Source organism: Vipera ursinii (assembly GCF_947247035.1).
Source record: "Vipera ursinii genome assembly, chromosome: 3".
NCBI lineage: Eukaryota > Metazoa > Chordata > Lepidosauria > Squamata > Viperidae > Vipera > Vipera ursinii.
This window is the reverse complement of record NC_139516.1, coordinates 149,618,010-149,678,957: the sequence shown is the minus strand read 5'-3', so window position 1 is coordinate 149,678,957 and position 60,948 is coordinate 149,618,010. Positions and strand designations below refer to the sequence as shown.

Sequence of the window (60,948 nt, the reverse complement as noted above, 5' to 3'; positions counted from 1 at the left end):
AATCTTACATGTCACATGAGGTAAACATTGCTTGGTTAAAAGAAAAAAAAGTACAAAAGTGTAATATTCTGAATAGACCATAAGGTGGCACCAATCTACTATAAGATATTAAAATAGAAAAAACGAGGTCATCTGAAACATGCCACATACAGATTCAAGGCTGCCATAAAACATAGTTATTGAGCTTGTACTGAAGTAATTAAAAAACTGATCTTAAGTGCATACAGCAAAATAAATTAAATTTTGGCATGGCTTTTGCTTAAAGCTTTTTGCTGTTTCTTAGACATGGCCCAAATCCTGAAGCAAACTCTTCTTTTTATCTAAACCACTTGGGTTAGCCACATGGGTTAATTGGGTCTTTTATCAGAGTTTTGGACGAAGTAGTACATTCCCCTTTCTTTTCCTAGCTCAGGCACAGCAAAATCATGCAGTCTCCTGGGTTATGTGCTAAAAACTGAAATGTAAGAGAAGTTATGAATTCTGACTCAACTCTGTCATTTAGACTGAGAGTGAGATTGCGGTATTATGAATGCAGGCTGGCTATTCATAAAAGGGGTCATAGCATGGATTCCTTTGCCCACTCTCCAATAAAATCTACTAATGCTCTGTATTATCATGAAGGCACAATGTTTTCCTGTTAATACCCTTATGTAATGAAACAACCATTTCCCAAGTCAGATCAGCCCACATTATGGCCTTCTGCAAAGTAGAAAAAGCAACGCACAGAACAGAATATCTGGGGGGATGAAGAATGTGCACCACCCATATTACTGAGCTGCTATCTTGTGTTAGTAATTGTGTGCTCAGACAGGGCTAGTTCTAGGCCTAGGCAACGTAAGCAGTCCCCTAGGGCAGGGCTTTACAACCTTTTCACCCTTGTACCACTTTTAGGATATGGCAACATCCGAGTATCACCAGTCGCCTAGCAGGGTGTCAAAAACTTGATGACCCCAAAAGTGTCTTATGACCATTTTTCACACGACTTTTGCAGCATCCCCAGGGTCATGTGATTTACATTCGGATGCTTTGCAACTGATTCATACTTATGACGGTCACAGTGTCATGTGATCACCTTTTGCAAATTTTTGACAAGCAAAGTCAATGGCTTGGGGGGGGGCATGGCCAGCTCAAGATCACTCAGATCGTGGGGCACCTGTGAGAGGTGCGGGTGGAGCTGTGGGAGATCCGTGGGTCTCTAGTGGAGCGGGATGGGACTGCGGTGGGCGCCTTCCTTCCCTCCCATTGTCTCTTCCTTCCCTCCCATTGTCCCTTCCTTCCTTCTCTCCCTCTCATTGTCCTTTCCTTCCTTCCTTCCTTTCCTCCCTCCCTCCGTGCCCAGGAAGGGACAAGGGGAAGGGGACAGGCTGCCAGCGCGGCTGGTGGCTGTTGTGCCAGTGCCAATGGCTTGAAAGGCCACTGTAAATTGCTGGAGAAGAGCTGCACAGCGTTACGATCAGAGTGGCAGGAAGATATCTGTAATGAGGGAGGGAGAAAAACAGGCATCCCCTGAAGGAGATCAGCAAATGGCCCTCGCCCACTTCACACACCTCTGGACTCCGTGGGGAGGGACACAGCGAGCGGCATGAGAGTCGCATTACCTGCGCTACGCTAATTGCAAGTTATAAGTCATACAAAAAATTCTTAACAGTATTACAGTTAAGAATGTCAGGAAACTTGTACTACTGAAGCAAGACAAAACTCTGACAGGGAGATACTGAGTAAGCAAGTTGTGCGACTGTGAAGTTTATCAAAGTTATACTCCAAAACGCAGTATTGGTACACTCGGTGATACTGTTAAGCCCCACAGTGATTTACAACCAAGAAAGCAAGATTCCTAATTCATGGAGATAAAGGTTCTTTGAAAAGAAAAAGAATGTTGGAAACTCAATGTTACTTTGCCCTCACTTCTCAATGAGTTTACTAAGGCAATACTTTTCTACTGCTCTGATCTTCTTTATGACTGATTGAAGAAACCCAAGATAAATTTTCATTTTCAGGCTCAGAGAATCCATCATATCCTCTTTATGAAGAAAATTTTAAGTTTCTTCCCAGCAACTTTAGGGGCTCCTGAAATGCTGAATAGCCAATAACCTGAGCTAGATGGGCCCATGACCTACCTCTGAAAGCTGCTTCAATCCCATGAATAAAAAAAGCTGCTATGTGAACAGCCTATTTGCCTTTCACCTGTTTAGCAATCTTGTAATTTGGCATGTCCTGTTGTCATTTGCACGCTAGAGTCACCAAAACCTGTTACAACTGCCTGGCCTGTGGAAAATGATCTATAGATAAAATGCAGCAGCAGTCAAAGGATACTTTTGGAGAACTGGCCTTGGGAAGCATTTCTGCTCAGGAGAGAATGTGTTTGTGTGTGGGCACTTTCAAGCCAATTTCCCTAGACCAGAGGTGTCAAACTGGTGGCCCGCTGGATGGATGTGTCATGCACAGGCCATGGTCACCCCAGCTCCGCAAAGGCAAAAGAACGGTGTGATACGTCACAATATGTCATGTGATGCGATCAGGTTTGACACCCGTGCCCTAGGCCAGAGGTCCCCAATCTTTTGGGCACCAGGGACCGGTTCCGTGGAGTTTTTCTGTGGACCGGAGGGTGCATGGTTTTATGTGCTGTCTGCATCTTGTGGGTGGGGCTTTGCTTGTTTGTGCGGACTGGTTGCTGGCATGCTGCGGCCTGGTACTGGTCCATGGCCCAGGGGTTGGGGACACCTGACCTAGGCTATCCGTTTTCCTAGCAAGAGTTATCAGAAGTGGATTGCCACTGCCTCCTTCCTAGCGCTGAAAGTGTATGACCGGTCCAAGGTCACCCAGCTAGCTTTGTGCCTAAAAAAGCAGCACTTGAACTATGGTCTCTCAGTTTCTAGCCTGATGTCTTAACCAATGCACCCTTCAGGCTCTCACAAAAAACTTGAGTGAGGCATGAAAGTCAAAGTAATGAAATGAAATAAAGCACCAAGCTTCAGAATCAGAACTGAGTTTTGTCCAGTGGCTTCTGGCTATTGCCACGCCACATATGGTAGCCCTACAAGCAGCCTCTCCTCAGAACTCTGAAATTAGCACCTGAACCAGGAATCTTCAAACTTGGCAATACTTGTGGACTTCAACTTCCAGAATTCCCTAGAATTCTGGGAGTTGAAGTCCACAAGTATTAAAAGTTGCCAAGTTTGAAGACCCCCCTGGCCTAAAGAAAAAGGGACTGGAATTCCAGCTTCTCTCAAGGCCACGATTCCCGCCAGGAAAAAGACTGGCGGCTGTTTGGCTTTGGCCTCAAGAGGAACTCCTCAGGCTCTCCACGACGCGTGATCGTGGAAACCTAAGATTCGGTCGGACCACCCCAGGCCTCAATCTGTTCACAGAGACCAGAGCTCTGTGGACGCGCATACCTCCCCACGACCTGTTTTTGCTTGGTTCACATGGTGTAGTAGGATGGTTTGTTGTCACTGTGTGTTGGGGGGGGAGAGCAGGGGGGGAGGCTCAGCTAATCTCAATGTACACGTTGTATTTTGACAATAAAGGTTTATTATTATTATATTTTTGAACCCGCGGAGGAAAAAAATACTCCAACGCTCAGCCCTGCTGGCTCTGCAACGTCGGGCTCCGAATGCCTGCAAGAAAACTCGAAGCTTCTCGCTCGAAGCCAAACCCGGAAAGATGGCCTTCCCCGGGTGGTTGTAGCCGAAGGCGCGCAGAGAGCGACCCACCCCCGCCGCTTCCGAGCAGATTCTTCCTTCCTGGGGCGTTTGCTCGCTCGAGAATCTGGACGGCGGCCCGGACCCCACCCGTTTACGAGGAGCTGGCTTCCCTTTTTGGTTGAAAGTTTCTGGGACTCTCCCCCGCGTCGGGCTTTCGTTCTGCGCGGAACTGGGGGGGAAAGCAAGGCGGGAGCCGCAGTCAGCCAATCAGAAAGCGGCGAGAGACGCGCGGTTGCGTTGGTGCTGGGTTATGTGTGTATGTGAGTCTGTTCCAGCGTTGGGCTGGGTCCGGAGGAAGCGAGGAAGGCGGCTTTTGGCCGGCCGGAATGCAGGATGACCGAAGCAGGCGGAATTCTCCGTAAGACCACGGGTTCCACTTTCTTGCACCCCGTTAGCGATCTTTTTGGCATCCCCCTCGAACAGGTGAGCTAACTGATCGCGGTTTCCCTTTGCGATGAACATCCGTGAAGAATCTAAATCATCCAGGTCAGAGTTTCCCAACCTTGGCAATGTTAAGACAACTGGACTTCAACTCCCAGAATTCCCCAGCCAGCCATGCTGGCTGGGGAATTCTGGGAGATGAAGTCCAGTTGTCTTAACATTGCCAAGGTTGGGAAACCCTGATCCAGGTCATGGTTGTCCCCCCCCCTCCCCCCCCAAGGTGGCTTTTTTCCAAATAGACAGCTGGACTACTTTCTTGGTTTTTTTTCCCTTTCTTACTTTTTTTTTAAAACGTTTCGCTTCTCATCCAAGAAGCTTCTTCAGTTCTCTAGAAAGAAAAGTCCAACCGAGGAAGTCCAATTGCTGATAAGTGATGTGCTTTCCTTCTAAAAGGAGGGAAGTGAAGCTCAGTGGTTACAGGTTTAGGGGGAGGCGGCGTTTCTCTCGACTCTTGTTTCTGCCCCGGCGCTTGATAGGAAGCACCTGTGTCTGGTAGGGCGTTGGGATCATCGCTTTACTGGAATCGGTTGAACAAATTAAATTAAATTAAAAACAACAAATCCTCATATGTTTATTCAGAAATAAGTCCTGACTTCCAATCTTACGCCTGCAGAGAGGATTAAAGATGGGCTTCCATCCGCAAAAGTTGAAAGCTAATAATGGGATAGGATGTGATTTAGTTTGGGTCTAAGAACCGCAAGGAGAACAGAAGGGGAAAAAGGGAAAAGACTGGCGAATTAAGTGCAGGAAATAGTAACAAGAAGGAGCAGGGCGGGAGTGTGGCAGCACAAGGCACTGCTGCAGATATTTTTTTTATTATTTGTCACATAGCAACTTCCTTATCCACAATCGGCCTTAATTTTGCTTTGTAAAAGAATAGCAATGTGTTCTTGTTTTTTTTTTTTAAAAAACACGCAGTGCTGTAAATACATTTTTTTTTCCTTTTCATGGCAAAACTATCCAGATTCAGACTAATCTCCCCGCTGCTCTGAGGTGAAGAGAGGTAAAATTTCTGTAGAGGAGGAACTTCAGTAAAACTTTTGTTACTTTTAATGAAGTCACTTGTCTCAGGTTTATTTGTTTAAAATATTTTTAACCCTTCCTTTCCAGACTGAAGAGTATATGCAAATACATATTTATAATGCTTTGTCAGGCAGGAAGCTTATCAATTTCACTGAGTATTATGAGTTGCTTCAAAATAAATGTGCAAGGGACTGCAGTTGACTTGATTATAAAGTGCCACTTGTAATGAAACAAACACTGCAATTGCCGTTGTTTCATTACAAAGACAACATACAGTATCAAATATACTTTCTAGGACTTCATTTTGATTCTGTACTTGGCTAAAGTCATGGTTTGCAGTATCACCATGTGAAGTGTTTTATGACCAGCAGCAGAGGAAATGTTTGATATCCTTAGGCTCTATTCATGTTACACTAATCTGGGCAACCTTGGCTAATATGCTGCCTGCCTTTTACTTATTATATGGTGAAACCAGGCTTTGCAGCTTTTTGTGTTTTCAGTGTCAACTGTAGTAGATAGTCCACACCAGGAAATAACTCCACCAGAAGATTGAAACTTATTTTATTGATATTAGCTGTAATTACAGAATCTTGCAAATTTGATTTTGTTGTGCCTCTTCCTTCTCTTATAGTTAAGTGAGTTGAGGAGCTGAGCTACCTCCAAATATTATCTCACTGTTCTGGAGTTACAAAATGTTTCTGCCTTCTTTGCCTAGGCAACAGCTTCTGCATGCCTCCATCGCTGTCATCTTCCTTAATGTCTGCACTCAAATCAGAAATAGCCATTGTTTTTATTTTTGCAAAACCAGACTTTGCAATCAGGCTTTTAGGAGGCTAAGAAGTTTCATTTGTACAAAGCTGATATAGCAGGAATCTCAGGTGCAGAGAGAACACCAGGCCTCAATCCTTGCAGAAAATCCAATGCATGATGACTTTGACTAAATAACAGTGTGAGCCAGTGTGCTCTGAAGGTTTTTTTTGTATTAGTGGCCTACATAGAGCAGTTGTAACCTTGATTATACTCCTATTAGGACCATAGTTTTTTTAAAAAAAACTTGCTCCAAGATACAGGTATGCAGTTTTGTCGTAATTCACACATGATACACCATAGCATGGTTTGGCCTTGGCTTGTGACAGTTGTCAAACTTATTAGGCAATGATGTATGTGACAATTGCATTGCAACAGTTTGTAAAATCTTGAGGAACAAGCTTTTAGTTTGGTTACAAGTATTTAACTAAATAGCTTTACCATATATCCTTACAAGTTTTAAATATTTTTATTAATATATTAAGCCTGCCCATATCTTGGATATTTTCATGAACAAATTGTCTCAGATTGTTATGCTAATTTTTCATGAATTCTTGGAATGATGCTCATTCTTGAGCTACTGGATCAAAGCAACTCTCCTGTGACAGCAGCATTGGCAGTAGTCTGATTTGTTTTATGTGCTGTTATAAATGCATATTCTCAATTAGAGCAATTGTTTTTTGCTATTTGCAACTGTCCATGATTCTTATGAGAGAACTGCATTTGCAGGAAATAATCTTCTTTAAGGCAGTGTATTTGCTTATGTGCACCATTGTAGTTGTCTTGTACGGACTGATACATTTGGGAGGAGAGTGAGATAGTTGTCGTTGTGATGGAATTCTGTTTAAAATGTTTTCCTTAAGGGTTGTTGGAAAACTGAATTTATCCTATGACCTCAAAAGAGACTGGTCATCTGATATTAGATTTTCTTTTTATTCCAACACCTGTTGGCTTTTTTGCTTTCTGCAACAAGGAAATTGTATTTCTTTAACAATGAGGAAGTATGTGCTGTATTAACAGCAACTGGCTCACTAGATTATATTGACAGATAAACCAGACAGAGATGTTATAGGAGTTTAAAAAAAAACAAGCAAGAGTGAACTAGTTCAGGCAAGAGTGATTTTAGTCTTATGCAGTAGGAACTTTTTTAAATGAGTAGAATTTAATACCCATCCACAATGATGTTTTCAAAATAAACAGTAGTATGCATATCATGGAAAAGAAGTAGTAGTTAAGCAAAATAAATTAAAGATAAGAAATAAAAGGCTAGGAAGGCTAATTAAATATATTTTGTACCAATTCCATTCATTATATTTCTCTAAACCTTTTTATTGTGGCATACTGTCTTTGTTTAGACTACATTCATACACTCATTCAAGCATGAAATGTAAGTTCTGCCAATTTGGTTTAAATATATAATAGTTTGTAAAATATTTTCAAACACATCAGTGTTGAGTGGACTTGGATATTACTTGAAAACGTAAAAAGAAACAGATCAGCCCAGGTCTCCATTGACTACTGTTTCTTTTAAATAGGATTTGATTCCTAAGTAAGCTTTTTTTAATATGGAGATTTATCTGTTCAAACATTTTATTTGTATAGCGTGTATATTACATCTGGTATGGGATGGTGGGTTGGAGTATATTATCTATATGTCTGTCTGTCTAGCTAGCTAGCTATTCTATCTGATTTGTATGGCCACCCATCTTATAAAAAAGTGACTTTGGGCTGTGTAAAGTAAGGTAAAGGAGTCAGCAGATTTTACTTCACTAGTAATAGCCAACTATAGAGGGCAGTTCTCATTTTCGTTTTAAGGCTATTGAACCAGCACTGTTCGAAGACATTTCCATGGTCATGTAACCAGAATGATGTCATGGAGCATCATTACCTTCCCACTGAAGTGGTACCTATTTACATACTTTCAAGCTGCTGGATTGGCAGGAGTTAAGATGCAGACAGGTGCTCACCCCGTCGGACAGTGTGGGTCTTGAACTGAACTGTCGGCTTTCCAGCTGACAAGCCAAACATATTAACTGCTGAGTCATCATGCTGCCCTTGGGCTGTGTACAATGCTTAATTTAAAAACCAATAAATACACAAAAACAATCTTAAAAGCTATATAAATTATTCTGCTGTAAAAATCTTGAACTATATGGTTACATATTAAGACTGTCTTCACCTTTGAACAATTTTAGTACAGGTAATGATTAGATTTTTATCCTACTTTACATCAAATGGTCGGCAGTTTGGCGGGTCGAATCCTGAGTGCCGCGTAACAGTGTGAACGCCTGTTACTTGTCCCAGCTTCTGCCAACCTAGTAGTTCGAAAGCACGTAAAAATGCAAGTAGAAAAATAGGGACCACTATGGTGGGAAGGTAACAGCGTTCCGTGCGCCTTTGACATCTAGTCATGGTGGTGAACATACCTAGTTCTCCTGCCTCCTATTTTCCCCTCAGCAACAATCCTGTGAGCTGGGCTCTCTCTTGTGCCACTTCATATTTCAGCGGTCAATAGTTAAGTCCTTGCTTAACAATCATTTATTCACTGAACATCCAAAGTTACGACAGTGCTAAACAAACGGTACAGGTAGTCCTCAACTTATGACCATAATTGAGCCTAAAATTTATATTGCTAAGCAAGACAGTTGTTAAGTGAGTTTTGCCCCATTTTATAACAATCCTTACCACAGTTGTCAAGTGAACCCCTGCAGTTATTAAGTTAGTAACACGATTTTTAAATGAATCCAGTTTCCTCATTGACTTTGTCAGAAGGTCGCAAAAGGTGATCACATGACCCTGGGACACTGCAATCATAAACATGAACCAGTTGCCAAGCATCCAAACTTTGATCACATGACCATGGAAATACTCCAATGATTGTGTGAAAAACGGTCATAAGTCACTTTTTTAACTTCGAACAGTCACTAAACAAACTATTGAAAGTCAAAGTCTACCTGTACTTATTTATTTACGCCCATATCAAGAACAATTTTGGGCGGCTTATGCCTGGTCCCCAAAGTTACAGCATAGCTGTTGCAGCACCTATACGGTCATGCAATCAAAATTGAGGAGTTTGTCAGCTCACCTGCCCCTGTGACCACAGGAGCACTTCAGCTGTCCCCATCCGACTTTCTGCCCCATCTATCTACCCTGCCCTGTAAAGCAACACTCCTTGGGGACAGCAGCCCTGGAGTTGAAGTAGAGGCCAAGGCCTTTAGCAGTCTCAGCTGGTCTTTACTAATTGTGGACCTCTACTTCAATTCTAGTCTTGGTGCCACCAATGAGGAGTGCCACCTCAAGCCTTGTGCCACAACCAGCTACCCCAATACCATAGTGCAGAGCCCCAGCCTTTTCAAAATTGTATGTTATAAATCAGATTATTACATATAATTCTATATCATTAATTGTATTCAGATTAAGTGGCATTATATAGGACCAAGTCATTTTGAGAAATCTGCGTAAAAATTTTAGAGTATAAAATATATTATTTCTTAATTTTTTTCCACCTCACAAATAATGCATTCAAATATAATGGTTCTGCTATGCAGAGGAAGCAGTAAATTTCTCTATGGTCTAGATTTAATGCTAAACATAAAAATTGAATCAACTTTATAATAATACCTGTGGATATGTATGGATGGTTTTCATTTGGCTAATTAATTTGTACTCCCTGTTTTATGTCGTATTTAGTTTATTAATCACCATTAGTTTTTTTTCTTTTACTGCACAAGCATCATTTTTATTCTTTTCTTTGGATAATATAATTTTTGAATGCATTTGTATTATGAATATTAAAAAAAACTTTCCAAGGAACTGAGAATAGCAGTTCTATAGAAAGTGCTGAAATGTTGAATCTCTTATTATAAGTTATACTTTTGAATTGTAAGTGGTTTTCTCAAAAATTGTACATATAGTTGTTTTGCTGGTTATGAAAAATGTTTCATCAAACTATTTTCCCTTCCATTCTTAATTATTTAAAACAGGATTACTACATTCAGGTTAGTGGATCAAAATCAACACAGAATAATTTTATTTCAATGCAATTCTAAATGTGTTTTCATAACTTCACGAAACACTTAAAAGACAACTATATTTCACCCTGATACATTTTTTTGGATGATAGGCTAAAAATATTGCCTTAATACAGATTTTGGATTTTCCCCCAAAATGCACCATCAGATTTTGATGTCTAATTATATTGTCATATGCAATTATTTTTTAATCTTTGTTATTAGAAAAGAACTTAGAACTGGTGAGTTATTTCCTTCTTACTGCTGATGTTAACTTACAGACATATAATATAAATTAAATATTTACATTTTATGAATGGGTTTGTTCATTACATGTATGCATAAAATAATATAAACTGTTCTAAATATTAGTTTTCTAGATACAGTACAGCAAACAATGATTGCATTAAAAATCTGGGCTGCTTATAGGTATTGTAACCGCACATTATTTTTCCTTGGTCATTTATGTTCCCATTAATTATTCCTTGTGGTTGGAATAGCAATTCCATTTACTTAAACAAGATGACAAGTTTCATGACAGCATTCATCAAACAGTTTACTAGAATCATGTTAAAACAAGATAGGGAAAGCATGCCAAATAACAGAGTTGGAAGGAACTGTGGAGGTTTTCTAGGCCAAGCAGGAGACCCTATACCATTTCAGACAAATGGGTGTCCAAACTCTTCTTAAAAACCTCCAATGACGAAGCACCCACAACATCTGAGGGCAAACTATTACATTGGTTAATTGTTCTCACTGTCAGGAAATGTCTTCTTAGTTCTACGTTGCTTCTTTCCTTGGTTAGTTTCCATCCATTGCTTCTTGTCCTGCCTTCAGATGCTTTAGACTAGAGAATAGAATTTGACCCCCTCTTCTTTGAGGCAGCCCCTTAGATATTGGAACATTGCTGTCATGTCACTCCGAGTCCTTCCTTTTATTAGACTAAACCAGGGGTAGGCAACCTTGGCTCTTTTATGACTCGTGGACTTCAACTCCCAGAATTCCTGAGCCAGCATGGCTCATCTTGGAAACCTCTCCCTTTCCCCTCAGCATGGCTGGCTCAGGAATTCTGGGAGTTGAAGTCCACGAGTCATAAAAGAGCCAAGGTTGCCTACCCCTGGACTAGACATACCCAATTCCTGCAATCATTCTGTATATGTTTTAGCCTCCAGCCCTCTAATCATTTTTGTTGTTCTTCTTTGCACTGTTTCCAGAGTATACCTTTTTATTTCTTTACTAGGACCAGATTCAAATTTCCTCAGTTTATCACAGTACAAATAGTTTCACTGTGTGGAAATGGCATGGTGAGAGAAACTGCACAAGGTTTTACATACATACCCCAAGAGGTTTGTTTTATAACTAATGACAATTAATGACCAGCCTCCCCATAAGATTTGCTTGTTTAGAAGAGAATAATCAAAAATATCTTAGTAATATTGAGACACAAAGAAAAATTGTCTATATCAAAGCCATCGTTTTCTTCAACTGCCACATAGGAGGCTATAATAATATCTGATTGTCATGTGTAAGAATCTTTCAAAACTATTCTTAACGTTAACTTGAAATACTTTCCCTTTTCACGTTGTGCTGACTTAATGGCCTTCATGATCAGGGTTGTCTTCTCCTGACAGGCTATCTGCTTCACAGTAGGTGGTCCACGAAGAAGAAATGTTCCAATGTTCAATTTGGAATCTCAGGAGCTTTGTAGATTATTTAAAATAGGAAGAGTAGAACTTACTGATAAAATCAGTGTTGTGGTACAAAACACAGACCATATACACAAGATGAAATAATGCTTCCCCCGCTTATTGATATTATTATAATTATCATTATTCTGTTTCTTTGCATGTGCACTGAGCTTCTGCATCAGAGACAGATTCCTTGTGGGTTTGATCACACTTGGCCAAATAAAGTATTCAATTCATTTCAATTTAATTCAAATAAGATATGTATTAATTCAAATAAGATATGTATCATAAAAATACTAAAACGTATTTATTAATATATAAATACATGTTTTAGTATTTTTGTGAGAAGGTTATGATTTTCTATTTCAGAATAACCTACATTCTACAAAAGAATTTATTCATCTGGTTGCTTTGCCTTCAGCAGGCAATTGCTTGTTATTTTCTGAAATAAGGCTCTGTTACATTATGTGTATCATAGCTAAACATTCTGAATTTAGCCAAGTTTTGTGCTAGAAATGGCTTGAAATGCCTATCTCATTAAAATAAAGCCAAATGAATTATATGTAGCCTTTTGAATTCTCAGAACTTTTCATTAAGCATGATATTACAGAAATGGGAAGAGGAAGAAGTAATGAAGTATGAAAAAAGACATAATTCCTCGCTTACCGTATATTGTCAGGGAAGAGTTCTAAAGTAGAGAACAGAAAAGCTTGTGTATGTGTTTGTTGACGATGATTATTTTAGCACATGAAATCCTCATGGGAAATTGCCCAAGTAGAATATGAATGTTTGTATTCCAGTCTTTAATTCTGCAAATTGTGATCGTGTAACAGTAGGCCACAACATGCTTCTATTTATTTATGTTGAGTAAATCTTTAGAATTAATTTGGCTAATTTTCTTGCTTGCCTTCGAATTCAAAGAAATGTTTTTAGAAAGCAACTTTCCTTCTTAAAAAGCTTGCAATCCCACTGAACTCAGTGGATCTATATCTAAATAAACATACCGGTATGTAGAATTGCACTGTGAGTCTGGATTTAAAAAACGAATCTGGATTAAACATAAAGGCTTCTTTTGCTTGAAATAAACATCAAAGTCAATTTACTCATTTGCAATATTGTCTGTCTGTCTGTCTACCTACCTACCTACACAGTGCTCCCTGCGATGCTAGTGTGAGTGTCGATTGTGCTTGTGACGCTAGGTAGCCCCTGTATGATGCTCGCAGTATTGCTAGCACCCACGCAATGTGACGCGTGAGTGGGGGTGTATGTGTGCGCACACATGCATGCATTGGCCAGCTATTCAGGTGACTCAGTGGCCAACAGCTCACGGCCCGGTAGTGGGCTGTGGCCCACAGGTTGGGGACCTCTGTCCTACAACATCTCCAGGATTTTATGACAGTTTTTTTCTTGCTAATGATAATGAGAGTTTCCAATCTATTTTCATATTCCTTTAGGTTAATTTCGTTGCTTGTCAGCTTTGCGCCCTCTTGGCTGCATTTTGGTTTCGCTTGTACCTAAGGCCTAGTCAAGCCAACTCTGGTGTTCGTCATGCATTTGCCACAATTTTGGGAATATATTTTGCCCTCTTCTGCTTTGGTTGGTGAGTCATTTCTGTCTAAATTTCTATTCAGTTTGTCTATGAATTTAGTAGTTTGTATTCTGGGAATTGTAAAACGTTCTGTTGGGCAACCATAACATTATGAAAACAAAATGTCAAAGCTGTTTTACCAGGAAGTAGATTTTCCAAGAAAGGAGCATGTATTCAGTCTGTGATTTAAGAGGAAGAGAACAATAGCCAAGCATTTTACTTTTTTTTAAAAAGTAAACACTTGTTCAGATGGATTTTCATGATTGGATTGTTTCTACGTAAGTTTTAGTTAATTTGAAGGTGGCACGGTGGCTCGGCGGTTAAGATGTTGGGATTCTCTGCTGGAAAGCTGGCAGCCCAAGTTCGAGACCTGAGCACCACGCGATGGGTTGAGCTTGCATCCTCGCCCCTGTTCCTGCCCACCTAGCAGCTGAAAGCATGCAAATGCAAGTAGATAGATAGGTACCACTTTGGTGGGAAGGTAACAGTGCTCCATGATGGCATGCTGGCCACGTGACCACATATTTCTTCAGACAGCACTAGCTCAATGGCCTTGAACCGGAGATGAGCACTGCCCCCTAGAGTCTGCAACAACGAGTGGAGTAAAAATCCGCAGGGACTCCTTCACCTTTAGTTAATTCAGAAAAGTGTTTTTACTCCACTCGTCGTTGCAGACTCTAGGGGGCGGTGCTCATCTCCGGTTCAAGGCCATTGAGCTAGCGCTGTCTGAAGAAATATGTGGTCACGTGGCCAGCATGCCATCATGGAGCCCTGTTACCTTCCCACCAAAGTGGTACCTATCTATCTTTTCCATTGTTCCAGAAATACAAAGGCATGCTTAATCAACAAAATCCTGCAACTTTAAGGTTGTGCAGTAGCTATCACTTGGAAAATGGATTTTCTTTTCTTCTTCCAAGGTACTCGATTCACATTTTCACTTTAGTGATGATAAGTTATTTCATCATGAACATGGCCAGTATTGCCAACATTCATAGGTAAGTTTGTATGTCTATCGGAAGTGTCAAAAACTCTGTAATGTTTTAAAATGTTGTTTCTTTACGTTCCTTTACTGATCTGATTAATGGTTGCTCATGACCTTGTGTTCCTGTCTTGTGGCACCTCTTATTTCAGCCATTTTAAGACAGTGTGGAGTACAGATTAAATGTGCTTATTACAAAAATCGAGGAAGATTACCTCACTGGAGATTTACAAAATCCAACGACAGGGTGATGGGTTGAAAATGCTGTATATTTTTATTTATTTATTAAATGTATATTTGCCACATATCTCCTCTATAAGGTGATTCTTTAAGTCTACAACAGACAGAAAATACTCTGAAATGGCTCAGACAGACACCTTCCTAATTTACTGAACTATAGGGAGGAGGTATAGCACAGCCAGATTTACAAAATTGATGTCAGCCCCGTGAAGTATACCAAACCAAGACATCAATTCCGCTAAAATTATTTGAGATTGGTTATATTTTAGCTATAGTTTTCAGACCCACAGATTATAAGAAAGCCATAAGAAATTATGAAAATTTGCCTGTCTAAACTTTTTAACAATAGATCAAAAAGCAAACCTAAGCAAAATAAATAGCTCCTTCGGGAGCCAGGTTCTACTGTACTTACAATTTCTTTTGACTACAATGTTCTGGCTAAAGTGTTTCATACTATCAATGCATATGATTCTAGGTATTCTTTTTTGGTAGCTATGGGATACCTCACACTGTGCCATATTAGCCGAATATATATATTCCAGTATGGTATTCTCACTACAGATTTCTCAGGGTAAGTAGTAATAATACATATTTTCATACTATAATAAATAGAAATAAGAGGAATTCAGTATCATATGATTTATTTCATCGGAATTAATAATATGTCACAATGGACATCTAGATGATGGAACTAGATGAATTTTAAACTGTTAGTAAGGAAAATAATCTTTCAGGCTTTTAGTAAGTATTTACATTTCAAATGAATAGGGTCTGTTGACGGGGCCAAAAGTGAGAAGGTGAATATTGGAACTATATGTTTTCAAAAATTAGAAATGTATTTTATATAGCGTGTCTTTTCCAGGAATAAATACGGTGCTGTTTTATTCTTGTTCTTTTGCTGCAGCTCTTTTCTTGAAGTGTATTTAGTTTATTTTTAAATCTATGCAGTTTAATTGGCTCACCTGGCATAGGTAGAATTAGTAACCTTCTAGTGAAAATAGTCTTTTAAACATTGCAGGATTACTTATACACAGTAACTAACCATGACCAGTCTGAATGTATCCAAACATCTTATTTAAAATATAGTTTCATACAATGATGTTTCTACTTGCTTAAAGATCAAAATATTCAGATAAGCCAGCATTTATGAACTCATAATGGGTTTTTTTGTAATTTTTTAAAATAATTTAATACATTTATAACTATGTTGTTGTTAGCTGCAAAGCCGTGTCCGACCCATCGCGACCCCATGGACAACATTCCTCCAGGCCTTCCTGTCCTCTACCATCTTCTGGAGTCCATTTAAGCTCACTCCTACTGCTTCAGTGACTCCATCCAGCCACCTCATTCTCTGTCATCCCGTTCTTCTCTTGCCCTCAACCATTCCCACCATTTAGGCTCTTCTCCAGTGAGTCCTTCCTTCTCATTAGGTGGCCAAAGTATTTAAGTTTTAGCTTCAGGATCTGGCCTTCTAAAGAGCAGTCAGGGTTGATCTCCTCTAGGACTGACCGGTTTGATCGCCTTGCAGTCCAAGGGACTCGCAGGAGTCTTCTCCAGCACCACAGTTCAAAGGCCTCAATTATTTGGCGCTCAGCCTTTCTTTCACTACCATACATTGCAACTGGGAAGACCATAGCCTTGACTATACACACTTTTGTTGACAGGGTGATGTCTCTGCTTTTTAGTGTGCTGTCTAGATTTGCCATTGCTTTCCTCCCCAGGAGGAAGCGTCTTTTAATTTCTTGACTACAGTCCCCATCTGCAGTGATCTTGGAGCCCAGGAAAATAAAATCTGTCACTACCTTCATTTCTTCCCCATCTATTTGCCAGGAATTGAGAGGGCCGGATGCCATGATCTTGGTTTTCTTAATGTTAAGTTTCAACCCAACTTTTGCACTCTCCTTCTTCTCCCGCAACAAGAGGCTGTTTAGTTTTTCTTCACTTTCTGCCATTAGAGTGGTATCATCTACTTTTTATAACTATAGTTTTATATTTTTTATAATTTTTAATGTCTTACTCTTTTATGCAAGAGGATGGTCTTGGTAAGTTTCTTTTTTCCCAGTTTTAATACCGGTTTATAATTCAGACACAGAGGACAAGTTAATCAAGAGATCTTTGTTTAGATATTTGACCAATTGGAGCACTTCATCTTTTCCATTGTTCCAGAAATACAAAGGCATGCTTTGCTTAATCAACAAAATCCTGCAACTTTAAGGTTGTGCAGTAAAAATGGTATTTCAGTATGCATCCTTATCAGACTTGTTGAAAGGATTCCTTGCCCTTTTAACTTTTGAATCTAGCCATTTCAGTGGCTTCAGCTGCAAATTTATGGTGTATTAATCAAGAGTTGTGGGAAATAGACTCACAATACAAGGAGCCACAAGAACCTAGTACATTTCAGACAGGAGTTTGGGAGATGCTGTTGCCAGTGATGGGAACATTTCTTTTAGATATTCGGGGACACAAAGCCTTTAATTCCATAGCAGCACAAGTGGATACATTTCAAGAATGTTGGGTTGGGAAAGTGCCCCTAAATTGAGAGAGATCTAAGACTTAACAAAGTCTTAGAAATGCTACAACAAAAAAAGATTTTGCCACATGCGGTAATCACACAAAAGAAATCTCGAAGAGTACTGGAAGGAAAGACATCAAAACTTTCATAAATGATTAAAGATAAAATTTGAACTGAAAGTACAAATATTTCAGCTGGAATAATTCCATGGCCATGGAAGGCTTGAGGTGGCCCTTCTTGTGGGTGTTGGCAACCCTGGGGCTAAACCCTGGGGTCAGTCATGGCCAGTTGAGACTGCTAAAGGCCCTATGCCTCTACGTCAGCCCCAAGGCCACCAGCAAGGTGTGCTGATATGCAGGTTGCTAAAAGGGCAGAAATGAAGGACAGAAGGGCGTGCTGGGGGGACGTGAAGTGCCCCTGCGGTCATAAATGCAGGTAGGCTGTAAAGCACCCAAATATTGATCATGTGACTTAAGGTAGCACTTCATGGAAAAATAATTACCATTTGTTCAGCCCTACTATAACTTCAAATACTGTTGGCTTTGCCTGGAAATTATTTTTACAGTTAGTTCTTGGGTTGCAATGGCAGTTGGGACTGGGATTTCCATTGCTAAGTGAGATGAGGTCATAAACTTCAACCTCATGTGACCACGTTGTTTAACAAATGAACATTTTGGCAATTCCAGCTGCTGTGGTGACCCCACGACTGTGCAGGTTCTTAAGCGAGGACTTGGCATGACTGCAATGTAGGAAGAGGTAGGGGACCCAGACAGGCCGTAAGGAGAGAGCTATGGTCTCCAGAGTAGCTATTGTGGCAGGCGCCAGGGAGTGAGGGGCTTGCTGTGATGGAAGGCCTGAGGGAGCATTCCTTGGCGGTGCCATCCTTCAACAATTTTAGCCCATTGCCATTGTCCCAGTGCTGGCTGAAGTGTTGCCTCAAGCACCAGCCCCACTCCAGCCAGCTTTAAGCCCTAGCATCACCTGGCAGCCACAAGGTCCAATGACTTGAATACTTGATTTGGCCAAGGGTGATTATTTATTTATTTATTTATTTTATTTTATTACATTTATATACCGCCCTTTCCCGAAGGACTCAGGGCGGTTTACAGGGTGATTAAAAACCAAGATACAAAAGTTAAAAACAAATTTAAAAAAAATTATATTTGTCCCTGCATAAATAAAACCCCAGTTAAAATTAAGATTAATCCTCAGACAAGGAATTTGTCTCCAGTACAGAAGCACTCACTGTATAGCCACCCTCTGTGGATTGATATGCGTACACATTTGATAGAACTGTGAGAATTAGGTGCTCAACAGAGTGATGGCATGAGGGGGTAAAAACTGTCCCTGTGCCTAGTTGTCTTGGCATGCAATGCCCTATAGTGCCGTCCTGAGGGGAAAAGTTGAAACAATTTGTGTTCAGGATGTGAAGGGTCTGCAGCTATCTTCTCAGTCTTTACATCCTGGACACAAACTGTTTCAACTCCTTCCCTCGGGATGGTGGTATAGGACATTGTATGCAAAGACAACTAGACATAGGGACTGTTTTTTCTCTTGTGCCATCACTCTGCTGAACACAGATTGCCGCAATAAGTCCCACATGTAATCATTGAAATACAGAATGTCAAGGGCTGAAAACTAACAGTATTCTAATTTTAATTCGCCTTAAAGAGCGAGTGTGTGTGTGTGTGTGTGTGTGTGTGTGTGTGTGTGTATGTGTGTGTGTAGATCTTTGGTCATTCGGGTTTTTCCCCCACGTAAAATTGGAGGTATCAGGGCAACATTTCGACGAAATCTCATCCGTCATCCTCAGGCTGGTGACTTCAGCTTCGTTCTTCTGGGAGAAGTGTGTGAAGAACGAAGCTGAAGTCACCAGCCTGAGGATGATGGATGAGATTTCGTCGAAACGTTGCCCTGATACCTCCAATTTTACGTGGGGAAAAAACCCGAATGACCAAAGATCTACGTACAAACACCCACGAAAACCTCAGAAAACACACATATATATATGTATATACACATGTATTTAGAATTGAATAGAGCTGGAAGGGACCTTGGAGGTCTTCTAGTCCAACCCCCTGCTCAAGCAGGAGAACCTAGACCACTTCAGACAAGTGGCTGTCCAGTCTCTTCTTAAACACCTCCAGTGAAGAAACACCCACAATGACTGAAGGCAAGTCGTTCCACTGGTTAATTGTTCTCACTGCTAGGAGGTTTCTTCTTAATTCCAGGTTGCTTCTCTCCTTGATAGAATCAGCCTCAAATCTATTTGCTGTATTTATTATTCCGTTACTAATTTTTGAAACTGACTGCTTCTAGTAGTGGAAAAAGTACAGTAAATGAAAGTGATCACCCCATTCACAGTGTTAGGTGCTGTTAGGGTGGCCTTCTTGCTTAATGTATGTGTAAATAGCTTCATCCTCACAAAGCATTGTTATTTTAGCTCACAGATGAGAAATTAAAGTTAGGAATCACTGAGATAAAGTGTCTAAATTAAGCTGATATCTTGGCTGTGGCTTGGATTCTGGTGTTTAGCTGAAAGTGCACAGATTAAGTTCATTACAATGTTTCTCTGCAAAGCAAGCTACAAAGCTTGTTAATTATATATGCAAGCACATTTGGGAAGATACAATGTCATTTGAACTATGTGTACCTGGAGATCAACTTGTAATGAATTTGCTACAAAATTGACTTGACTTGTAAGCTGTGTGTTCAAACACCGAAGTAATTGATCAAGAGGATGTGCTGACAAGGGAATGTAATCAACTTATTGCTGAACAGCTGTTTCAAATGCAGGGTTTGTAGTCTTGCCATTGCTGTGGAATATTACTGTTCAGAACAAATTCTTAAAGCTAGAAAGAACCATAAACATGCATTAAAATATAAAACTTTACAATTGTATAAAGTATACATTTATGTATACATTTATATTAAAATATATGTTTATACTACCAACAAAACAGCACGAAATTGTTTAGTAGTTTGCCCTCCTTGACATATATTTATTTATTTATTTTTATTTTAATTCCATTTATATCCCGCCCTTCTCCGAAGACTCAGGGCGGCTTACAAGCTTAGCAGTAGCCTTCATTCTATGTATATGCCTGCTTATTAGGGCTTTCACACACACACCCCCAAGCGGCATTATTACAAAGTCAGCTTAATTGCCCCCAACAATCTGGGTCCTCATTTTACCTACCTCGGAAGGATGGAAGGCTGAGTCAACCTTGAGCAAATAAGCACAGTTTGTAACTTCTAATCAGTCTTCAGGGTAGCCTTGTAAGGGTCCATTTCAGCAGGTGAATCCTGATGTATAAAGGGCTCTTGCTACCATTGAACTACCATTGCAGTTGTAGGCATGTTTGTATGGAATGTGCATAAATGATTGATTTCCAACAAGTATATTGCAGCTTATGGAATTTCAAATCCACATCAAATGTCAATTCTGAACAGGGAGACACAAGTTTTACTTTTTTCAGACACATATGAAGCGTAGTATGTCATATTGCCTAATTTAGATTATTGTCCTGATACAAATAATTCTGTATAGCTGAGTTCATACAAACTGTTAAACCATAGTCAAACGGGCTCAATTTTGCTTTAAGTACAGTGGGTGAATCTATCTCTTGTAGTTTGCTAATTATGGTTTATGATAGTTATATGAATGCAATTCAGGGTTTAATCAGTAACCCAGGCTTAAGCAAATTACATCTTCCTGTGCTGTGAGAACACAGGCTCTCTCTCTCTCTCTGTGTGTGTGTGTGTGTGTCTCCCATTGTCTTTGTCATGTTATCTGTGTCTGATGGGAGCTGCAGCTTGTTTAAATCATAAGAATGCATGAAGGTGAAAAATATAAACACATTGGAGCATGAAAATGCTATCTTTCTGCATTTTATTACAGCCCATTGATGATTGTAACACAAAAGATCACAACTCTTGCATTTCAGGTTCATGATGGTAAGGAAGATTATTTTTCTATTTTCCATTCTCCATTTTGTATGTAGACATTGGCAACGTTTGGGGAAAAAGTAGTCAGTATATGTTGTCTCTGCCAAGATCTTGAAGTCATCTTTTTACAATTAAGGTTTGGTAATAATAATAATTAAAAAAAACCCTGAAGTCTATGAACAGTTTTACTTATTTAACCCTTATTTGTTCTGCTGTTTTTAAAAAAAAAAATAGAACAGAACTGAAAATATTACAAATATATATAAATCATAAATAAGTTGTCAGAAATTACATCATTGTTTTGATGGACTGAGTCATATTTATGAAAGGATTAAAAAATAAGAAAAAGGTGTGGTAGCTAATGACTCACTAGGACTCAGGCACTCTAGTTCCTAGTCAAACGTCAACCATGGAAGCTATTTGAATATGCACCCCATGTAGCTCCTGGAGGAAAAGATATAAATTATCAAAGAAACAAAGGAAACGGTCCAGACTGTCCAGAATTCCTTAACTGATTAAATGATTTTGTTAGTTATGGGAGAGTTTAAAAGCTGCGTAGACTCTGATTTTACATAATAATTATCAATTTCATTTTCTCCTTGAAAGCAAAAATATCAATGTTTATTTTAGAATGAACATTTGTAGGTTTAACACTCCCTTAACAGTGTTTTGAAACATTGTGTTCTGCCTTACCTGCATTACAAGGAAAGAGACTGAAATAAATGAGAATATTTAGATCTTGGAATTCTTGTGTGTGTGTGTTGGGGGGGGGATTTAAATAATTTTCTGTATTCAGTGTCATGTCAGTGATATACTACATGAAATTTTGGCCCATCCCAAATTACTTAACGTAGACTGAGTCTGTATTTTTTTTTAAAAAAAAAACATTAAAATTTCCCTCAGATCAAGACTGGTTCCTTGGGAGACTACATCATCACATTGATACAGTTTTCTTGGTAATTGTATGGAAGGATTCTGTACTTCTCTACTTCTATCATGTTTTTTTTCAACTCTATAGTCTACGTTGTTTGGAAAAAGGTCAGTTCTAATTCCTGAAGGCCTGAGGACATTGATAGACCAGATACTGTAGGTCCACAAATAAAAATTTGTCTCATGGTCCTATTTTTGCTCAGAGGTCCATTCAATGAGACTTTTAGTATGTTCATATAAAACTGTAAAGTTAATCTCATCTCATTTTATAGGAACATTGCTTTTTATTATTTTATTACACTAATGTGTAATACAGTCTACCAAGGTTAATAAGTTTCTAGCTACTATTCTCCTATTTATTCTTTTAAAAAAGGTCCCTGGCTGTGCCTAGGACTTTTGGCAAAAAACACACACATGCTACCAAAAGCTATATTTTATCACCTATTTTGAAATTACAGTCTAATAATAATAATAATAATAATAATAATTATTATTATTATTATTATTATTATTATTATTATTATTATTATTATTATTATTATTATTATTATTATTATATTTATATACCGCCCTTCTCCCGAAGGACTCAGGGCGGTGAACAGGGCAGAGATATAAAAAATACAAAAATACAAAAGTTAAAAAATATTAAACATATGCCCAAGCTAAAAACAGTAAATACATATATTTAAAAATGACAATAAAAAACCCAACCCATCCCCCATCAGGCCAAGCCGGCTTGTTCAAATAAATGTGTCTTCAGCTCGCGACGGAAGGAGCGAAGGTCGGGTGCCATCCGGAGCTCAACCGGCAATCGATTCCATAGTTCTGGGGCGCCCACAGAGAAGGACCTCCCCCTGGGGGCCACCAACCGACATTCTCTGATCGGTGGCACCCTGAGGAGGCCCTCTCTATGGGAGCGTACAGGGCGGAGGGAAGTTGATGTCGGCAGCAGGTGCTCCCTAAGGTACTCCGGCCCCATGCCATGTAGGGCCTTAAACACCATTACCAGAGTGCTGGGATAACTGATTGATCTGAGGAACTATGAAAGTTCAATTACTATAGGTTTATAATAAATGTATATAACAAGCATTACTTTAGCCATAAGCCAACATAATTTCTAGGAATTATTTAAGATAATTGTCAACAGCCCAGATCCCCTTTTTGAAGCCCTCAGAAAATAAATGTGGATTATATGCAGCATCTAGTAATGTATGAATTTTCATTAGAATTTAATTTTATTGTCTATAGTTGTCTCCCTTTTGCAAAGCTTGATTTAATTGTTATGTCTTTTCAATAGGAATAGGTAAAAAAGCAGAAGATCTAACTTTTGAACAGAATCAGCTTGCTATAAAGTAAGAAAATACAGTGGCACTTACGATTTTTAAAAATCTAATCCTGGGTTATCTTAGATGTACTTCTGCTAAGCAGTTTCTATTTAATGTTAATGTAGTGTAAATAATGATCCATGCACTTTTAAATTCTGAAATTATTATTTTATGTTTTATGAAATTATTATAATTTCCATGATCTAAATATATGAAGAATAGGATTGATTTTAACTTGATTTTCTCCCATTATAATTAAGATGCACGTACAAATATTTAAACTGAATGTCATGTATTATAAGATTCTCAAAAGGAGATTTTTAATTCTAGCTTTATTTTTCTATATGTGCACCATGTATCCTATTTAAACAAATTGTAGGAGATGACCAGGCTGAGCCCGAGGGAGTGTGTCATCAGCTTGAAGTCCCTTCACGCCCACAAGAGATCTAAGTCCATCTCGAATTCCATTGATTGTTATCTACCGCCATTTTGCTTTGGCCATTAGTAGTTTAAATTCTTGTAGAGAACTAGCATGAAGTAAACTTGTACTTATTTGAACAACCTTGGTTCCTGATTTTTGTGCCTGACACAAATACCCCAGTTGCAGAAGAGGCAGTTATAGATAAGGATTTCATGTCTGCTCTAGCAAGAAGTGAAATGTTAGACAGTGATAATAGTTGAGAAGATATAGTTGAGATTTGAATAGAGATCCTTACACAAATGTCTATGTATAAATAGAGTAATTGCCTAATCAGATAATCTCATAGATGAATTCTGTATCTCTTGCCTACACAAATTGTTTTATTTATGAAATAATCAATCTCCAAGTGTCATTGTACGAGGATTTTCACTCTTGACAATGTCCTCCAAACGTTGTATCCTGTAAATTTATTACATGTTTCACTAGTTTTTCTTTCTCAGACTTGAACTATGTTTAAAAGTGTCATTTATTTAAACATTTAATACCGGTAATTGCTTATTTCAAAAAGTATTTGAAATCTACATGTATAAATAATTCATTTTTTGTTTTGACAGGACAAGACCTTCCTTGCTGGAGTATCTGAGCTATCAGCTCAACTTCATGAGTATTATTGCTGGCCCATGCAGCAATTTTAAGGATTATATAGCTTTCATTGAAGGGAGACACGTGCAGATGAAGTTATTAAAGGTCAGCTGGAAACAGAGGAGTAGTGATAGATTTCCTCATCCTTCTCCAGTGGTAAGCTACAAAATGCTAAGCCTTAATGTTGAAATTGTTTTCACAATAAACAGTATCAGTTATGATAAAAAATATATAAAAAGAGCTTTCCTGGTTTAGGATAAAAAACTTCACGTTCTGCACTCTGTTTCTTTAGAAACTTCTGAGCAACTCACAAGGAGGACTTGCTTATGTTTATATGTGTTTTCCAGCTGTGACTATTAAGAGGCTGTCTGTCTCCATAGCTAGAGATCATATCATTATTAATAGGAATAATCCAGAAGAAAATACCTTTTGCAAAATTAGCAAGTGCCATGAATCATACTTATCAGTAGTTTATTTCTTAAAACACTTTTTTTTAAAAAAAGTCTTTATTCTCTCAGATGTAATCACATTGTTGTATTATTCTGTTTTCCTTGTAGGGAGCCATTCAGCAGAAACTTGGTATCACGCTTGTGTCTCTGGTGTTGTTCTTGACGCTTACCAAGACCTTCCCAGCAACTTACATTGTTGATGATCAATTTATGAATCAATCTTCATTCTTGACAAGACTTGGTTTTCTATATGTGGTCATGCAAGCCTCAAAGCCAAAATACTACTTTGCTTGGACACTTGGTAAGGTTTATTTAAGATTGTTTTTCAGGGCATGCTTATGCTTAATGTAGATGTATCCATTTTATCCATTAAGGCATAAATGTTGTACAAAAACAAAGGAATATCTCTGTATTATACCCTTGACCAGGGGTAGGCAACCTTGGCTCTTTTATGACTCATGGACCAGCTCAGGAATTCTGGGAGTTGAAGTCCATGAGTCATAAAAGAGCCATGGTTGCCTACCCCTGCCCTTGACATTAAGCACATCATTTCTGATTAAACTTTGTGACTTTTCTAATGAGAGATGCACATCTATTGACTAGTCTGAATAAGTGTCAGAGGATATCAGACAAGGTAAAATTCATATATGCATTAAACATCTGATAATATTTTTATTTAGACTTACTTACTTACTTTGTGTTGAGCATGTCCTTGTAGTTCTATAGCAGTTTTTACTGTGATGTCAAGCACACAGTCCAGGACATCAATAATATTTCAGTCCATTATACTTATCAAATACAGCTAGTCCTTGATTTAGGACCACAATTCACCCCAAAATTTCTGTGGTTAAGAGAAACATTTGTTAGGGGAATTTTATGACCTTTCTTTCCACAGCTGTTAAATGAATTGTTGCACTTGTTAAGTTAGTAGCACAGTTGTTAAGTGAATCTGGCTTCCCCATTCACTTTGCTTATAAGAAGGTCACAAAAGTTGATTGCATGATCCCAGGACACTGCAACCGTCATAAATATGAGTCAGTTGCCAAGCATCCAAATTTTGATCACAAGACCAAGGGAATGATGAAATGGTCATAAGTGTGAAAAATGGTCATAAGTCATTTTTTTAAGTTTACGTTTATTGAATTTATATACCGCCCTTTCCCCGTAGGACTCAGGGCGGTTTACAAAGTATTTAAAAACGTCAATACAATACAAAAGTTAAAAACAGTTAAAAATAATTAAATTTGATCCCTGAAAAATATAAAACCCCAATTAAAAACTCTCAGCCTGGGCCGGAAAGCTCAAAGAGCCAGGTCTTCAGGTCCCGGCAGAATGACCAAAGGTCGGGGGCAGTCTTAAGCTCCACGGGCAGCTGGTTCCAAAGGGCAGGCGGACCCCACTGAGAAGGCCCTCTCCCTGAGTGTTATCCGCCGGCAGTCTTTTACCGGTGGCACCCTGAGAAGGCCCTCCATGTGGGAGCGCACAGGATGAAGGGAACCTGATGCCGGCAGCAGGTGTTCCCTCAAATATCACGGACCCAAGCCATTTAGGGCTTTATAGGTCATCACCAGCACCTTGAATCTCACTTGGAGGACAACCGGAAGCCAATGCAGCTCGTGGAGTAGAGGTGTTACATGGGAGTATCAGGAAACCCCCATCACAACTCGCGCAGCAGTATTCTGCACCAGTTGAAGCCTCCGAGTGGTCCTCGAGGGCAGCCCCATACAGAGAGCATTGCAGTAGTCTAACCGGGAGGTCACGAGTGCGTAGGGCATCTCGGTCCAGATAGGGTCGCAACTGGCGCACCAGGCGAACCTGGGCAAAAGCCCCTCTGGTCACGGATCCTATGTGATCTTCAAAATTGAGCCGTGAATCCAGGAGGACGCCCAAGTTGCGAGCCCTGTCAACGGGGGGTAACACCTCACCCCCCATCGTTAAAGATGGAATAGTCTGGTTAACCCGAGATGCACAGCCACTCAGTCTTGGCAGGATTGAGACGAAGCCGTTAAGTTCAAACGGTCACTAAATGAACTGTTGTAAGTCAAGGACTATCTGTATAGCAACACCCATCTAGATTAAGTCTTAGAATCTTCCTGATATGTTGGATCAAATCCCACAATCTTATAATGGTTGAGCTTGTTATAGGACTTGAAATCTAAATGCTCCAGTTCATCAGGTTTGTGTTTTCATTTTGTAACATTCCTTGAAAGCAGTAGCAATCAGTATATTGTGAATGGCCTGCCCACAGCAACCTCCATAGCAAAGGATTTTTCCTTAAGCATCAATATTGGGAATGCATGTAAAAATTAAAATGCATAGGTAGAAAAATGCAAAAGAATACATTAGATAGTTTGAATTTTGTTCCCCTGTTGTTAGAAACAAAATGTAGAATTGAGTTTGTGGGTAATAAATACCTTTCTGTATTGGGAAAGGAGAAAAGCAAAGTGCTTTTCTTAAAAGGAGGCTGTCCTATTTATAAACAAGAATAAGCCGTTTATTTGATAAAAAAATATTAAGCACTTTGAAGACTAATTTTTCATTTGACTTCTAAATATTTAGCAAATCCATACTGTTTTTCATATTAAAAGGGGGCTATCCTATTTATAAACAAGAATAACAGCAGTTTATTTGATCCAAAAATATTAAGTTCTGTAGATAAATTGTGTAGAGAAAAAAGAGAGGAAATTAATGCTATTCAAAGTACTTTTCTCTATCAGTAAATCCTAGAGTTTATCATTTTTTCTTAATACTGAGTAGCATTAACTCCCTCTTTTTCTCTCTGCACAATTTATCTACAGAACTTAATATTTTTGGATCAAATAAACTGCTGTTATTCTTGTTTATAAACAGGATAGTCCCCTTTTTATATGAAAAACGGTATGGATTTGCTAAATATTTAGAAGTCAAATAAAAAATTAGTCTTCAAAGTGCTTAAAATTCCAAAGCTGTTTTTTTTAAGTTAAAATATTTTTGCAGGACTGTTAGTTTTGATCCACAATTATATATTCCAAGATGTTACCTTAAAAATTGATTGATTGGTTTGGTTTGATTTGGTAACTCTGAACATAAACTTAACTGAGTTGGAATTCTAAATAAAATGCTTGACATTCATTCAGAAGTAGTTGTCCAGTTAATTGGATACTAACATTTATACAGTATATTTACATAAATTTGGCTTCTGCTTCCTTGAATTTGCTTTCTAAATTAGGCCTACTTCCAAAAGCCAGTGATGTCTTTTATATATATATATATATATATATATATATATATATATATATATATATATATATATATATATATATATATATATATATATATATATATATATATATATATATATATATATATATATATATATATATTATTTTAATTCCATTTATATCCCGCCCTTCTCCGAAGACTCAGGGCGGCTTACAAGCTTAGCAGTAGCCTTCATTCTATGTATATGCCTGCTTGTTAGGGCTTTCACACACACCCCCAAGCGGCATTATTACAAAGTCAGCTTAATTGCCCCCAACAATCTGGGTCCTCATTTTACCTACCTCGGAAGGATGGAAGGCTGAGTCAACCTTGAGCCTGGTGGGATGCGAACCTGCACTAATTGCAGGCAGCTGGTGTTACTTAAGGAGGCATTAGCCCATTGCTCCACCAAGGCTCTTTATATATACAAAGAGAATTTAATTCATGGTTTCTAAAACAACTATTTTATATCTTCCTTAATAAATTCACTTATAAAGTGGGAATTGAAAAATAGTTCTATTGGAACATAACATCAGATGGATTATTCTAAGAAATAATAATAATGATGATGATGATGATGTTGGAAAGGACCTTGGAGGTCATCTAGTCCAACCTCCGTGCACGCAGGAAACCCTATACCATTTCAGACAAATGGCTGTCTCTTCTTAAAAACTTCCAGTGTTGGAGCATTCACCACCTCTGGAGGCAGGTTGTTCCACTGATTAATTGTTCTAACTGTCAGGAAATTTCTCCTTAGTTCTAGGTTGCTTCTCTCCTTGATTAGTTTCCATCCATTGCTTCTTGTCTTGCCTTCAGGTGCTTTGGAGAGTAGCTTGACCCCCTCTTCTTTGTGGCAACCCCTGAGATATTGGAACACTGCTATCATGTCACCCATAGTCCTTCTCTTCATTAGACTAGACATACCCAATTTCAGCAACTGTTTCTTATATGTTTTAGCTTCCAGTCCCCTAATCATCTTTGTTGCTCTTCTCTGTACTTCTAGAGTCTCAACATCTCTTTTACATTGTGGTGACCAAAACTGGATACAGTATTCCAAGTGTGGCCTTACCAAGGCGTTATAAAGTGGTATTAACTCTTCACATGATCTTGATTCTATCCCTCTGTTAATGCATCCTAGCACTGTGTTGGCTTTTTTGGCAGCTGCAGCACACTGCTGGCTCATATTTAAGTGACTGTCCACTAGGACTCCAAGATCCCTTTCACAATTACTACTATTGAGCAAGGAATACTATACCAGTACGTTTGGTTTTTCTTGCCTAAATGTAGAACCTTACTTTTTTCACCATTGTTAATTGTTAAACATATGTCAGGTAGTTTTTTATATTTCAGCCTATTTTTTTTTGCAGCTGATGCAATTAATAATGCAGCTGGTTTTGGTTTCAATGGTGTGGATGAGAAAGGCAATTATCGCTGGGATCTACTATCTAATTTAAATATCAGGAATATTGAGGTAAGTTGAAATATTACGGCCAGAGTCTTCTTTAGATATAACAGGGAACTGGAAATTGTTCCAGATCCCATAGGGAGAAGAACTTGTCTAAATAAAGTGGAGAAAGTCCAAACTTCGTGCAATAAACTTCATGCATTTGCTGAACTAGTACAATATGCAGGCAAGGGCAAAAAGCCATTATTCATTCATTTCTTCTTCTTCTTCTTCTTCTTCTTCTTCTTCTTCTTCTTCTTCTTCTTCTTCTTCTTCTTCTTCTTCTTCTTCTTCTTCTTCTTCTTCTTCTTCTTCTTCCTCCTTCTCCTCCTCCCCCTCCTCCTCCTCCTCCCCTGCTTATTCATATCCAAATATAATAATGCTGATTTTTTTTCTACAAATATTTCTTTAAAATTGCAAAATATTTAAAAATAAAGAGACCTGTGAAATGATATGTTTTTCATTGACTTTTGCCAATGAAAGAAACACCAAATTGCAAACTATTGATAAAGGAAAAGAATATATATATATATATATATATATATATATATATATATATATATATATATATATATATATATATATATATATATATATATATATATATATATATATATATATGTTTAAGTATTTGTCAAGGCTTTTTGAATATATATATATAGCTGTAATGCAACATACAGAACTAATATAACTTAAAATACGGCTGGAAACTGACATTTTTAGTATTAGGAAACCTAATAATGCATGCTTGTTTCACTCTTAGATGGCAACAAGTTTTAAAATGTACTTAGAAAACTGGAATATTCAAACAACTGCCTGGCTTAAACGGTAAAAAAAATTAAGTGTTTTGTGATTTTCTTCAGCAGTGGTTCAATCTTTATTTAAAATACAATTTTAGGGATACGGTGTTGCATTCTGTGAAAATGAAAAAGATTTTTTTCTCCTGGAATTCTCATCATTTTATAACGATTAAAAAAAGAAAAGAAAGATTTTCACAATATGCTTCTGTCCCTAAGACAAAACTTCAAATGATACTGCCTACTAATATTGGCACTCTGTGTATCCATTTCTGGAAGTTTACCCACAACCTTAGACTAAAATGCTTTCATTTTAATTTTTGTCTCATTTAAAGTATGTTTGTGTGTGTGTGTGTGTTTGTGTGCATGTGCACGCTGTTATCACTAATGTACTGATTTCTTGTTTACTGAAATGACTGTGGCTTGAGCTTTGGATACATTTTTTTTTGCGAAGAACCATCTCTTTTTTGTTCACAAGAACAGTGATGCTTCTTACACCATTGACCAATTTTAATTCCACGTGTTGATGGAGGAGGATGAGAATCCCTTTCCATAAAAAAATAATTTAACTATTAGATCATTGCCAGATTTACTTAGGAATTATAAAAGTGATCTTTCTAAACACTGACAAAGGCAATAAAAGAATTGCTTCAAACATCAGATGTTGTGCACTTCTCACCTTAGCAATGCTTCTACAAATAATCGTAACCATAACTGTTAATCTGAATATAAATAGAAGGCGTGTAAAGTTCTGATCAAAAGTAAAGTTATGTACTGTAAGAGCCACACAAATACTGTGTGCTCTAGATACTTGTTCTTTTAAGATTTAGATTTACCTAGGTATGAAATATCCTAATTCAATTAATGACAGTATTTAAAATCAGAATATTTGCCATTCCTTTTATGTGTAGTGAATTAGGAGAATAGTCAGTAAATAATGTCTAGTCCTTCTAAGAACATTTTTGATTGAAACAGAGAAAGAATCGGAATCATTTCTATGATATAGTAATAAACTTAGATATAATTGCATGTAACCTGAATATTTATACATCTTTTTCTTATTCTCTTCTCAGTGTTTGTTATGATCGGACTTCTTGGAATCCCACAGCCTTAACATTTCTTCTCTCAGCTCTTTGGCATGGTGTTTATCCTGGATATTATTTTACTTTTATCACTGGCATCTTTATGACACTCGCAGCCAGAAGAGTATATATCCCTGTTAATCCTTTTTTTCCTGTTAATCCTTTTTTTCCTACATGCCCAGATAAATTAATCGTAGATTCCATAAGTGCTACTCATTTCCAAAGCAGAGCACATTTTCCCTTCATTATATTAAATAGTGTCTGTCTCAAGCATCATGTTTTTTGAAAGCATGTACTGTACAGCTATTTCCTCTATATTTCATTGAGTAGCATTATATATTAGAATAATTAGTGCATTGAACAGTTTCTCCCATTGAAACCAATAGAGACTTACACAAGTCAGAATTGTGGTTTTTTTCTTGTCTATCTGTTAATGTAATAATCATATTTGGTTATCTGTGTAGCTAATCCTTGACAGCACATCCCGAGTGCTTTGAAAACTCTAGTGTGTACTTGGGGTTTTGTTTTTTTAAAAAATCTTTAAATTTAGAAATCAGTGTTCTTTTGTCTGTTTCTTTGGTTGTAGAATTTAAGGCTTTTGAGGCTGTGTGGACAATAGAATAGAAAAAGAGTATTACTATTATTGTAATTGTCCAAACAGGACAGGTATAGACTCCAGTGGATAGTTAAGACTGCAGAAAGAACAATTGCAACCAGCCTGCCTTCCATAGGAGACCTGTATATTGTGCAGGTCAGAAGGAGAGCTGAGAAAATATCTAAAGACCCCTCACATCCTGGACATAAACTGTTTCAGCTCCTCCCCTCGGTACACCGCTATAGCGCAAAATACATGCCAAAACAACTAGACACAGAGACAGTTTTCCCCATGTGATCACTCTGCTGAACACCTAATTCTCACAGTTCTGTCTATTGTGTATGTATATCAACCCATAGAGTCTGGCTGTAGTATTATTTTTCCTTATCTTCTTTACTTCCCCCTTTTATTGGTATTATTATGCTTATTATTCTGTTGCTTTGCATATACACTGGGTACTTCTATAGCGGAGACAATTTCCTTGTGTGTTGAATCACATTTGGCCAAATAAAAGTTCAGTTCACCCAGTTCAGTTCAGTTCAATTCACTGCTCATTCTGATCATATATGAACATAGTTATGAATATGTATTACATTTCTGCTCTTACATAATTGGGTAACCTGTTTAAAAATGATTTTGTAAGTTAGATATTGTTATTTAATGAAATTTAGAGGTAAAACTGTTTGAGGAATCGGTATGAGTAAAATTTTATTATTTGTATAGATACACATGTTCCATTTCAGAAAAGTCTTTACATGCTCATTATAATACCACATTTGGCCCTTGGAGAAAAGAAATCTGATCAAATTTATAACATTTGGGTAACTCAACTGAAATGGAAGGGCTTATTCATAGGGTTAGTATTCCTGCCGATTCCACTCAGCTGCTGAATCTTACTAACTTTTCTTCATAGCTTTTGAAAGTTTTTTTTAAAGTAGTAGGAAAAAGAAAGCAAATATTTTCATAGATTATAGCAAAACTTTATCAAAACCAGGTGGCATAGGCATAGACTAGAAATCTGTGAGAGATGCACTGTATGAAAATTCTTTCAAAACATTTCATTTTTTTTATAAGGTTAGGAACAATTGCCGACACATCTTCATCTCACCCAAGCCGCTCAAGGTGGGCTATGACATGGTTACCTGGCTGGCAACTCAGCTGTCGGTTTGCTACACTGTGGCACCATTTGTTCTTCTTGCTGTGGAACCGACAATTAAATTATACAAGTAAGTATTTAGTTTCAAATTGTGCATTAGAATGGCTGGACAGGTGTGTGAACAGATGAGCAGGAAATGTCCCATGTAAAGACCCTTAAATTAAATTAAATTATCTGCTCAGAATATCACTTCAGCTGTTATGATGGGTTTTGGCTGAAATGTGGAACTTATTAAAGTGGTATTATAAAGCCATGGTTTTGTATTGCAGTTGGTAACTATAACATCTCTCATCACTTACAGATCACTGTATTTCCATATGCATATTTTATGTATATTGGTATTGCTGGTGCTACCAAACAAATCTCAAAAACCCAGCAGAGGGAATCAGGCCATTGAAATGGAGGCACACAGCTGCAATAAAATCAAGAAATAAAAGTTGAGACTGGAAAAAAAAACCCTTCCTCTCCAAGATCCTGGAACAAAGGTTACAAAGAAGGCATACCGTACCTTCATTTAAAACTCTTTTAAAAGGGCATAACAGAACTGGACTTTTTATCCAAATACAAGTCTTACTTGGTAATGTTTACATACTTCAAGGACAAGATTTATAGTTTTTATAAATTAAAAAAATTATTTTAATGAAGAGTTTTACTGCATTTAAATATTTATAGTTGTGTTTCATTTATTGAAAATGCATATTATGTGTTGTTCAGGCAGGCATGTTGACTCGCCTAACTTCAAAATGTTTTCCTTTCTCCTGTTATCCTTTCAAATTGTTTAAGATAGAAAAAAAAATCTTATAGTGTTATTCCCGAGTAGGTATAAAATTTCATAAGCAGCTTACTCATGGTATATCAAAAAGTCTTAGGGTTTATGATTTCCCTCCTCTTTGGCAAAAGGGAATATTTATATCTTAAATAAAGCATTTGGGATTTATTGATCTAGAACAATTGAAAAGTATGTGCTGCTTGATTGGAAAATAATGATGAACTATGGAATATTGTCATTCTGGTTTCCCTTATAAGCATAAACTTAGATAAAATTGAATTATGTACGGTTCGTCTTTATTCTAGGCTGAACAATGAACGAGGTATCATGGAACCATAGGCCATTACAGCATTTCCTATGTGCAAGCAAAAGTTTCTTGGAAATAACTCAGGGACAATTTTAATGGTTTGACTTGAATTGTACAAAAATGTGCTTATTTCAAATTGTCTGATTTTAAAAATGTTTTTTAAACAGTGGAATTTATGAAGCCATTTTTGCGTTTTTCTAAAAGAAATAAATGCTATGAGGAGACACAATAGGTTAATAAGAATTAAGCAACTCAATTCTCAAATAACATTCAGTTTGTCTACGTGCCTATCTGCTGTTTGTTGCATAGTTGCACTGTTAAAAAAACCTTTCAGATTAAAAATGGAAACCAACAAAGCCATGTATTCATATGGAAGAATAAAAACAAATAAGTTCAAATTTCTTTTATAAAATCAGATTTCAAAAAATAATAATAATGAGCTGGTCTGTTCAAAATCAACATGAGCAATTAACGTAAACCTGGTTTATATGACTTATACCTAATGCATTTCCCAGAACATTCTGGGAATCAATGTTATTAGTGTCTATTTCTGTGTTTTTATGAACTGTACCATTATGGCTGTATGCATTCTGGACAATATCTCTGAGCGGTATTCCAAATTCTTAATTAGTCAGATTTAAAAATGCAAGAAATATCAATAAAAACATTGAAATGCAGTGATGAAATTATTGGTAAAAGTATGGCTGATTGGGCAATTTTAAAAAGATTACCAATCCTACCGATTTTAACATGTCAATGGGTTCATAATCTGGAAGAAACAAGAAACACAGAATAATGTTATTTAGTATCCTAGAATCTATTTATCATAATTTAGACCTGCAAATCATTTTAAAAACTAACAGTGTAAGTCTTGACAGTTTTTGGTTTGCCAGAAGTACCTGAGTTTTATGAAATTTGAATTAATGGTTTAAAAACTGTGCTACCTGTGTATGATTTTAATGTATGAAACAGAAATTAAGTTAATTTGTTCTGGATCTGAGAAGTACTCATTCAGCAGGAGAAGATAGCAAAAATATTAACTTTTAAAAGGTATAAATCTTGATTTCCTGTTTCTTCAGAGGCTCTGTCCCCAAATAAAAATGGATATTCTTCCATGCTTATACAGCCCATGGTATAATAATTATTTTAAATATATATAAACTTCAAATTTTCAATCTTCATATCCACACAAGTTACGATGAATCAGAAGGAAGGAATCTTCAGTCAGCTCAAGGAGTATCTCTTGTTGGAAAACCAGTTTATCAACCATGTGGGAAAGGACTTTTTCCTTACCTCTATCCCAGGCAATTGTCTTGGGAATCGTTTTGACCCCCACACTCTCCACCTCTAAAAGTTCAATAAATAATACATTTCCTTAATCTGGCCTTTAAATGCAAAATTGTCTTATCTTTTGAATTTTTGCTTGTTTTATGGAATAAGTTGCGTTGAGTGACTAATTCTCACACAAAGATGAGATGGCCCAGCCAGTGAGTTCATAGTGAGAGTTTCTGGGAGTTGTAACTTAATAACATCTATGGAATGGTAGTTTCTTTACTCAACAAGAATTGTTTTGACAATATTTTTAAAGGTATCTGCTTATAAATGATACGTAGCAATATTGCCATCTAGTGGTCACAAACATATTAACAGTTTTGGGGAAAAAAGATGGAAAAGCAATGGAAAAACCTAAACTTTTTTTGCTACATCTTATATCTTTATAAAAGGGATGCAGTGGCTCAGTGGGTTAGGACGCTGAGCTTGTCGATCAGATGGTCGGCAGTTTGGCGGGTCGAATCCCGAGTGCTGCGTAACAGAATGAGCGCCTGTTACTCATCCCAGCTTCTGCCAACCTAGCAGTTCGAAAGCACGTAAAAATGCAAGTACAAAAATAGGGACCACTACGGTGGGAAGGTAACAGCGTTCTGTGCGCCTTTAGCATCTAGTCATGCCGGCCATATGACCACGGAGACGTCCTCGGACAAGCGCTGGCTCTTCGGCTTTGAAACGGAGATTGAGTTTCCTAGAGTTGGAAACGAGTAGCACGCGTGTGCAGGGGAACTTTTACCTTATATCTTTATACTGGAAATGGACATATATCATGCAAATACATATGAATACAACCTCTAAAGGGGTTCACTTATACACACATGGTCATCCACAAAATTTTAGACCCAAGCTGTTTAGGGTGTAATACATGGTACACTGGTCTCAGAGTTCAAATACAATAAGTATAAATAGGTAATCTAAGACAAGTGTTTTAGGCCAAAAATTACATTTGAGTTGAAAAGCCACCTTCCGAAAAATAATGGGGCTAGAGTAAAAACCCAATTTAATTTTTTTTTACAATTGAATGTAATCAAAATTAAAATTCATTACATGCAATTAACCTCTGCATGGAAGCCTCCGTTCAGGCAGTGATAAATTCTTCAGTGCAGGAGGGGATGTTTCTGGGACCTTTTAAAGAGACACTGATTTTCCTTTCCTTAAAAAACAAAACAAAAATTACCATCTCTTAATCCTAACTGTCTGGGCATTTTTTGTCTTATTAGGGAAAATGGTAGAGAAGATGATTGCTTGGTAGTTTCAGAGTGTCTTGAATGAAACAGATTATCCACATCCCTTCCAGTCAGGTTTAAGGCCCAGTTATGGGACAAGAAACAGCACTGGTCTCACTTGTGTATGATCTCTGGCAAGAGGTAGATGGTGGTTGTGCATCCATCCTTGCTTTCCTTGACCTTTCAGTGATTTTCAGTTCCATTGATCATGATAACCTTTTGAGCTGGCTACATGGTTTGGGGCTGTGCAGCACAGTCTCACACTGGTTTGGCCTTTCTCCAAGGCCAGTCGGTGTTGCTAGAGAATGAGAGGTCCAATTCACAGCTGTTCCTTTGTGGCAAGCTGCAGGGTTCAGTACTCTGTCCCCTCGTTTCTAACACCTACATGAAGCTGCTGGGTGAGATCATTCGCCACCATGGGATGAGGTACCATTAGTACACTGATAATACTCAAGTTTACATCTCCATCCCGGGTGATCTATTCTACGTGATGCCGTCCCTGCCCTTTCATGGTGCCTGGAGGCTGTGGGGATCTCAATGGGGGACAACAAACTTCAGTTGAATCCTGGTAAGATTGAGTGGCTTTGGGTACATAAAGCTTCCGGTTCTGGGACTTTTAACATATTTAGTTCTGAGTACCCCAGACAGAAACAATCTGGGGGTTCTCCTAGACTCATGATTCCTGTTCAATGAGCAGGTGGCAGTCATGGCTACGAGAGCCTTTGCACAATTTCATGTTCTATGCCAGTTACACACTTTCTTGGATTGGGAGTCCCTGAATTCAGTCACTCAACCCTGGTCATCTCATGATTGGACTACTGCAATGTGCTCTACTTGGGGATACCCTGGAAGAGCATTTGGAAGCTTCAGCTGGTGCAGAATGCAGCTTCATGGGCAGTTCTTGTGGTTCCTAGAGTGGCTAAAGTTACACCACTGTTCCACATGCTGCACTGGACCTCTCATTCCCTAGCAACACCAACTGGCCTTGAAGAAAGGCCAAACCAGTGTGAGACTGTGCTGCCCAGCCCCAAACCATGTAGCCAGCTCAAAAGGATATCATGATCAATGGAACTGAAAATCACTGAAAGGTCAAGGAAAGCAAGGATGGATGCACAACTACCATTCTAGCTCATTCACAAGTGAGACCAGTGCTGTTTCTTGTCCCATAACTGGGCCTTAAACCTGACTGGAATGGATGTAGATAATCTGTTTCATTCAAGACCCTCTGAAGCTGCCAAGCAATCATCTTCTCTACCATTTTCCCTAATAAGGGAAGGTGAGGGACTAGACAAAAATTGTCCAGACAGATAGGATTAAGAGGTGTTGTTGTTGTTGTTGTTGTTGTTTTTAAGGAAGGGCAAATCAGGGGCTCTTTAAAATGTCCCAGAAACATCCTGCAATGAAGAATTTGTCACTGCCTGAACCCACTTTGGAGGCTTCCATGTGGAGGTTAATTGCATGTAATGAATTTAATTTTAATTACATTCAATTGTAAAAAAATAATAAATTGGGTTTTTATTATAGCCCCATTATTTTTTGGAAGGTGGCTTTTTGACTCAAATGCAATTTTTGCTTCTGGGTTCAATTCATGGTGTTGGTTATTACCTTCAAAGCCCTGCATGGCATGGGTCCAGGCTATCTGAGAAACTGACTAACCCTGATGGGATTAACCTAGCCACCTGTACGAGCAACAGGAACATGCTGGGGATGCCATCAACTAAGGAATTTTGGCTGCCAGGGTCCAGTAGAGCCTTTTCTTGTGCCAAATAACCTGGGTGGGTCACTTTGGGGGTGGCTAATGGCGCAGAGACTACTCTTACCTCCTTCCTGTACATGCCGTACCTTGCTTTCTTCCTCTCCAGCCTAGTTAGTTTTATTTTAATTGAATTCTAAATGTACAATTGCTATTTATTGTTTTAATGTTTTATAATGCATTTTAATTGGATGTCTGTAAGCCTCCTAGAATCACTCAGTTGAGATGAGCGGCATGCATACATACATACATACATACATACATACATACTGACATAAATAAGGCTGCCTCTTCCGGAATATGGGACTTCAACTTTCTGAATTTAAGCCAGCAAAGTCTTCTTTCCTAACACTTCTAGAATGATCTTTTCAGAGAAAGACACCCATGTAAAAACTCAACCATAGCAGTCGGGTGGAGTTTTACGGTTCATTTAGTTAAACAGAACTATTGAGCCATATTCAGTGAGAAGCTTATCTAGAAGTCTGTTTGCATCACATTTTAAACCAGACGTCTTTTACAAAGCCATTATTTCAACCATTTCTTTATCCTCTGCGCAACTACATGCCAAGAGATAACAAGATTCCTTTTTCAGGCCTTCTGCTGAGGGCCTGGTGTTGGGAGATCATCCCGTTTCTAATAAAATGTTCTACCTTTTTTACTTTTATTTCTCAATGCCTTCATGTTTTAGGGCAGCATTACAGAGAAAGGGCAACCCTCCATTAATTAAGTATAAATATGTATAACCCCGTTCTATATGTCAGTCAGAGAAACGTTCTGAATAAACCATCCCATTAGGAAAGACTACTGACTCATCTCTCTGCTTTTGTAGTCATTTGGAATTTAAATCCAATTAATCTGCTGTCATGATTTAATTATTGGAGAGCAAGAATGTTGCATTTAGAACATAATGATGTATACGCAGAGGGCAAGAAGAACTGAAAATATGTTGGTCACAGGAATATATATTAGGTATGTAGGGACTGTGTGTGCGTGTTTGTGTGAAACAGGCAAAGGGTGTAGCTTTCTGAGGTAATTTACAAGTGGGTTAAAAAAATAATATTCTACTTTCTTTGATGTTCATCTGAATTTTGGGGAGAAGATCAAAACTAATAATTGAAGACTCAGCAGGACCACCTACTAAAAACTTTCTTTGCCCCTGAAGATAGAAATATTTCCAGGTTATCAGCTCTTTCTCTCTCTTCTATTTCTTTGATTTGTTTGTTTGTTTTGGTGTGCGTGAGGTTTATTAATTAACTTCAGCATTTCTTTGCTTCATTTTTTTTATCTTTGTATTCTTATTTTTGTTTTTGTAATCTTGTTATAAAACCAATAAAATTGGAAGGAAAAAAAATTAAAAGCTGACCTATACTTTTAGCCCGCAAAAGGAAAAATAAAGAACTTGTCGTAGGTTTCCTTCCTTCCCTTACAATCTATATTTTTTTGTTTTCTGAACACAGTACAGATGACAAAACAGGAAAGGGCTAACTAGATGAGATTTGTTGCTGCCTGTAATCATGGCAAAATGGACACACACATTAAGATAGTCCAACCCACATGTCTGGTGGATTCCTAGGTAACTGGTGGGAAGTCCACTGAATGCCTCATGGACTATTAGAACCAGGAAGCAATCCAGCATTTGACAAAAGTTCTCTCTACCTGTTCACTCAATTTATTCTATGTGGAGTCTAAAGCTTGCAATTGGTGTAAAATACAGCACTAGTCTGATCAGCAGAATAAGATAGGGATCATGATATGATAGCTGCCCAGGGTCATTTCAATATGAAATAGGCCACAAATAAATGTAATAAATTAAATCAAAATTAAGTAAATATTCTGTAGATATTGGATAGTTTTCATTTAAACTACAGTAATTGGGAAAAATTCCCATCACCAAATGATGTGGTTGTAGAGTGCAACACCATGTGACCATATTGCTTAAGAGTGATGGCATTACCAACAGTCCCCATTGCTTTGTTAAGCGAAGATTGCAAGTCATTAATCGAGGACCTCCTTGCAACTTCCTGCCAGCTTCCCACAAGGAAAATCTGTCAGGAAGCCACAAGTCCCAGGCAGGCTGGAGAAGGATAAGTGGCTGCTGTGTGATATGACTGCTCGCTCTCTCTGTGTGTGTGCAGGGAGGTTGCTGCCATGTAAGTGTGTGTGTGCACTTACGACTATTTAGTTCCAAGCAATGGGTTACTTCAGAGGTGGGATTCAGCCGGTTCGTACCATTTCGGAAGAAATGGTAGCTAATTTTTTGTTGCCCAGGGCCAGAATGGATTTCCAGAAGCGGCATTTGAATCCCACCACTGGGTTACTTACTCTCCAAACTTCCATCTGGAACCACACAAAGAACTGTGAGCCTTGGGAGGTAGGCCAGCTCAGGAAACAGACGCTGCAATGACTGCTATTTTATTGTTGTAGGGAATTACACCAGAATCTTGAAAACTTGCCCTTTCCCAAAACTCACTTGTCTTTCATTTTCCCTTACTGTTTTTTGGTTATATTCTTATCTCCACATTCTTCAGTGAGAACAGATGAACTTTCTTTTGTGTTTCCTTAATCTTTCTCCTAAGTCAGAAGAGGTGAAAATCTCATTAGTCAGGTTTATTGCAAGTAAAAAGATTAAAAAAAGTGTATTGGAAATTGGGCATGTGCGTTTTAGCTCTCATTTGTCAGCTAGTACGTTAAAATGGGGGCCTCCATGATGCCCTTGATCCTGTCAGTTAGGAAACAGGATTAAGGTCATCATGGAGGCCCCCATTTTAACATACTAGCTGACAAATGAGAGTTAAAACGCACATGCCCAGTTTCCAATAACTCTTTTTACTTTTTACTTGCAATAAACCTGACAACCTAACATTCTGGGCTGTGAAATGCTGTTAGGGGCCTGGCAATCTCTTTGTCAGGCTTTTGACTGTTAATTTTAGCATTCGTTTTAATGCTATTGAAATGTGGTTAGCTGCCTTGAGTTCTTCCTGGCAGAGTACAGACGGAGAAAATAATAATTTTAGTCCTTGCATTTAACATTTGTACAATCTTAGTGGGCTTACACCTTCTCCATTAATTTTCCTTCGGGAGGTGCAGGAATTGTATGGCTTTTGCTAGCTCTTCTGCAATATGGCACTTCTTTGGCAGGAACTATTATGTTATCTTCTCCTGGTTGTTAAAAAGGATTCACCTAAAACCATTCATTGCTTTTGGTTTCCACCCGCTGGGCTAATATCTAGTGCCTGAAAATTTCTTTCAAATCTGAATGTTTCTAAGTAGCATCTGAGTTACTGGAGAGGGCTGTGAATTGCTTCTTTTATTTTATGCTGTTTCTCCCTTGCTCTCTTAACATTCGGCTGCAAATGAAAATACCTTTTCAACCCTGGTGTTATTATTACTGCTATAGATGATGGCACCTTTAATGTCTACTATTCATTGTCATAATGGCTGCACCTGTGTATAGCAGGCATACTGGAACTGCAGCAGCTGTGGACTGTAATTGCAAAAACATTATTTTCTGATTTTCCCTGCAAGCAGTGTGTGTGTGTGTGTGTGTGTGTGCGCGCGCGCACGTCTGAGATTGAAATGCCGTGAAGGTCCATATAGAAGGAGTGTAGTTCTTCCTAGTCCCACAAATATATGCAAACAAGACAATTAAGGACCGAAAACCTCAATTTATGCTCTACCGTACTGGCTTGGCTCTCTCCCTGCCCCACTTCTCTTTCAGTTTTTTTTTTTAAAAATCAAAGCACAAAAGACCAATTGATATGAAAACATCATGACTTATTTGAACCTAACAGTTACCAGTTGGGTACATCTTATCCAGACTACAACTGAGTCCAAAATTTGTACCGCTAAGTGAGACATTTGTAAAGTGAGTTTTGCCCCCTTTTTACCACTCTTCCTGCCACAATTGTTAAGTGAATCACTTAATGATTAATTTAGCTGTTAAGTGAAACTGGAGTCCCCATTGACTTTGCTTGTCAGAAGGTGATCACATGACACTGCAACTGAATTTTGATCACGTGACCATGGGGATGCAGCAATGATCGCAAGTATGAAAAACTGTCATATGTCAATGGCCACTAAACAAACTGTTTTAAGTCAAGGACTACCTATATTATTATCCCCATCCATAAGCACTACCTTAGTCTTCACCCCACCCTATCCAATTGTTGAGAGAAAAATCTTCATCAGGGTCCAGTCCAAGCCGGGAATAATCAAAATGGAGACTACTTTAGAAAAAAGCTTGCAGTTTATTGAAGAGGAGATCCAGACGGAAAGATGGCTCTGGAAAAACTGACCACATGTAGCAGGGAGTGGTGAGTTTTTATACCTTCTGGGGCTCTTGAGGTTGTTTTCTGTTCCTGTTTGAGGCTTTGTATTTCCTGTGTCATGTACATTGACCTGAGTCTGAGTGTGCCCTTTTGGTATTGGTGGGCTAGCCCTATTATGTTTCCTGCACTTAGAATTTGGGTGGGGGTATGTAGATTTTAAGTGTCTTTGTCTTCCTAATAGCTTCCTGGCTCCAACCTTCCTGAATGGATTATTACATCTGCATTTCTAAAAGCTGGCCTCTGCCTAGTTTCTGCTTGGGGGAGAGGGGCTGGGGCTGGTTTCTGCCTTTTTTTAAAGATCTTCTCCATTATTCCTTTGGGGAAATACATTCTGCCTTTTTTAATATTCCCCAACATATTTCTTTCTCTGGATTCTTCCCACACACAATATTTCCACTGAACCTCTCTTAAAGAGGAACTCCAGAGAGAAATAAAAGCTGGAATTTCAGTTCAGTAAGAAAGTTATTCATTTTTGCTTGTACTTCTTGCGATTGGAGCCCGAGTTTAGGTTTGAATGATTTGGCAATCTGAGCTTAGTACTTTATGCGCACATGGTTGATGAGTTCAGTTGGCTATTTTCCATCTAATGACTTGTTCAATGTTTTCACAGGGGGATACTAGAGATGTCACATCATTTTGTAATGTTCTGCCATTTTGCCCTAGTAATGATCCGGAACAGTGCTACATTGCCAATATTTTAGATTTTTCTTTTGAACGCCAGTTGGTACTAAATGGATGTTGAAATGTATTTTTTGGATAGAAATTTGTGGGGGTGGGGAAGGGGGAAATAACACAACTGATATTTAAAAACAAGGGGGGAAGAAAGAAAGAAAGAAAGAAAGGAAAGAAAGAAAGAAAGAAAGAAAGAAAGAAAGAAAGAAAGAGAAAGAAAGAAAGAAAGAAAGAAAGAAAGAAAGAAAGAAAGAAAGAAAGAAAGAAAGAAAGAAAGAAAGAAAGAAAGAAAGAAAGCCTTCCAGAATAAATTTGATATAAACCTAAAATATGGTGTGGTGGGGGAAAGCATTTTTTCATATTATTAGTGCTTTGATTGGCCATCTATGAAAATGAAAATTAGAAAAATGATAGCATGGTAGAAATATAATTACAGTATTTAATGATTGCGTCAGTAAAGCTTTATCAGTTATCACTGAGACTCTAAAAAATTAGGAGGAAAAAACAGAATATATGAAACAAAGCTTATTTAAAGGATACGGCTGAAAGTAAATATGGGTAGTCTCAACTTAGAACAGTTCATTTAGTGAGTGTTCAAAGTTACAACGGCACTGGAAAAAGTGACTTATGACCATTTTTCATACTTAGAACTGTTGTAGCATCCCCACGTCCACGCGATTTACATTTGGATGCTTGACAACTGACTCATATTTATGACGGTTGCAGTGTCCTGGGTTCATGTGATCCCCTTTTGTGACCTTCTGACAAGCAAAGTCAGTGGGGGAACCAGATTTACTTAACAACCATTCTACTAATTTAACAACTGCAATGATGGTAAGGAAAGTCATAAAATGAGGCAAAACTCGCTTAACAAATTTCTTACTTTAACAGCACACATTTTGGTCTCAATTGTGGTCGTAAGTTGAGGAGTATCCGTATCTACAGTCTGGAAGCTGGCTATTCATAGGGTTGAATTAAGGAAACGAGTAGAAGATTTTAACAGCAAATCAAAGCTTCAACTTTCAAAAGGGACTATTTGGTTAGTTATAAACCTCAGATTTAATGGCCTTCTCTGTAAATTTCAGACTGGGGTCAATAGTGATTTGCTGAGAGTGAACAAACTGAAACTCAGTCCGGATGGAATGGGATGGGATGCAAACAGACAGAGTTCTCAATTCACACTTGCTTTTTTGGAAGGGCTTACATTATTACTTACCCTTTAGCATCCAAGCCTCCCCATAATAGCTGTTACTGTGATGAAGGGCTGTAACAGAAGATGGCAGCCTTTCCTCAATCTTTGTAAGAGCTTTGCAGAAAAACAGAAATTTCCATTCAGATGAATAGGTGGATTTGGATAAGTGTGTCTCTCTCTGTGTGTGTATTTATGGATTATTAAAATGAAAATGTATCTTAAGAATTATTCTAAAACAAATATAGGTACAAATTATAATTGAAATGTATTAAAACTACATCAAACTGTACACAAGCAGTAGTTTACTGGGAACCTTATTTGTGTGTGTGTGTGTGTGTGTGTGTGTGTATGTATGTATGCATACATGTGTATATGTATATGTATATTTGTGTGTGTGTACCATTTTTCCCAAACTAGGACAAAATGTGGCTTCCGTTCTCCTTGCTCAGGATCTTGATTTGGGGGTGGGTGGGAATCATGTGTTTTTGAAATTCTACTTACATTTTTGAATGGAATTCATTCATAGACAATCCAGTGGACAAAGAAAAATGCGTTTATGTAATTATCAATAAATGAATTACAGATTTTCCTGTAATACTACACACAGTAACTCAATAATATACACAATGTATGTGTTTACAGTAGTTTTCAACCTATGGTTGTTCCACCATTCAAAGTTACAATGGTGCTGAACAAATGGTGGTTATAACTGGCCATTGGAGTTCCAGCTGTACCAGCACCACCACCGCAGTTACATGAACATGATCTGGGCACTTGGCAACCAGTTTGCACTTACAAGCAGGTGCAGAGCCCTGCAATCACAGGATTGCCATTTGCAACCTTCTCTGCCAAGGGAGGAAGCTGGCACAGAAGTCACAAGTCTGGGTAAACTCCCCATCCACATACCCTTTCCCAGCCAAGCCCCCTGCTCCCTGATTCTCCCTTGCACCCTCACTGCCCCTCTCCTACACTGCCTCATTTCCCTCTCCCCCCCCTCCCCACCGGGCAGCAGCCATTTGCCTTCCTGCTGGCTTGCAACTTGTGACTTCCTGTCACTGAATTTGGTTGTGGGAAGGCAGCAGGAGGTTGCCTCGCCTAACCAGATAATCTTGCCTAACGAGATAAGCTTAGATAAAGATCTATAGTTCAAATTTCGGTTCAGTTACCATTTTGCTAAAGTTTATTGCATTTTTCCACACTTGGGATATATAACACAAGAAGACACTGATACGCATACATACACATATGAGTTCCAGTGATAGTCTTCAACTGACAACAGATCATTTAGTGACCATTCAAAGTTACAGTGGCACGGAAAAAAGGCACTTATGATACACGTAAGAGTCATTGTAGCATTGCCATGGTCAAGAGATAAAAATTCGGACATTTGGCAACTGATTCATATTTATGATGGTTGCAATGTCCTGGGTTGATGTGATCACCTTTCCCGACCTTTGGAGAAGCAAATCAATGGGAAAGCAAGATTCACTTAACAATCGTGTTACTAACTTAACAACTGCAGTGATTCACTTAACAACTGTGACAAGAAAGGTGGTAAAATGAGTCAAAACTCACTTAACAAATGCCTCACCTAGCAGCAGAAATTTTGGACTCAGTTGTGGTCATAAGTTGACTACCTCCATTCTCTGATATGTTACTTTTGAGTTAAAGTTAAATCTCCTTTAGGTTGAATTAGACTCATTCATATTGCAGCAATTCCAAACTAGTGTATAGCCCTTTCTCTTCCTAGTTTTTCTGCAACAGCAAATCAACACTACTTTCCTTCCCATTGGAGGGGATATTATTGACTACATAGTTTTAATACTTGAGATTAATATATTTTAATTTTTTTATTATTATTATTCAGTTACAAATGTTTGGACAGAGAATTCAGTTCAAATTTGCCTAAGAACTTCCTAATCAGAATATATACATGTGCATTATTAAAAATAATATACTGATACTGCATTTATCACATACATATTCTCTTCATGTAAACCTCAGTAAGCTTACTACAGCTTCTAAGTATTATTCTGCCACAACTGCTATCCTATAGATGTGGCAAATGCAGTTCCTTTCCCCAGAATAATAGAACCTAAATGGTTTTAACTGGGTGGGTGACAACTGGGAAAGCCTTTTGATATAACTGAAGACAAGTGACATAATTTATCCCTGGTTCAACCACACATTGCCAAATAATATTAGCCAATTCTTAATAAAACATATAATTTAACTCTGGAATGCATGATAAAAAGTATTTTCTATTTGTGCAATTATGTTCAGCATTCATGATGGGCTCAAGGTGGCATACTTGGTTTTCCCTGCCTCAGTGAAATTCATAGCTAAGTTAGCCTAGGTTTCCTTAGTAAAGTGTGAGTTCTCAAGTAGTAGAAGATAAATAGAAAGCTAAGGAATTACTAAAACTGCTTCATATGATCAAAATTACATACCGGTAAATACATACACACTGGTTCATACATACCGGTACACACACACACACACACACACACACACACACACACACACACACTTTGCCCCTTAACATTTCCTCCATATTGTGCCTGGCCAGTTAACAACATCTTAAGCTTACTATATCATCAGATGTCTATGTTTTAGATTCATTGAAAGTATATTACGACTTGTTTTACATCAGCACCACTTCTACGCCGCAGTTCTTCCAAAGCACTGATCTTTACTTTGAGCAAACTTGAAAACTTAGATTATGTTGAAAATAATATATTAATTTATAATATATCTCTTTGATCTTCCCTTCTCCCATTTGTATTCTCCTTCTTCAACCTTAGCCAAAATATAATTCTTAATATAATATAAATGATTAGATATAGGCATTTTTATATTTATACAAATAATAATCTCTCTATATAACATTTTTCCCAGCTTATATTATCCTCATAACCATCATCTCGTTAGTTCAGCATGCATCCTATTTTTATAATTTTTGTTCGCTTAAATTCCCTTACATTCAATCCAATTCTTATCAGTCATAATTTAGTTAGTAGATAGAAGAAAGAAGATCACTACTCTCACCAATTCCAAGCACGCTGTTCACCGATGTTCAGGTTCATGCTCTGGGACTTTGGCTGTAAGTAGCTTGGGCTAGACGCTGATCTCATGCTAGCCTTTCTCCTGTAAGGTTCGGAGGGTTTTCCCTGGATCAAATGAAGCGATTGCCATTGCTTCGTGATCAATGGGGCACCCCTCCTTCACGGTCAAGGCACGCAGAGCCCTCCCTGTGGGCACGTGCACTGTCACTCCAGTCCTAGGCCTTCAGCTGTGTTTTATAAAACCTTTTCGCTTTAGGCCTCTGCTGCTGTGTGCAAAAAAATATATTAATCAATCAATCAATCAATTTCAACTTCTCGCAGGAGAAAAAAAGGTCTCGCAAAGTTGTAACTGATTGATTGAACTTTTTAGTCCCACCCAGTTTGCCATTACCACTGCAGCTGCACCCACCCAATGGGCCACGCCCACCCAATGGGCCACGCCCACCCGGCACCCGACGATACATAAGTGGGTTTTAGATTGCAGTTTGGGCACTCAGTCTCTAAAAGGTTCGCCATCACTGCCCTAGCAGGATGAAACTAGCCGTGGGGAGTGGAGGTCCACTCTCGCATGGCGATGCGCTACGAGCGCAAAACCAGAAGTCTATATATCCTGCTCTTATTGAGTAGGTATGCAGTCATGTGAAGAAGACACTGTCCTCCTCACTTGACTCTAGAGCATCATTTCCTTCTGCTTTTCAGGTCTTTTACTAGTCTGGAGGTTTGAATGCTTCTGCTCAATCTCTACCTAGCAGTTCTGATTGCCCTGTGCCATGCTGGTTCTTCCCTCACAGCTTCTTTCTCTATATAAATTACAGCATATTATACATTTGCAATTTGATGTTTCCTTCAATTATTCTAGTTGGCCTTCACATATCATCTCCAGTGTAATCCAATTTGGAGATCAAATCTAGTGATTTTAGATTTGAAGTTACTTGAAGATAGGATTTTTTTTTTAATGGCAAAACATCAGTGCTTCATTTTTTTCCAGACAATGGGATGAAAATAGCAGGAAAGGTAAACTTCTTTAGAGCAGAAGTGGGCAACTATGGCCTCTTTACAATCTGTGGACTTCAACTCCCAGAATTCCTGAATCAGCAGGGGAGTTGAAGTCCACAGGTTGGTGGAGCAGTGGGCTAATGCCTCCTTAAGTAACACCAGCTGCCTGCAATTAGTGCAGGTTCGCATCCCACCAGGCTCAAGGTTGACTCAGCCTTCCATCCTTCCGAGGTAGGTAAAATGAGGACCCAGATTGTTGGGGGCAATAAGTTGACTTTGTAATAATGCCGCTTGGGGTGTGTGTGTGTGAAAGCCCTAATAAGCAGGCATATACATAGAATGAAGGCTACTGCTAAGCTTGTAAGCCACCCTGAGTCTTCGGAGAAGGGCGGGATATAAATGGAATTAAAATAAAATAAATAAATAAATAAATAAAGGGGGCATAGTTGCCCACTCCTGCTTTAGAGGATCTTAGTTTGTCAAATTTCAGTCAGAGACACTGAAATACCACTCTTTTAAGGCAAGATCGCAGGGACGGCACCAAGACCTCCGGGTTATCCAGCAAAGATTCTGTTGTAATCTTGCATGGAGCCAATGCAGAGAGGTCCTATTTCTGATTTAAAATAAAAATCTTTTCAAAGCTGTTTGGTATGGCACTAAAAAATGAACACTGCCTTGCTCCTATGGGTGGTTGATACCTCTGATTCCTGGATTTTGTCAGGAGACGGGAAGATTCTGTAGCAGTGTTTCTCAAATTTGGCAACTTTAAGATGTGTGGACTTCAATTCCCAGAATTCCTCAGCCAACATACCTTACTGGGGAGTTAAGAGAGTTGAGGCTCACTCATCTTGACATTGCCAACTTTGAGAAAAATGGGTCAATAGCTAGTGGTATACTTCACATTTTCCAGGAAGGACCACTTCTCACAGACTTTAGGTGAACAACTTAGTTGTGTCAGTTTTGCGGTTTGCTGGCAATACTCTAAATGTAGGAGAGGCAGCAGAAGCAGGCTGGCACAGTGAGATACTATATTGCAGAGATAGCCAGGTCTTAGGATAAAAGGCTGGCATGGAGAAAAAGGCATTTCAGAGAATCCTCTTTTACCAGTTGCCTTGTTTAGTGGCCATTCACTGCTATGACAGTGATAAAAAAGTAACCTTGCAATCAATGCTCATATTTATGACCTTCATAGCAGAAGAAAGCTGAAGTAAGATCATAAGCACAGTCGTGGTTTCACTTAGCACCCACTTTGTTTTATGACTCAGTTGCTGGTCCCAGCTGTGGCTGCTAAATGAGGACTGGCCTTATAGACACCCCCATTCTTAAAAACAACCAATGTTTGGGACATGTATTGGCCTGGCATCCATTCACTTATTATTAAAGGATTTAAACCTGCTACAATAATGCAGAATTCAAAGGCTATGATTGATCCAAGAAAACATCCTAGATTGGTCAACTTTAAGGCCAAATTCTGTGGGCTGAGAGCTGAACTGAATGCCCAAGGCAAATCAAGGACAGTGGCTGTCCACATGCAAGAAATTGACAGATGATAAAATGAGTGAAATTCAGATTAATGTTAAAAAGCTCTGCTAGAGAGTGTAATGAGGTGATAAAACTCATTGGCCATTGCTGTCACTGTCAGAGGACCCATTATATCACTCATCCCCTCCCCTAGCTCTCTCTGTAAGTTGCAACATAGATAGTGTTTGTTTCTGCAAAGTGTTTTAATACTATCAAATTCAGTTCAGTTCTACAGAGCAGATTCTCTTTTGATGATAATGTTATAGAACATTTGATGCACTATGGTCATTATGGCATTGGGCCGCTATTGGGAAGATTTAGGCCTAATCCTCCTTTAGCTATAAGCAAACCCTACTGGATAATTTGGGGGCAATATCTATCAAATACATGCATTTGATTGAAATTGCCATGAATTTAAAGTAGGGGTCTCCAAATGGCAACTTTAAGACTGGTGGACTTCAACTCCCAGAATTCCTCAGTCAGCATAGCTGGCTGAGGAATTCTGGGAAATCCACAAATCTTAAAGTTGCCAAGTTTGGAGACCTCTGGTTTAAAGCATCCCTTTAAAGCTGTGCCAAGCCCTCCTCTCTAATAATAGATACACAAAATTGGCCGGTCAAGGAATAGAGAATTGATGATGATGATGATAACTTTATTGTCACTTTGAATGTACACCAATCGGCATACATCAACATGAAATTTCGTTGCATACAGCTCTCAAAGGGTCACCACCTCCGATATATACTCCTTGTTCGGGGCCCGCTCAAATTTCACATTGTCCATTTTAGTCTCTAGGGAGTGAACAATGGCAAACAGGACAGATGGAAATGGGGCTCCATGTGGATTAGCCCTCAAATTCGCTTGTATCTTGCCTTCTTTCCTTTTTCTGATGCTGAATCTTCCACCTTTTCCTTAAAGAGGTCTTGCTTCTTTTCGCCCCTGGAGCACGCTGCTGCCGCCGCCACCAACTCCTCCAAAAGCCTCTCTCTCTTCCTCTGGGCCTGCCGACAGCCTCATCCAGTTCCTTTGCTCCATAAGCTCCAGGTCCTCTCCTCCTCTGCCTCCTCTGGAAACAGCCCTGATTTGCAATACAATCCATCACTAGGCCAGCAGTCAGATCTTGCTGCTGGTAGAACAAATTCAAACAGTGCCAACGACTTTTAACGGTCTCACCAACAGTTCCAAAACAACTAGAAACTCGCCAGGCCAGCAAAGATTGTCGGTTGTATGTCGTATGTTACCTTAGTTCCACCATGTTGCTCAAACACATTAAAATCATGTGGTCTATAGCCCTTACTATCCCTCCCAAAACTATTTGCCTTCAAGAGCCAATGCAGCCGCAGCCATTCCAGTTCTCTTTAAACATGCTGGCTTGGCCTATGCTCTTTTGAAGGCAGTTGGTATGATGGAAGGTGAAGCTGCAGCAGCAGAGGAAGAGGATTTTGCCAATTCAGAACTTTCCCAGAAGGAATCTTGGATCAAGAGACTGTGCTGTCCCTAACTGGAGAGGAGAAGAGGTTCAGGCTAACACACTCTATAGTCTCATAGGATAGATCTAATACAGACATGTCAAACACAAGGCCCGGGGGCCGGATGTGGCCTGCGAAGTGGTTTCATGTGGCCTGTGAAGCCATCCTAGAAACAGTGAGGGAACGGCCCCCACTGCCTTGGCCCTGGCCCAGAGACCCTCCTTCTGCCAGAGACCCTCAGATCTGTCCCATTCCTGCCCAGGCCCCCATAGGCACCCTTGATGTGAACAATGTAGAGCTGGCCACGCCCACGCAGTAGGCCATACACAGTCTAGCCACGCCCACCCAGTAGGCCACGTCCACCCTGGCCATACCCACCCGGCCCCTTGAGGGCAACCAAAATGCTGATGCGGCCCTCAATGAAATTGAGTTTGACACCCCTGATCTAATAGATTAGGAAGTTATAGTTTTAGTCTGGCAAGATTCTGTCTATTAGGTAAATAAAGAATTGGATTGGATTGGATTGGGTTGGAACTCACTGCCTCATCTCTGGGCTGGAGTCTGACAGTTGGGCAGCTTCTGGATGTAGGTACTCCTAACTGGAAGCAAAGTTAGATTTGAATCAATGCTTCAGATGTGGATCAATGAGGTTTGGACATTATGGAGCATGCTGCTGTGACACCTTGAGCCAGGGAAATGCCTGCAGATGTGTTCCATGAACAGAAGCTCAGATCAGGAGTTGGGGGTGAAATAAGACCACCTCCAACCTCTGTGTAGACCTGCACTACCACAAAAAACAGCTTTATTCCAATTCAGACATAATCAGCAAATAGATAAATCAATATTCTGCACTTGCATAATGATGATGGCATGGGGATGCTGGGATCTGAGCTGATTCCTAACTGGCACAAAAGCCTTGTCTGGAAGTACTGTAGTTATAAACCCAGGGCGGCTAGCATTTTAGACAGCAGAATAAACCTAAGATTTTGGCTAAAGAGTTGCAGAGGACAACAGAGGGTTGGTGCTTTTTTTTTTTTAACTTAGCCTGTTGTGTGAGCAAAGTTATGTAAACAAAGCACAACATTATGGTTAATAGCACAAGAGAATTTTAAATTAATAGGACTGGGAATTGATTGCACCAGTCACTGCACAAGGTAGTAGCACTGAGCCTGCTAATTTCATTCTCCTGAAAGAGAAGTTGCATTCTATTTAACTCATTTTGAAAGTCACTTATATCGCAGTCTGGCATATTTAAATAATAGTAATGCTTACTCCAGGAAAACATTCCTAGGGAATACATACCCTTTATGGGTACAAGGCAGCTTACTTCATTGAAGTCACAAATACACACAGTACACACACTGAACACATTTCTCCCAAAGATCTTCAGTAGAATTGCTGGACGAGAAAGGAAAGGTCACAACTTTCATTCCTCTTCTAAGCCTGCTTGCAGGTTGTTGGCTTCCCATTGTCACCTAAAGAGAAGCAAACCTCCCTCCCTCCCTCCCCCCCCTCTCTCTCCCTCCCTCTCTCTCTCTCTCTCTCTCTATCCACCCCCGCCCCCCCTTCCAGTAAAGTATGCATTGCTGGACATCTGATCAGTCCCTAAAGTTAAAAGGCTAGCCAGGGTCTACATTATCCGTGGGGTGGGGAAATTCATTTATTTAATCTTGTCAGGTTGTTGTAACTGCTGTAAATAATAAGCCTTTGAACACTGCCTAAATGTTATGTATCGGTTCAATAACATGCCTTGAAGAATACTTGACTGCATCTCATTAATTAAATATGGGATTTAAAAAGAAGGCTGCTGGCACGATGGGTTGTTGTTTTCCATCATTCTGTGTCATCTGTCTTGCAAACTTTGGAATTGCTTTCCAAGAAGAGCTTTCTCCCGCACACCAACGGGCTGTGTGTGGCAAAGATTTCTAGTCAGAGGAGGAAGAAATTACTGAATATAATGTGGATTAATTTTGAGTAAGCAGATTATATTTCCATTGTTTCGATGATTTGTTTGCATTCGCCTCTTAGTGCCTATTGCACGGAAGGGCCAAAATAGTTGCTTGTTTTTCAGAAAATTCCACATGGATTTGGTCATGCAGTAGAGCAGTTTCCTTGAGGGATTGGCTTTGGATGACAAACAGAGCATCTCACGGCACTCTTTATATTTGTTACTGCCTGAAAATTAGCCAGAGCCACTTTGCTTTTCACTCTGCTTAAGAAAACTGTGAGAAGCAGCAGCCTCATTAGAGATGCCCATATTTGGAGTTAAAAAGAGAAAGCTGTGGGTTGTCTTGATGCTTAAGCACTTGTCAAAGGTGTCTAAAGGGGACTTGTTTAAACTACAAGGTTCAGACTTCCCCAAACACATCAGTGTTTATATTTGATGGAGAATAGATCTTAATTTTTTTTAATGTATATGTAGATGTATACACACACACACACACACACATACACACATTTATTTATATTTATATATTTATATTTGCTGTTGAGATCTGTTGAACAGGGTGCTTTCTTGAACAGGGTGCCTTGTAGTAAAATATTAAAGTGCAATAGCCATGATAACTGAGAATGATGGGAGTTGCAGTCCAATGTATAGCAAGAGGATGCCAGGTTGGGAATGCTGCTCTATCACATTTATCCATGACCGAGCCCTGTGATTTGGACAGAGGTTGCTTCCAAGTAGTTGGAGGACCACATGGTTGTATTAACTGGTATAGGAGAAGTACTCTCCATTTCAATCATCTTGCTGGTGCTTTACAGGAATCTCAAGCACTGCTATCACAACAGGTAATGATCACACAACACACTTAACTGGATCATTCCTCTTTGCAGTCACTTATTTCTTTGTTTAATTTGTTGGGATTAGAAACTACTTTTTCCCTTGGAGCTCAAGGTTTGTCTTCGGGCAAAAGCTTATGATAAATCACTATTTGAGAAGGAAAAGGAGCAACCCACGACCTAATTATCAGGATTTTGTGCTGCCAAATCCAACAGGAAAGCACAGTCACTAACTTAGATGAATTGTCAGTGACAACAGCTTTTTTTCCAGAAGGATCTACAAGGAAGATGGGTGGTTCTTTATCAAAAAAAGCTGCTTAGGGCAGGAAACGTTGGTACTCTTCCATGCATTGTATTCACTTTTGTTGCATTTTATTTTGGAGAGAATGAATAATTGTTCAAAAGTTGCTGGGAAGAAATAACACTTGGAATTGTGGTATCTTCCAGCGGAGCCTTGTGCTGCATCAACCCCTTCACAATAGCTTTCTGTCTTACAGGGCCGTGTGGGCCGAATGACATAATTGGACATAAAGGTAATGCTGAAGTGCTGGTTTGCTTTCCAACTGACCAGCTTACTATTTATTTGTTTATTTATTTACTAGCTTATTTTTAAAGCAAAGTGAAAAATCAGAAAATTGTGCCTCACTTATTTTGACCATGTCACGTAGGGGAATTCACTGGAGAAAGCAATTATGCTTGGAAAAATAAATAATAAAAGGAAACCAGGCCCACAAAGAACATGGTGGCTGGACACCATCAAAGCTGACACTAGCCAAAGCATAGAACAACTCAATGAAGTAGTGCAAGATTGGAAAACATGGAGAAACCTGGCCGATAAAATCGCAAAGAGCTGGACGTGACTGAATGGATAATATCATCATCAAAGCAAGGAGAGGCAGAGAACCTAGTTGGGTGGTGTCTATAGGCTTATTGGACCCCACAGATGCAATGTTAGGGAACTCAGACCTTGGCCAAAATAAAAAGAAAATATTGGACTCCTACTAATACCTGTAATGCAAAGTTACTTCCATTTTCCAGTCTCTGTGCCTTCTGGTGCAAGAAATGGCAAGGTATCTTTCATACCCTGGTGTGAAGTGTGAACAATATCTCAAGGCACTGTATTTAATAAGCAGATAACAAAGTGCCTGTCAACCTGCTCAGCATTTGAGAGGTTGCTTCAATGGCAGGGTTTACAGACTTATTTCCCATCAACGAACAGCCCTGATGGCATTAATTCATCCCATTGAAACAAATGAGTCTGTGGATGGATCTGGCTGCATGGTTTTCTAGGGAATTCATTCTGTATCTTTCATGTTAGCGATATCTGAGAAAAACAGGAAACTGTTTTCCTATCTCATTCACATAATAGATAAGATGAGAAATTAGCTGCTGGATGAGCATCCTGGGGGCTGTTTATTTTTTCACAATAAATAAGGTTTGGCTGAGGCTAAGGCTGTATGTGTGTGTGTGTGTGTGTGTGTGTGCACGCGCGCGCACGTGCCGCACATGTTCATGTGCACAAGCCCACCCAGCTAGATTTGCCATGAAAGCAGCTCATTTTTCTCACTGCCAAGTCAAACTCTCTCTGTAAGCAGGGGTTGCTGGGTACATGCATATAAAGGGACATATTTGCTAAATGTAGCCATTAAAATTCCTTGAGGATCATGAAACTATTTTAACCGGTTCTAATGAATGAAGACACTCAGGTCATAAAACAAAATTATTAGATGTCAACTGGAAATAAGAAAGGCGCCACCTACATCCATCAGGATCCCGTCAAGAGCACACGGGCTACTTTTTTGCTTCCAGCACCACACATCCAGTTAAACTTTATTCTCATTTTCTGTTGTTTTTTAATACATTATTTGGGAAGTTCTCCAAATGAGGGTCATGTGATCCCCTTTCGCAACCTTCTGACAAGCAAAATCAATGGGGGAAGCCAGATTCACTTACCAACTGTGTCACTAACTTAACAGCTGCAGTGATTCACTTAACAACTGTGGCAAGAGAGTCATATAATGGGGCAAAACTCACTTAACAACTGTCTTGCTTAGCAATGGAAATGTTTGGCTCTAGAAGCCCAATACTCTGACAAAAGAGCCATCAATAGACACATAGACATTAACTACATGTATAGACTATGCCAAAGAGACTCCCAGCCCAAAAAAGGAATAAAAAGACATAAGCACCTCTCCACCAGCAATTAGCACCCAGATCAGCATAGATTAACTCCAAGGTTAATATCAGACCAGCAATCAAGTAAACAATACTCCAGTCACGAAATTGCTAAAGAAGCCAACAACAAACAGCAGCAACCAAAGAATCTCTAAGACCAACCCCACCATCACTGGCAGGCAAGCCACTAGAATATAAACTGACAGCAAATGGCACCCCCCACCCTTTACTAGCATTGACGATGTTACCTAGTTTAGGTAATGAAACATCTGCAAGAAAAGAAGCAAACTCAGAGAGCATCAAGGACACCTCATATCAAATATTCTCCTTTATTTTTGGATCAGTTGTGGTTGTAAGTCGAGGACTATCAAACATATCTTGCCTTTGGACCAGGAAATTTCATTTAAGACTTTTCACAGACTTTTCATCCAAGAATCAAAAAGATCTGCAAAGTTAACTGAGCTAGTAGATTGTCCCCTAATTATATGTGGCAACAGTCTGTGTGTAAGGCAACTACCACTAACGGAGGTCCAAACCAACCTGGCGTCTGTTTAGTAAAAGCTAGAGCCAGAAGAAAAATCTCCTTGGAGAGCTATTTTTTTCCCCCAACAACCATCAAGCAATTTCAGACGTTTATGACAGTTACGCTAACCTGCATACCTGCTAATACATCAGCATCAGATATAGGAGATTTTTTTTTGCTCCTCTTATTCCCCAGCTCATATTTTACTTTATTATTTGTTAAATTTATATACCATTTTTTGTTCAGGAGTTTAGTCCATCTCTCCAGCCTTCCTGGGCATGTCCAACAAAACTAGTCATAATAAGCACTATTTGGTACTGTAGGAACACTTCCTTGCTAAATCCTTATCAACAAAGTGCCCGGCTTTATGGGCGTGCGTACCAATTTCTTAGCTATTTCTCTGCCTGGAAACAACAAATCTCCCAGTTTATTGAAACTGTCATTGAAAGCAAATGACAAACTGTTGTGCTGTAAACAACCTTGGGAAAAAAAAAGTATTACATTTACTGTTTGCCAATAGATTGGATCAAAAACTCACCAGCACTTAGAAAAATCTTCTGACTTTCCGTTTTAGTCCCATATGTGATAGTATCTATACGGTTTTTTTACATTGTCACTTTTTTCCCCCTGAAACAATGTGTTCTGATCTTATATTGGGCTGTTGGCCTATAGCTCCTCAGATTCCAAAGTTCAGATAGGTAAGCATCTAAAGATTTTATTAATGCAACAGCAAAATATATGATTTTAGCTTTAACTCTGGCTGTCAGCTGCAGGTCAAAAATCTCACATACGGAAAATGGCTGCAGTGTGTTTTTTTTAACAGTACAGCATCTCTTTTTTTGAAGTCCAATTTATTCATATTTATCTTTTTATTTTTTCACAGATATTACTATTGGTATAAGGCCAGTGGATACCAGCATTTAGGCTATGTTGCAGATTTTACCATTGTCCCATATTATAGTCTTTATGGCATAGGCAATCTTATAATTCATCCTCTCCAAGCACATTGGTCAATACCAGTCACTTGCTATAATGGAAGGAGACTTGTGCTGAGACTTGGGAGAAGAGTAGGAAGAGGAATCTATTTTTTTCCCCCGAGAGTGAAGCACTGCTGACTGTGGATGCTTGGCTGCATGCTCAAGAGCTGTCCAGTCTTTCTTAGATGTCTTGTTTTTTTTCTGAAATGACTTCCACTTGGGTTGACATTTCATATGACCATGTTTCATGAGTACTGGATGCTGTTCTGGACATTTCTTTCTATATCCCATTCTACTGTCTTTTCATCATAATGGTATCATTGCTTATCCTGGAACTTCTGCAATTGCTCATGCACTCCCTGTGTGACAGCTGGATATAAAAGACTGCGTGCAACAGGCAATGTGGGACTGGAATGGGTGAGTTTAATTCCCTACTGAATAGCAAAACGTTAATCATGCAGGTTGATAGGCCTGTGATCACTCACCAACTCCCTTAGCATACTATGTTGTGCATATGCAATGTTGTATTTATTATAGAAACTATCATATATCCCATATGCAGCACTTCAGGATCTTTTGAAAAGTAACCCACTACCAGTAACCATATGTGTCCATCAAACACAAGAAAGTATACTGCAACCTTTGGAAGTCAGGAATCTCATTGGTTCCTGTCGCTCGGTATCAACATTTCTTCTTTTTCCCTACAAACTGAGCTACATTTCCAGCTGAACTGTAATTTGGGTAGCAGACACTTACTGATGAAGTTTTGTCAGAGCAGTCTATTGCCCAAAAGGCTCTCTCTATCTGAACATGGTTTCTTTTAGTTGCAGACAAAGAACAAGCAATGGGTTTCTGTATCATCTTTGGAGGCATCTACTTGCACTTCAGACTGTTCTTTAAAGTTAAAGAGCCACAGTACTGGAGCAGGAGTGAGCTGTGTTAAATATCTCCAATACTTTCAGGTGCTCTGGGGCCCACTCTCATTCAGTCTCAGGAGTGCCGTTATGGAAGACTCATTAAGGGAACATTGCACAGAGTGGTTTATCATTCTAAGTAGAGGCTGTGTCTCCTTTTGTTTTCAAGTGCAGATATCTTGGCTATAGTCTTTAACTTCAGCTTATCTGCTTTCTCACTGTCCGTAATGATGACATGTCCCTCGTAGTTTACCTCGTTGATCGTAAACTATATTTGGTCTTTGTGGCAGTGAAACCCCTCCCCCAGCCCATTTGCTCACATTGCATAAATATGATTTCAATTTGTGCATGTCTATTTTGAGTTTTGTGGTTACTAGCAACACATCCCACCAGCAAGGAGGTTTCTGTTTTCCCACAGTGTGTACGGGAGGAACAAACAAATCTCCTGCCATGGCTTGTAGCTGAGCTTGTGTTATGGCTTTAGCTCTACAGATATTCACAGCCTGGCTGGCAATATGCTTGGGATATTCCAGTTTTCCTTCAGTCTGCTGAATCGGATGTTGAACACAAGTTTACCATATAGCATCAGACTTCCCCTCCCTAGTTCAGCATCTCTAGCTTTATCTTTTATTTCTGTTACAAACTTATCTAGACCATGCTCTCATGTAGATTGTAGGACCAGAAGTAATACCTTTTAAGGATTAGGCTTGCTTTTGGTTCAGAGTAGTTTCTGAGTGTCAGCAGAATCTTTCTCAGAGTGTATCTGGTTAGGTATTTCTCATACTGTTGTAGATTTCTTAAACCTCTCACCTAACCCCAACTCTAATCCTTGTATCTCCAGGCACCTCATATTCTTTGGTCAAAGTCAGGTTGAGCTGCAATTTCTCTTCCCATTCTCTCTGGTACCATTCTCTCCAGTCTGAATTCTAAAGGAGCTTTAAAATTTTCCATTTCTGCAAGGAACTGACTGGCTGGGATGCAGTCCTCCTCATGATCTGTTCCCCAAATATGTTCCAATTGGCTAGGTTTCCTCTCTTGCCACTGCTAGAAATCTCCACTTCTGACACTCTGTCACATTTCATCAGAAACAGCCTAGTTTGATCTTGTGTTGCCCTGCCTATCTTTAATATGGGAAGCACTCCAAACTGAAGGAAAGTAAATTACCAAGGACTTCATTAGCACAATAGCAAACCCAACAACTATAGCCTGGCTGCATAACTCTATGTCCTCGCAGTCCAGAGATCTTAAATGCAGATAATGACTGCAAATTGTTCCTTAAAAGTAAAGTAACAAGCATTATATATGGATTGAATCCCTATTGTGGATGGCTTTATAAATCCCTGCTGTCTGCAGAACAGGACAAACTGAACATTATTGCATGAAGTCTTTGGGCATAATGAAGCAAAAATATTTGAGAACCCAATACTGCTTTGAATAAGAAAAGATAGAGCACTTATGCACTCTCAATGGTTTGGTTATGAACAGCCATCCAGTTATACTCCCATTCACTCTATCCCTGACAAATGACCACGATTAGAAAGCCACTGGGGTCTTTGGGTGGGATGATTAGTTGCCTTGGTCAATCTGGGCAGGCAAGCTTTCTGGAGCTTAATGTCTATGGAGATTCTCAGTCATCCAGGTCCTAGTTATCTCAAAGATGCTTTTTCACGAGGCAACCGGACTTTCTTGTTTTTCTTTGAAGACGTTTCGCTTCTCATCCAAGAAGCTTCTTCAGCTCTGACTGGATGTTGGGGAATGGAAAGATTTATACTCCTGCAGACAGCTGTTCATTTGCATTCTTTTAGCAAGTTGTTAAAACTACCTGGAGGCTTATCTGTGTCTTCAGGGTGACCTTAGTGCAAATGGGTGTGGAGCCTTCTTGGGTGTGGAGTTGAAAGGCCTGTATTGCAGACTGCAGATAGATGATATC

General features: G+C 38.9%; 1 protein-coding gene across 4 annotated transcripts; it reads left to right on the top strand.

Annotated features, from left to right (window-relative positions):
* The first annotated feature begins 3,919 nt into the window (after window positions 1-3,919).
* On the top strand, window positions 3,920-35,218 carry MBOAT1 (membrane bound glycerophospholipid O-acyltransferase 1). 4 transcript variants are annotated; one of them, XM_083359505.1, is made up of 13 exons: window positions 3,920-4,127; window positions 13,128-13,273; window positions 14,179-14,256; window positions 14,956-15,051; window positions 20,894-20,949; window positions 23,168-23,222; window positions 24,231-24,363; window positions 24,816-25,008; window positions 29,315-29,418; window positions 30,155-30,219; window positions 31,262-31,394; window positions 32,940-33,091; window positions 33,323-35,218. In XM_083359505.1, exons 1-13 carry the CDS (start codon window positions 4,038-4,040, stop codon window positions 33,453-33,455), a joined length of 1,434 nt encoding a protein of 477 aa, XP_083215631.1. In that variant the 5' UTR covers window positions 3,920-4,037; the 3' UTR covers window positions 33,456-35,218. The 4 variants fall into 4 exon arrangements, with proteins under 4 accessions (XP_083215631.1, XP_083215630.1, XP_083215632.1 ...); XM_083359504.1 differs by having other exon boundaries at window positions 24,231-24,414; XM_083359506.1 differs by lacking the exon at window positions 14,179-14,256 and having other exon boundaries at window positions 24,231-24,414.
* The last annotated feature ends 25,730 nt before the right edge of the window (window positions 35,219-60,948 follow it).

Bases quoted from the DNA above. Each gene is read 5' to 3' on its own strand.
- MBOAT1 (XM_083359504.1), top strand. From the start codon at position 4,038: ATGACCGAAGCAGGCGGAATTCTCCGTAAGACCACGGGTTCCACTTTC. The intron at 4,128-13,127 runs GTGAGCTAACTG...ATATTCCTTTAG, and splicing joins TTGGCATCCCCCTCGAACAG to GTTAATTTCGTTGCTTGTCA. The intron at 14,257-14,955 runs GTAAGTTTGTAT...ATATGATTCTAG, and splicing joins AGTATTGCCAACATTCATAG to GTATTCTTTTTTGGTAGCTA.